The following is a 72089-nucleotide window of genomic DNA, read 5'->3' on the forward strand; positions in this document are numbered from 1 at the left end:
TTAAATTCTTAATTTCTTACGGCGTTCATAATGCGCTATAAATGACCATTATATTTTATTCTGCGGGTCGGTACGATTACGGCGATACCAGATGTATATAGTTTTTTTATGTTTTGCAGCGTTTGCACAATAAAATCACTTCTTTAGAAAATTATTTATTTTCTGTGTCACCGTATTCTGAGAGACGTAACTTTTTTATTTTTCAGTCAAAAAAGCGGTGTAAGGGCTTGTATTTTGCGGGACGGGTTGTAGTTTTTATTGGTACTATTTTGGGGTACATGCAACTTTTTGATCACTTTTTATTTTATATTTTGATAGGGGTGGTGACCAAAAAATAGTTATTCTGGCATTGTTTTTAGTTGGGTTTTTTTTTGCGGCGTTCACCGTGCGGTAAAAATAACATTATAGTTTTATATATTGGGTCGTTATGAACGCGGTGATACCAAATATGTGTACTGTTTTTTAACGTTTTCATTTTGTTCCTATAATAAGAGACTTATTATAGGAAAAAAAATCTTTTATTTTTACACTTTTGTAAAACATATTTATTAACGTTTTTTTACTTTTTTCTTTACTTTTTACGCTTTCTTTTTTTACCTGCAGGTCTGATCGCTGCTAGAATACATTACACTACCTAGGTAGTGTAACGTATTCCAACTGTCAGTGTGACGTCACAGTCACTCTGACAGTTAGTCTACAAGGACCAGCCAGAGGCTGATCCTCATAGGCTTCCATACACGGCAGACCCGGAGGCCGTTGTCTGGCCCCCGGGTGCCATCTCAAGCATCAGCAGGCCCCCACAATTGCATGGGGGCTGCTGATGTGCTACAAACCCCCTACATGCGGAGATCGCAATTGAGCTCCACATTTAACGGGTTAATTGCCCAAATCAGCGGCAATGAGACGCTGATCGGCAACAGTGGAGTGTCAGCTGTCAGGGACAGCTGACGTCCCGGTTCCCGATGCACACTGTCACAGACACTGTCACCGACAGTGTGCATCGCGAACGGCAGTGACGTCCTAGTAACCTCTCATTTCAATCGATCACCGCAATTAAGGGGTTAATTGCCAAAATCAGCGGAAATAAGCCGCTGATCGGTATACAGTGGAGTGTCAGCTGTCGGGGACAGCTGGCCTCACGGTTCCCGGTGCACACTATCGCCGACAGTGTGCACCGGGAACCGCGCAGTAACTGTACGTCCCCGTGCAATAAGACACTGGCCACCCGGACGTACAGTTGGGTCGTGGTGCGCCTAGGGGTTAATGATCCCTCATTATGATAATGAGGCACATGGTTTATATACTGCATGTACTGGTTGTGTCACTATGCTTGAAAAAGGTCCTATAGCAGGACGCAAACGTTGAAGCTGTTGACTGAATAAATCACATTCTATTTTGGAACCATCGGAGTACTGTGGGATTTCTTTCACTTATGCCTTACAATCCACGGATCTGGATTACCTGCTTGCACCATCTCCGTGTTGGAATTTGACGCAGAGTGCTGCTTATTTCTATATATATATATATTATACACGCACAGGGCCGATTGTAGCTGTTCTGCTGTCTGAGGCAAAAATTTAAAATGGTGCCCCCTCATCCGCCAAAAAATCATAAGAAATCCAAGTAGCCAACCTCTATTGGAAGTTTATAGTATTAACGTTTCTTTTTTTGGTAGGTTCCGCTGGACCGTTTGGGCTAATTCGAAGATTTGTTGGACTTGCATAATGGAGTTTTTAGTTCAATAAAATATGTTTTTTTTTACAGATGTAGCCATCTTTAACTTGACTCTGATAACTTGCTGCAGGTTGATATCACACAACAAAAGCCATTGAAAAAATAATTGAAAAAGTCAAGATAAGGGATCTAGCCACTGTTTATGTAATGCGTTAATGCGAGTCAAGATACAGACGGCTACATCTGTATGTCTCTGTTTTTTAATACTTTATTAGCGCCTTAGTCATGGCATACCTCCCATCTTTCAAGTAACGCAAAGAGGGACAACCAATGCGGCAAGTTTTTTTCCTTTTAAGCCATACCTCTATTCCCGCCCAATCCCCACCCATACACACCCGGTTCAGCCCACACAGTATCATGCTCCCATAGTGCCTCCCACACAGTATAATTTCAAATAGCTGCCCCATACAGTATAAAGCCAACACAGATGTCCCAATTCCGTATAATGCCCACTCAGATGTCCCAATACCGTATAATGCCCACTCAGATGCCCCCATGCAGTATAATGCCCTCACAGCTGCCCCATACAGTAAAAAGCCAACACAGATGTCCCAATACCATATAATGCCCACTCAGATGCCCCCATGCAGTATAATGCCCACATAAATGCTCCCATGCAGTATAATACCCGAAAGTTTCCCCATACAGTATAATGCCCACAAAGATGGCCCCATACAGTATAATGCCCTATAGCTGCTCCATACAGTATAATGTCCCCATAGCTGCTCTTATACAGTCTAATGCCCCATAGCTGCCATACACGGTATAATGCCCCCTTGCATTATAATACCCCAACAGCTTCCCATACAGTATAATGCCCCTCTAGCTTCATCTATACAGTATTATGCCCCCATACAGCATAATGGCCTCATACCGTATCATGCCCCCTTAGCTGCCACCATACACTATAATGGCCCCTCAGCTGCAACCATATGGTATAATGTCACTATAGCTTCCGCCATACAATATAATGCCTTCATAGCTTCCTTCATACAGTATAGTACCCCAATAGCTGCCCCCATACAGTTGAATGCCGCTTTAGTTGCCACCATACAGTATAATGCCCCCTTAGCTGCCCCTATACATTATAATGCCCGAAACAGGGAGAGAACCTCCAGCTCACCGGTCTGCGTCTCCTGGTAGCGTCAGTCGGATCCCCGCGACGGCCCGCGGTGTAGAATAGCAATGAGGAGAAAGAAATTTCTTTCTCCTCATTGCTATTATAATGCCCCTTTAGCTGCCACCATACAGTATAATGCCCCCTTAGCTGCTCCAATACAGTATAATGCTTCATATCTGCCCCATACAGTGTAATTTCACCTCAGCTGCCCCATACAGTATAATGCCCCCTTAGCTGCCCCTAGTGCCACTGCCCACATATAAAGTGCCAGTGCCCACGTGGATAGTGCCACACCCCCTAAAAGATAGGGTCACCCCCCTGTAGATATATCACTACCCCCTATTGTAGCCATTGGCCGGGGATTCCGCTATCGACAGTGACATCAGGGATTCCCTCTATGAGCTTAATCCCCGTCCACAGCATCGGCAATGCTCTGGCATGGGATTCCACTGTATCGGGGAGTCCTTTGTACTAATGCTGAAGCAGGGATCTGATGGTTCCCTGCTTCATCATTGGGTTCAATTGTATCTGCGTCCTGCGAAAGCAAGATACAGTTGACACCAGGAGTCCAGGACATACCACCTGCTGCCCGGATTGGAGGGCCCCCCCTCGAAATCTGGGACTGTCCCGTTGAATCCGGAATGTTTGGGAGGTATGTAACGGCCACTGTCTGATTGACAGCATTCCATTACTAGGCTGGGGCTTAGTATTAGTCACTAAAAAGGCACTAACCCCCATTATTACCCCAGTACCCATCGCCACCAGGGGTACCGGAAAGATCCGGGTACGATACAGTACCCGACCATCTGAAGTGATGGCCGGGCAAAGGGGCGGCTGCAGGCTGGTACTGCTAGGCTGGGAAGGGCCAAAAACTGTGACCATCGTTTCAGATGGTCAGGTACTGGATTGCGCCCCGCTGTTCATGATACCCCTTCTAGCGGTGGGTACCGGGGTAATATTGGGAGTGTAACATCCACAGCCTGTCGCACTCACTTGCCCCTCGATGGCCACGACCGCAAACTTCCATGTCCGTGTCGGCACCTCCCTCCCAGGAGAAGCCAGCGCTCGTATTTGCCCATTTCTGCACTGGTCTCTAAGGTGCGCGCGCGTGCTCGTTCCCGGCCTTAATGGACCAGTGAGCACATATTTAATTAATTATCCCCACATCACCCTGGACAATAAGTAGGGCCCTGCCCTTTCACTCCTTGCCTGAGCGTTGTTATGTTTACCCATGTTAGTCTTGCAAATGGTCCCTTAGTCATATCCTGTTCCCAGTGTTCCCGTGCCCTGCTACCTGTATCCTGTATCCCGTGCTGTGTTTGTTCCTGTGCCCTTTCCAGTGTTGGAGTCGTGTTGTACCATCTGCCACACCTGCTGTCATTCACCACGTCTAGTGACGTCTGCCACGACTGGTATCATCCGCCACGTTTTGCGTTATCTACCATCAAGTTCCATCTGTGCTAAACCTCTACTACTGACAGGACTGTTACAGGTACTCCCATACTAGGACTTTGCATAGACTGTATATACTATTGTTTGGCCAGCTGCTTCTCCGCTACGGCCTAGTGGGTCCACATACCCATCGTGGATTGTGACAGGCTGAGTGCTAGCCTTTTTACTGACTAACGCTAAGCCCTGCATTAGTAATGGACGTCATCAAACAGACAACTGCCATTACTAAGGCGGTAATAAAGTATTAGAAAAACACAGAGGCATAAGATTTATTTTATTGAAATAAAAACTCCCTTACACAATCCTCGCTAACCATTTTATTTTATTTAAAAAAATAAATAAAACATAAATCATCTAAGTAGTCCAACGGATCTTTGACGTAGTTGAAACGGTCCAGTGGAACCTGCAAAACAAAAATGAGCAATATGAAAAATAAAAAATAATTATAGTCATCCACAACAGTCTTCTGTCTTCTTTTTTTTCTCCCCTCTGCCGCAATACCCCATTTGTGGTGATAAACTGCCGTTTGGGCCCATGGGAGGGCTTAGAAGGAAAGTAGCGCTATGTGTTTGATGGAGTCCAGATTTTGCTGGATTGGTTTTCGGGTGCCATGTCGCATATGCAGAGCCCCAGAGATATCAAAGCAATGGAAACCCACCAGAAGTGACCCCCATCTTGGAAACAAAACCCCTCAAGGAATTGATTTATCGTTGTTGTTACCATTTTGACTGCTCAGTTTTTCTACAGCACGTATTTGAAATTGGGCTGTGAAATTTAAAAAATTGAATTTTTTCCAATAAGATGTCATTTTTGATCAAAATTTCTTATTTTGACAGGTAACAAAATACCCCATTTTGTTGCCCAATTTGTCCTGAGTGTGGCAATAGCCCATTTGTGGTGATAAACTGCCGTTAGGGCCCATGGGAGGGCTCAGAAGGAAAGGACCACCATTTGGCCTATTGTAGGTTTTCTGGTGCTAAGTCATGTATGCAGAAGCCCCTGAGGTACCAGTACAGTTGAAACCCCCGAGAAGTGACCCCATTTTAAAAACTACACCCCTTAAGACATTCATCTAGAGGTGTAGTGAGCATTTTGACACAACAGGTATTGTTGAAAAAAGGTAATGCGCAGCAGATGGTGCAGTGTGAGATTTGCAATTTTCTATATACAGTATCTATGCCATTTCAGTGTCCAATATATTGTGCCCAGCATGCGCCACCGGAGATATACACCCTATAAACTGTAATGTGGGTTCCCCCAGGTACAGCAATACCCTACATGTGGCTGTTATCAGCTGCCTGGGCACACAGCAGGGCTCAGAAGGGAAAGATGAGGGGGATAAGCTGTGCGGAGTGCGTCAGGGTAGATGAAAAATCTAAGGGATGTATGATAAATTTTAAAACACTTTCATACAGAGCCCTGGTTTTTCGGGGTACGTGTCACATTGAGATATTGTGTCCTCCCTTATCCCTCTCTTATAGCAGACTTTGGACCTCTTTTGACTTTTTCCCTTCTTGCCAGTTTGGGGAACTTCTCCTGGAATGTGCTGCCCTGGTACGATGCATGTGGCCTCGCTTCCAGAAGTACTGGGTGCCCCCCCTTCTCGGTCCCTAAAGATTAGGTTCTTGATAATGATGTGCACGGCCAGATTCTTATACCACACTGCATGGCGCTGTAGGGCTTCAGGAATTGATCTGACAAGTCCACCCCTCCCATGTACCTATTGTAGTCCAGGATGCAGTCTGGTTTGGGGGTCTCTGTACTGGTACCTCGTACTGGTACATGTGTGCTGGTGTGGCCATTTATTGTTATCAATACAATGACATCTCTCTTGTCCTTGTACTTGACACACAATATGTTGTTGCTAGATTGTGCCCTGCATTCACCCCTTCCTCTTTGCCCAAGCAGTGTCTTAGGGAGGCCTCTCAGATTTCTTCTAGCCGTGCCGCATGCCGCAGTACTTCTGGATGCGAGGCACTTGAAGAGCAGGACGCTGGTATAAGAATTATCCAGGTAGAGGTGGTGACCCTGGTCCAGCAGTGGGTACACCAAATCCCACACAATTTTTGCATTAACTCCCAGTAAGGGGGGGGGGGGGGGGTATTCTGTGGGCTGAGTACTGGTGTCCTTCCCTTCATATATCCTAAATTTGTAGGTATACCCTGATGCACTCTCGCTCAGCTTATACATCTTCACGCCATACCTTGCCCTCTAGCTCAACAGGTACTGGCAGAATTGAAGCCTCCCTTTAAAATCTACCAAGGACTCATCAATAGAAATACACTTCTCTGGGGTGTATGCTTGGGCAAACCGGGCACTGAAACGGTCTAATAGGGGTCTCCGTTTATACAAACGGTCAAAACTGGGGCCATCTCGGGGTGGGCACTGCTCATTATCAGTATAATATAAGAAGCGAAGTATTGCCTCATTTAGTTTTTTTAGGTTCCATTTCAGTTCTGAAGTTGCTTTAAGGGGCCTATATATTAGACACCCCCATCAAACACCCCATTTTAGAAACTAGACCCCTCATTGAACGCGGCTTTTAAGGGGTTAATCAGCGGGGACACAGCGATCGGTCCCCGCTATAGGATATGCAGCAACTGCTGTACAAGACAGCAGCTGATACAGCTCCTGCATGTGTCGGGAAGACGGCCGAAATGGCCTTTAATCCCGCAACGTAATATTCCGTCGCTGAGCGCGAACGGGGTGGTCAGCACGACGGAATATTACGTCGCTGAGCGTTAAGGGGTTAAAACATGAGGTTCTTATAAACATTTTTATCACATTTTATAAGTCCAGTAGCCACTTCTCGGAGGCCTCTTTTAATTGAGTCCCTACTCTATTAGGTGCAGCACTGCATGGCGGTCGCGGTCTAGAAGGAGATTACATTAGGGTTTCCACCTTTTTGCCCTCAGTTTGTCCACATGGAAAGGTGTGAAATTTTTTATCTATTCACATGGTTGTGGTGTTGTGTGGTGGTCTATGTTGCTGTGGTATTGTGCATGTGGGGGAATGTGGCATAGAGCCAAGATGGCCTCGCCTTTCAGCAGGGGTAATGTTGAGCTTTTGGGTTGCCCCCCTGCAGGTGCCTTGTTGCGGCGAAGGCGGCCGCCATGCAGTGCTGCACCTGATAGAGTAGGGACTCAATTAAAATAGGTCGCCGTGAAGTGTTAAGTGGACTAATACATTCTGATAATTATTTTTCTAAGAACCTTCTGTTCATGTTTGTGCAGCAATAGATGAAGGTATAAAAGTGGATGTGCGCTCCATGTCTTGTTCTCCCATGTTGGTAGATAAGTCATGTAATGTGTTTATGAAGATCCATCAGTAATCCGCATCATGTAGACGACCTTTCCTATTTTTACTTGGTATATTATTCTTACTATTACTTTATAAGAAATGACTCGATACTTTACAGCTTTATGATATTTTATTGAGCTGATAATAAGAAAATAATGTTCGACCTTTCTGTGGACACCGGTGGAAGTGTCCTCCATGATTTTATAGGATAAAGTGGACTTTTCATATGGTCAGTGGTAGGCTTGGTGTTCACTGAGGTGAAGAGTTTTAATGGATGACCCTACCAAGAAGAGATGGACCTGGCTGTGTGCCATCAAGAGGTCACGACCCTCCGGCTGTGTGCCATCAGGAGGTCGTCACCATCAGGCATTGTGCCATATCCAGATGTAAACTTCAGACTGGGGGCCATCACCTCAGTTCTTCACCACTGACAGCAGATGGTAGAGAATAAACAAACCCAACAGTGTGGTCATAAGGTGGCAAGAAGGTGAGATGCTGATGACTTCAGGAGGCGTTACTCAACCTGTAATCTGGCTGAAATAGTGATGGTTCAGGAACAGGTGAGCACTTGTGATGACTGAGGCATTTTTGCTCACCTCAGTCTTCTTCGCCTCTTAAGCATCCCCAGAAAGATCTTCTTCTTGTTCTTGTGCGTCTGGGTTCGGATGTACTGGGTTCTGGTGTTCTGGGTTCCGGTGTTCTGGGTTGTTGACGTTGATAGACCAGAATCCTCTCCTCATGACTATTAGAAGAAGGAGCTTTGCGTCCTATGTTGTCAGGAGGTATTGACCGGGCCCAGACGATGTTACTGAATGCCACATTATACTTGCGTTTTGGTGACTCTTTCACATCGTGTAGAGCAGAAGCAATAGGTTCACTTGGAACATTCTGTAATACAGATTTATGATGTATTACTGATAATCTTGGTTCTGGTGTTCTGGGCTCTGGTGTTCTGGATGGTTGACGTTGATAAACCAGAATCCTCTCCTTATGACTATTAGTAGAAGGAGCTTTGAGTCCTGTGTTGTCAGAAGGTATTGACCGGGCCCAGACGATGTTACTGAATGCCACATTATACTTGGGTTTTGGTGTCTTTTTCACATCCTGTGGAGCAGAAGCCGTGGATGGTCCAGGACGTTCCTCGTTAGACAGGACTGGTGTTCTCCTGGATTCTTGTACCCGAAATTCAGGGGTATAAATCGGCTCCTTACAAGCTTCTTGGTCTTTCAGAACATTTTCTTTTTCAGGAATATGACTTTGTTTGGTTGTGTCCTTGGCTTCAGCTGTACTTGTCAGAGGTGATTCTGTGTTTGGTTCTTCATCAGAATCAGAGGGCTCTTCCTCCTCCTCCTCCCTCTCACTCAGGACAGGCACTATAGCCAAGGACAGTATAAGGACGAGTGGTGACATCATGATGACACAGGCCACGCCATTGATGAGCCGAGCATGAAGTTTGATCTCACATTCAGAGGGGTCTTTTTTGGGAACCACAGGTGGTGGGTTGTCCTGCAATGGAAAGAGGAATAATAAAATCTTGTAGATATTAGGTTACCGCGCCATTTGTGTTCTTGCTGCGCCATTTTATCATCTCCTTTTCTTGTGTTGAATCTGCACATTTTTACCTACCCCAAAGACCATTGCATTTATCCAGTTGTAGAACCTCTGTAATATAATCGGCATCTCACGGGGGGCAATAGATTCATTTGGAACATTCTGTAAGACAGATTTATGATATATTTATGACATGTGACATGACTGTCGCCATCACTATCTTAACCCCTTAAAAACACAGCCTATTTCGGACCAAAGGAGACAGCGATATTTTTGTTTTGTTTTTCCTTCGTATTCTGAAAGTCATAATTTTTATTTGGTTTTCAGTCTATGGAGTCATATGAGGGCTTATTTTTTTTTAGATAAAGACGTACATTTTAATGGCAACATTTTTGGGGTACATATAATGTATTGTATTAGTTTTATTAACTTTCTTTTGGAGGGAGAGAGGAAAAAATCTGCAATTCCACCATTGTTTTTTGGATTTTGTTTTTACAGAGTTCAACGTGCGCTATAATTGACATAATACATTTATTCTAAGCGATACCAAATGTACATTTTTTTTCATGATTCTCCACTTTTGCTCAATAAAAACCTTTTTTTTTAGAAAATATTTTATTGTGTTGCTGCATTTAAAGACCCCTATCATTTTTTATTTTTAGTCAAAGGAGCTCTATGTTGTCTTATGTTTTGCAGGACGAGTTGTCGTTTTTATTGGTACCATTTTGGGGTACATACTATATTCTTTTCACTTGGATTTCAGTTTCATTCAGAGGCGGGATGATCAAAAAACAGCAATCTTGCTGTTGATTTTTAGTATATTACGAAGGCAGTGATACCAAATATGTATAGGTTTTTTTTTTCATTTTTTTCATTTTTTTCCAAAATAAATGGCTTTGTACAGGGAAAAAACAGCGACTTCCTTTGTATTTTTAAATATTTTTACAAAATGTTTTTAACTTTTATTGTTCGTCCCACATGGGACTTGAACATCTGACTTTCTGATTACTTATATAATACATTATGTAACACTTCTGTATTGCAATGCATTATATGTGTCAGTGTAAAACTGGCAGGCAGCTTATTAGGCTTCCGTTTATGCCAGACCTGCCATAGCAACCCATCGGCACACCGCGATCCGTTTTCATGGAGTCCGGTGGAGTGACAGAGGGAGGCCACTGAGGGGTTAAATGTTCAGGCTCAGAGTTTTCTCCATTCCCGGCGGTTAGAGTCTCTGCTATCACAGAGTTGTAATACTACAGCAGCTCGCGTTAACTTACCGCAAGCCATGACGTATTATTACAGAGGAGGGTGGAAGGGGTTAAAATCGTGATGGTCACCATAGTAACACAGCAGAAATACCCGTTCTACCCACAACTTATACAGGAACTTTACGCTATAGGGTCCCTGAATAATAAGCCCCAACAATAGAGAAGCTACTTACCCCAATGCACCACTCTCGTGTCCTTGTATGTCCAGGAGGAACGTACGGGTCCCCAACTGGGTCAGATAGAAATCCCTACAACACAAGTGATAGATGTAATGTAGACTCTATTCTATCCCGTGCAGGTAATGGGATTATCACATCTATATTCCTGTACAGCTGATTATTAGGATCTCCTCATCTACTTTATGTCTATTGTTTCTATGAAGAGCCGACATTTCCTGATAATAAATATTATACTGGTGATACAACCAGATACAAGCAAGTAACTCACCCCAAAGAGCTGGAATACGATCCGTATATGTGGAACCACGTCCTCAGACTGGAAATCCTGAAAGACAAGAAGTGGCTGTAATACCCCGGATAAGAAGAGTAAAGTGGGGGTTTGGTTGAACACCCCCTTTTTTCAGATTGTGGGTCCCACAGAGACAGGATAATGGCGGGAGCCCCCACTACTTGAGTCCTAAATAATGAACTGCCCCCGAAATCACCGGACGTCCACTGTTCTCAATGCCGGCCTGTTGTCCTCCAGAGCTGAGAGATATATTACATGAGACTCTCAGCAGCAGCTAGTAGAGGGGGGTCCTCAGTGGGGGTGACCCCTCTATCAGGGTAATAGAGTAATGGACACCAGACAACCCCTCTAATAGGACATTTTGTTAGAAATCAGTAGAAAGTTGTTGCGTTACCTCAAAGTTCCATGTTTTCTGGGGTTCGGAGGAACCTTTATTGAATGGAAGATATTTAATCCAGAAGAAATGGTCCTGTAAGAGACAATATGATCATTATAGTCCTATATCTCCTCCATAGAAGAGCGCAGTATATTTATATATATGGTGAGGAATGTTCTAGAGGCCCAGAATGTAGCCAATCACAGTGCAGAAGCCAGTGACATCACACAACGTCTATTCCCATCCCCCCAAGTTCTACAAGGAACGTCCGTGTCCCCGTCATCCATGAAAAGAATATTCCATATATAATATCAGAAGAAGTTGTGGATTTACCTCCAGCGTCCATGGAATCAGGTTGTTGGTTGGACTTTCATATGATGGAAGGTGATGAGTCCAGTATGAAAAGTCCTGCAAGAGACAAAATCATCATTATAGTCACCTCCATCCCATACAGAGCAGTGTATATGTATATATGTGCCCCCTATAGATATATATAGTGTACAGACCCCAAACTTATATCCGCTCTGACCATTCACATCCTCTGTATATTCTCTTGTCATATCTCCCCCTTCATAGCAGATAATTCTTACACCCCCCAATCACCTGACCCTGCCACAGCCGATTCCAAGTTACCTCCATATTGAATAAGGGAAACATACTCACCGGCAGCGTACCGCAATATACGGGGTAGATCAAGTTCAAAGACATAAAAAATAGGATAATCCTCATTTTCTCCAAAACATCAAAGGGTCTCTCAGCACCAAGATGCCAATGAGATAGAAGCTGCGGGTGGGCGGAGCCCCCTTATATACCCCCAGCTGTGACATCACAATGCCCTCTGTGACATCACAATTTTCTATGTGACATCATCACCGACTACACAATACCACATGACATCATCACACACCACTAGACATCATGTGACTCTGAGACTATGGGCCTCATGTATCATAACCGTCTAATAGAAAAAATTTCCTTGTTGTCCATAGCAACCAATCACAGAACAGCTTTCATTGTAGCACAACAGTTAGGAGATGAGAGATGCACTGTGATTGGTTGCTATGGGTAACTATGACAGTTTTCCTGTTAGACAGTGTGGATACATGAGGCCGCCATCTTTGAATTATCTTCCTGAACCATTAAAAATGAGAATTATCGTCTTCAGTATGGAGGTACACTATGGAGGGGTCACATAGAAACATCAACATGGCCCTTCTCCTTGTGTGGACCCTAAAAAATCAACAACTCATCTACTCTCTAATATATATATATCATCCTACTACATCTCATTATCCCCTACACATCCTTACATTCATCCAGAGCCCTCGATACCTAACACCCTCAAGTGTGGCCCCCCCTGTGGAGCTGCAGATGTGGGGACGGAGGCAGGAGAGGGGCCCAGCGTCTAGATACCCCTCGCCCAGACCCTGACTTTGGACTCAGGAATTGTCCCTTGGGTAATGGCTCCGCTCTGGACCTTACTGCACTGACGTGGCCCAATACTGAGTTACAGACTATGGACTTGTCACTATAAGAGGGGGTCACAATTACCCCATTTACTTATTGTTGGGCTTTAAAGGGACAGTAGCATGGACCCACAATTAAGTCCAGGACATTATCATTAACGTTACCCCCTCTCTCATCACTTCACCCTCCCACAGCTGATTCTAGGCACCCGCCATATGTAATAATAGAGATGTACTCACCGGCAGCGTACCGCAATGTACGGGGTAGATCAAGTTCAAAGACAGAAAAAATAGGATAATCCTCATTGTCTCCAAAACGTCAAGGGGTCTCTCAGCACCAAGATGCCAATGAGATACAAGCTGCAGGTGCACGGAGCCCCCTTATATACCCCCTATTGTGACATCACAATACCCTCTGTGACATCATCACCCACCACACGACACCACGTAACATCATCACCCACCACAAAATACCACATGACATCATCACCCACCACACAATACCACGTGACATCATCACCCACCACACAATACCACGTGACATCATTACCCACCACACAATACCACATACGACTAAATTGATGAAAGCAAGAAAAGATAGCACGATCAAAAAAGCGCACAGCCAATACAAATAGTTTGAAAAAAGAAAAAACTTTTATTGATCCAAAACATATATATATGACACAAATAAAAACATTTAAAAACATGTATGAACAGAAGCCCATGTGTAGATAAACAGGGCAAAACTACAGTCACTATACTTGTCTCAATAGGACAATAATATACCAATAGATGGATAGTACTGGGTAAATATAAAGCCTCTACTCAACAACATACAATAATCACAAGAACCAGAAACCTGGGATTACCTGGTGCTCAGCATGCCAAGAATTGCTTTATAATGCAGCTTCCTCAGGGGAAATAGAATGCCACACACAATACCACATGACATCATCAGCCACCACACTACCCTCTGTGACATCACGCACCACATGACACCACGTGACATCATCACTCAGCACAAGACATCATGTGACCAGCACAATTTCCAGATTTAGTTATTTCTAAAGTAAAATCTTGAGTTTCTTGTACTGTCCCTGGACATTGGGGAGTGCTAGTGACGTGTGTGACAGTGCCATAGTGAGACTTCTCTTCTCCTGTATACCAGGATATATGATAAGGCCACATGCACACGTTGCATATTTTGCTGCGTAAGATACGCACTAAAACCGCAGCAATACTCAGGAAACTCGAGGTGAAACGTTGCACACACGTGGAATAAAAGGATCTTCATCCAAATATTTGGTAGTGCTGCCTCAATTTCTTTTTTGTCCTGATTGAGGGGTCACTCTTGGACTGTGACCTAGGAGGCGTGCACCCGCTTTAGAAAAATCGTCCTGTGCTGCTGATCTGCATCTGCAAAATAAATTGACATGCTGCGGATTCTAAAAAACACATTGTTGGTCAATTTCCGTCCCGAAAAATACTGCAGCGAGTACATGAGATTTCCTGGAATCTCATTGACTATGCTGGTACTGTATTACGCCATCCGCGCGGCATAGCCACACGTATACGCATCGTGTGCATTGAGCCTTACGCTGCCGTTACAGGGTGTATACATGTAGTATATGTCTCTGGACGCCATGTTGGTTGGGGGGTGCCAGTCTCTGGCTATCAGAAGTTTAGGAGTGTGGCTGGCGCCATATTCCGGGTGAGGGGCAGAATGTAGCCTGTGCTGCTCTCATGGAGGGGAGGGATTTCAGTTACTATGGTAACATCAGTAATAAATATGGAGGAGCAGCGCTGACTTTTCAGGACTAATAAATAATCTTATTAATTGTGTAACGTTCCTGCACCGCCACTCGCCGTTCTCTATATGTGGACGTTACGTTATCAGGTGTAAACAGAGAAGAGGAATGATGCCATAATGCCGTTTTTCTATGTCATGTGACCAGTCCTTATAAAATATTATCTGTACAGTTAATGTTCATTATATTATTTTCTATCAGATCTTTATAGCTGGAGCTCTGTTATTACTGATGCAGCGTGTGAGGAGATAAGATATTTTATAATAAACAATTCGCTCCTCACGACTCGTATCTGACTCGTATGTTGGAAAAGTAGAATAGGTCTGAACACCAAATATTTCACTGTATTTACAGCGGACAACTGACATATATACATTACTAAATCTCCTCCGTACACCTCCAAACATGATAAATCACTGGCTGCCTGCACCACCACTAGGGGGAGCTGCTTCATATGGATTTATACAGATAGCGCTGAACTCAATGGAAGCTGTAAACATCTCTATGTAGTGAGCTCCCCCAAGTGGTGGCTGCAGGAACTACAATGGCAATGTCAGGAAGCAGGAGGATCAGTGCCGGCCCCCCCTCACCTCAGGCCCCATAGCAGTGACGTGGTCTGCCTCTATGGTGTGTACAGCACTGAGTATATGTAGCTATTATGTATATGTACAGTATATTGTAGTAATAGTTACATATCCTATATATATGGGTTTGCATCAACAAAATCCCAATTCCAATACTGGTGATTTTTTTAGGCCATCCAACATACAGGACCCAGAAGGAGTACTAGGAGGGCAGGTCGCAGAAGGAATAGAACAAAGAAAATCACACCAAAAGAGGACATTACGACCACAAGGAATGAGGAACACACCCGACAAGGGGAAATATCCTCATAAACAGTGGTAAATATGTCATCCACTGTTTTGACACCCATTATACAATCATTGGTCTTGTCCAAAGGACTGTCTTTCTGCCCAAGCCAAACGATGGATTGGTTTGGTTTGGAGTTGGATTTGTATAATTTCATTAGGAGTTTAAAATTAGAAGTGTGGTTTAACATACGTGGGGTAGATACTGATTATAACAATGTTGACAGTGGATTCTGTCTGAACAGTCTTAGACTACATGACAAAAGTAAATTCCAACCACCAGGTTTAGAACATCCCATAGAGACTTATATGGATTTAGTTAAAACAGATATTGATAAATTGCGTATTGAATGCCAAGATATGAATTTGAGACACCCTGATATTACATCTATTGAAATGTTGTCTCTTGATGAACTGAACCATAACCACGATCTAACCATAAAAGCCGCGGACAAGGGTGGGGCGATCGTGGTCATGGACACTATTATGTATATGAGGGAGGCATATAGACAGCTACAAAATGGGAATGTCCATAGATTACTTATTGGTGAGCCTAGGTTTGACATTGAGAGAAAGATTTTGAATCTAGTCAATCAAGCTTTTGAAGATGGGTTAATTGATCGTGCCCTAAAGAAATATCTTATTATTGAGCATCCTAAGGCACCTTGTCTTTATTTGTTGCCTAAAGTGCATAAATGCCTTGCTAATCCCCCTGGTCGCCCGACTGTAACAGGTAGGGACTCTATATTGAACAATATTTCTAATTTTATTGATAGAACATTGAGAGATTTTGCTATAGATACTAGGTACTATATCAGGGGTACCTCCGAATTTATCTGTAAACTACAACCTCCTTCGATGTAGTGTCACTGTACACTTCCATTGACCATAGTAATGGGTTGAAAGCTGTCAAACGTAGATTTCTCACATTGGTATATAGTCCATCATGCTGCAAGCTGATTATTTCCCTTCTGGAACTTATACTTACCTCTAACTACTTTGAATTTGATGATACATTTTATCTACAACTAAGGGGCACGGCAATGGGGTCCTATATGGCCACTACGTATGCCAACATTTTTGTGGGCATGATGGAGGAGATGTCGATCTATGTATCCCACCACTTCACTTATGTTCTCAGGTGGTGGCGATACATAGACGACATCTTCCTCATCTGGACAGACACGACAGAATCCTTTTTGGAATTCCACACCTTTTTGAATCAAATTGATCCAGACATTCAATTTACTTATACTTACTCGAATGAGATGATCCAATTTTTGAATGTCTCAATAAGCATTAAAATGATGTCTTATACACTAGTCCATATACTAAGCAAACTGACAGTAACACCATTATTGAAATTTGAAAGCTGTCATCCGAAAAAGTTGATACGCTCTCTTACATACAGTCAAATGCTCAGGGCGAGACGCATTGCGGATGAAGATTCAGAATTAAATCAGACTCTTGATCAGATGATCCTAAACTTTAAACATAGAGGATATCCAAGACGACTGTTAAATACCTTTAAGGACCAGGTAAAGAACACTCCTAGAAATAATCTATTGGTTAATCCTAAACAGCGTATATCTCCTTCCCGTGTTCCGTTTGTGTCCACTTATCACGATCTTAGTGGAGAAGTGGCAAAGATTTTTAATAGACATTGGGGCATTATTAAGAACAGTTTTAAACACATTGGATCGTTTAACCCCTTCCCGCACCTTGACGTTAATGCACGTCAATGTGAGCAGTCACTTCACGCACCTTGACTTGCAGTAACGTCTGCGCATTGACAGTTAACCGGCGCGCGGCGCTACACCGCAGCGGCAGTAAACTGTGCAGGGTGTCTGCCCTGCATTCCCCGTTGCCGACCAGTGGCCCATCGCTGCTGATTTCGGCTGTTAATCCCTTAATTGCGGCGTTCGATTTTGAACGCCACAATTAAGGTGTTTAGCGCCGATCGGCAGCCCCCACGTGAAATCACGGGGGCTGGCGATGATACACATGGCAACCAGACGCCAAACAATGGCTTCCGGGTTGCCATATACAGAAGCCTATGAGGACCGGCCTCTGCTGGTCCTCCTAGGCTTCCTGTCAGTGTGACTGTTACGTCACAATGACAGTTCGAACGCATTACACTACGTGTTTAGTGTAATGTATTCCAGCAGCGATAAGAGCTGCAAGTCTAAGTGTCCCCTAGTGGGACAAGTGAAAAAAGTAAAAAAAATAATAAAAATGTTTTAAAAAAAGTGTAAAAATAAAAGTTATAAGTGATATAAACAAGAACTGCTTTTTTTCCTATAATAAGTCTTTTATTATAGGGAAAAAAATGAACACGTAAAAAAAAAGGTACACATATTTGGTATCACCATGTTCGTAACGACCCCAACTATAAAACTATAATATTATTTTTCCCGCACGGTGAACACCGCAAAAATAAATAAACGAAAAACAATGCCAGAATCAATATTTTTTGGTCACCACCCCTCCCAAAATATACAATAAAAAGTGATCAAAAGGTCGCATGTACGCCAAAATAGTACCGATACAAACTACAACCCGTCCCGCAAAAAACAAGCCCTTACACCGCTTTTTTGACTGAAAAATAAAAATGTTACGGCTCTCAGAATATGGTGACACAAAAAATACATTATTTTCTAAATAAGTTATTTTATTGCGCAAACGCTGCAAAACATAAAAAAACGATATACATATGGTATCGCTGTAATCGTACCGACCCGCAGAATAAAATAGAACGGTCATTTATAGCCCAGGGTGAACGCTGTAAAAAATAAATAAAAATAATTGTCAGAATTGCTTGTTTATGGTCACCCAGCTTGCCGAAAAATGGAATAAAAAGTGATCAAGAAAATGACATGTACCCCAAAATGGTACCAATGAAATCTACAGATTGTCCCGCAAAGAATAAGCCCTCACACGGCTCCGGTGGGGAAAAAATAAAAAAAGTTCTGGCTCCCAGAATATGGCGATGCAAAATATGCAGTGCTCCAAAAGCAGATAAGATCAGGCGCCATTTCTAAGTGCCACAAAGGCCACATATCTGCGGATTATTATTTATTTACCCCATTATTATACCCTCTTATTATGCCCCTGATGTACTCTGCCCATTCTACATTTGCCCCCACATTATAAACTGAAATACCAGCAAAACGCCAGAGCTACTACCAAGCAAAATCTGCGCTCCAAATGGCGTCCCTCCCTTCTGAGCCCTACAGCGTGCCCAAACAGCCGTTTACGTCCACCGATATGGCATCGCCATACCCGGGAGAACCCGGTTAAAAGTTTATGAAGTATTTGTGGCACAAACTGGGCACAACATATAGTGCACTAAAATGGTACATCAGTGGAAAATTTTAATTTTCACTCTGCACCATCCGCTGCGCATTAAACCCTTCGCGCACCATGACTTAATAGCATGTCGTAGTGTGTGGGGGGTGATATATGGAGCGTCTCACGAGCTGAGCCCGCGCCATACGCTGCAGGTGTCAGCTGTGTATTACAGCTGATACCCGGGACTAATGGACAGAAACAGCGATCGCACTATTACAGGAGCCTGTAAAAATGACAATATACTGCAATACATTAGTATTGAGGTGTATTCTACCAGTGATCTAACGATTGCTGGTTCAAGTCTCCTAGGGGGACTAATAAAATGTGTAAAAACAAAAGTAAATAGTTATTATTAGTGGAAAAAATTTAATAAATATTTAAAGTCCAAAAAGAAACCTTTTTCCCATTTTTTCTCTAATGTAATGTAAAAAAAAAAAAAAAGAAATCCACAAAATTGGTATCGCTGCGTCCGTAAAAGTCCAAGCTATTACAATATACCATTATTTAACTCACACGGTGAACGCCGTGAAAAATAAAGAATTTTAAACTGCAAAATCACCGTTTTTTGGTCACCTTGGCTCTACCAAAAATTTTTATAAAAAGTGCTCAAAAAGTCTTATGTACCAAAAAATGGTACCAATAAAAACTACAGCTCATCCCGCAAAAAATAAGCCCTCAAACCGCTCTATTGACGGAAAAATAAAAAAGTTGTGGCTCTCGGAAAGCGGGGAGGAAAAACTAAAAAGAAAAAGCAAAACATGGATCAGTTCGGAAAGGGTTAATTACTTTCTAATGAAAAAAACATTTATGACCATATGTGGGGTATAGCCATACTCGGGAGAAATTGCTTTACAAATGTTGGGGTGCATTTTCTCCTTTATCCTTTGTGAAATTGAAAAAATTCAACATTTTAGTGGAAATAATATTGATATTAATTTTCACTGCCTAATTCTAATAAATTCTGCAAAAGACGTGTGGGGCTTAAATGCTCACTATACCCCTAGATAGATTCCTTAAGTGGTGTAGTTTCTCAAATGGGGTTACTTTTGGGGGGCTTCCACTGTTTCGGTCTCTCAGTGGCTTTGCAAATTCGACATGACACCCAAAAACTATTCCAGCTAAATTTGAGCTCCAAAAGCCAAATAGCGCTCCTTCCCTTCTAAGCCCCGGTGTGGGTCCAAACAGCAGTTTATTACCACATATGGGGTATTTACGTTATCAGGAGAAATTGCTTTACAAATGTTGGGGTGCTTTTTCTCCTTTATTCCTTGTAAAAATTAAAAATGTCTAAGTTCTTACAGAAGAAAAGTAGATTTTTACCTTTACAGACTAATTCCAATAAATTCAGCAAAACAACTGTGGGGTCAAAATGCTAACTTTACCCCTAGAAAAATTCCTTGAGGGGTGTAGTTTCCAAAATGGGGTCACTATTGGGGGGTTTCCACGGTTTTCATTCCTCCAGTGCATTGCAAACGCAACATGGCACTGAAAACTATTCCAGCAAAAACAGAAATTCAAAATCCAAATGGTGCTCCTTCTCTTCTGATGCCTGCTGTGGGTCCAAACAGCAGTTTATTACCACATATGGGGTATTGCTATAATCGGAAGAAATTGCTTTACATATGTTGGGGTGTTTTTTCTACTTTATTCCTTGCAAAAATTAAAAATGTCTACGTTTTTTCACAAAAAAAAGCAGATATTGATCTTTGCATACTAATTTAAATAAATTTAGCAAAAAAACTGTGGGTTCAAAATGCTAACTATACCCATAGATAAATTCCTTGAGGGGTATAGTTTCCAAAATAGGGTCACTTTTGGGGGGTCTTTACTGTTTTGGTACCACAAGACCTCTTCAAACCTGACATGGTACCTAAAATATATTCTAAAAAAAGGAGGCCCCAAAATCCACTAGGTGCTCCTTTGCTTCTGAGGCTTGTGTTTCAGTCCATTACCGCACTAGGGCCACATGTAGGATATTTCTAAAAACTGCAGAATCTGGGCAATAAACATTGTGTTGCATTTCTTGGGTAAAACCATCTGTGGTACAGAAAAAATTTATTACAAATGAATTTTCGAAAAAAAAAATGAAATTTGTAAATTTCACCTCTACTTTGCTTTTATTCCTGTGAAACACCTAAAGGGTTAAAAGACTTTCTGAATGCTGTTTTAAATACTTTGAGGGGTGCAGTTTTCAAAATGGGGTGATTTATGGGGACTTTCTAATATATAGGGCCCTCAAAGCCACTTCAGAACTGAACTGGTCCCTGAAAAAATAGGCTTTTGAAATTTTCTTGAAAATATGAGAAATTTTTGCTAAAGTTCTAAGCCTTGTAACGTCCTAGAAAAATAAAAGAATGTTCAAAAAACGATGCAAACATAAAGTAGACCTATGGAAAATATAAACTAGTAAGTATTTTGTGTGTTATTACTATCTGTTTTACAAGTAGATACATTTAAATTTAGAAAAATGCTAATTTTTGCTAAGTTTCTCTAAATCTTGGTATTTTTTACAAATAAATATTGAATTTATTGACCAAATTTTTTCCCTAACATAAAGTACAATATGTCATGAGAAAAAAATATCAGAAACACTTGGATAGGCAAAAGCATTCCGGAGTTATTACCACATAAAGTGACACATGTCAGATTTGAAAAATCGGCTTCGTCCTGAAGGCCAAAACAGGCTCAGTCCTGAAGGGGTTAATAACGCACCCCTCATGTCATATAAACGTCCACAAAATTTACGTGACAAATTAGTCAATAGTCTGACACATAGAAAAACAGGACAACAGACACTCCTTAGACCGAAAAAAAATGGGTAACTTTCCCTGTCTCTATTGCATTACTTGTCGTCTTATGCATAGGGGGAATGTCTTTATCCCCTTAATGACCGCCGATACGCCTTTTTACGGCGGTCATTAGTGGGCTTTATTCTAGAGCGCCGCTATTCTACGTCGCTGCTGTAGAATAAAGTAAACAGAGCAGGGAGCCGTGAAATCTCCCTGCTCTCAGCTGCCAGAGGCAGCTGAGGGCTGGGGGCGTCCCTGCTCTGCCGGGTGAGATCGATATTAGTATCGATCTCACCCGTTTAACCCTTCAGATGCGGTGCACAATAGCGAGCACCGCATCTGAATGGTTTTGGAGAGAGGGAGGGAGCTCCCTCTCATCTCACTGACACCCGGCGATAAAATCGCCGAGTGTCTGTGTCTTCTATGGCAGCCGGGGGTCTAATAAAGACCCCCAGGTCTGCCTGGAGCGAATGCCTGCTAGATCATGCCGCAGGCATGACCTAGCAGATGCCTGTCCGTTTTAAACGGACAGGCAGTAATACACTGCAATACAAAAGTATTGCAGTGTATTATAATAGCGATCGGAGGATAGTGAAGTCCCCTAGTGGGACTAGTAAAGAAGTAAAAAAGTTTAATAAAGTTATTAAAAAAAAAAAAGTGAAACAAAAAAAATGAAAAACCCACTTTTTCCCCTTAGAAAATGCTTTACTATTAAAAAAAACTACAATAAAGCAAAAAAGTTACACATATTTGGTATCGCCGCGTCCGTAACGACCCCGACTATAAAGCTGTTACATTATTTAACCCGCACTGTGAACGCCGTAAAAAATAAAATAAAAAACAATGGAAAAATTGCTGTTTTCTGTTAATCCTGACTTTAAAAAAATGTGATAAAAAGTGATCAAAAAGTCGCATCTACTCTCAAATGGTACCAATAAAAACTGCAAGTCGTCCCGCAAAAAACAAGACCTTATACAGCTATGCCGACGCAAAAATAAAAAAGTTACAGCTCTTCGAATGTGACAATGGAAAAATGTAAAAAATGGCTTGGACATTAGGGCCCAGAATGCAAGCAGGGGGAAGGGGTTATTCATCCGCAAACACAAAGAGACCACAGGAGTAAACAATTTCTTACATGCGATTCGGATTGGGTTATTTACGTTCTCTGGTGCCCGTGTTCACTTCTATATGTCGGTGAAACCTCTTGTGATTTCAAGACACGTCTGAATAATCACAGATATTCCATACGTAAGAAGAAAAGTGATTTACCGGTAGCGAAACATTTCTCGGAACTTGGACACACAGAAAAAGATCTTAGATTTATGATTTTGGAACAGGTTCCTAGCCCTTATAAGGGAGGTAATCGATCAGCATTATTACACAAGTGTGAATTGAAATGGATCTTTTTACTAGAATCATTGAAACCAAAGGGCCTCAATGTTGAGTTCAATGTTATGAGACTCATTACCTAATATGTCGCGTTCCCGTTTTTTTTCCCCTCCCTGTCCTTGCAGTGTCTTTCTCAGTGAATGTATATTTATACACACATGCGATACATGATTTGTATATTTGTACATTGTTTTTAATTTTTCCTTTTTTCTCTTTCCAGAGGATTATAGAATTTCAGGACCACTCACCATGACTGGAGCTCTGTCTTCGTATATGATGTATGATATCTTACACAAGTCTGTCTGTTAACATTAACCCCTTCCCTCTTTGGCCACTTTTGACCTTCCTGACAGAGCCTCATTTTTCAAATCTGACATGTTTCACTTTATGTGGTAATAACTTCGGAATGCTTTCACCTATCCAAGCAATTCTGAGAATGTTTTCTCGTGACACATTGGACTTTAAGTTACTGGCAAAATTTGCTCGATATGTTCAGTATTTAATTGTGAAAAACACCAAAATGTAGCGAAAAATTGCAAAAATTAGCATTTTTCTCAATTTAAATGTATCTGCTCTAGTGGGTGGAACTAGAAAGGGAGGTAAACACTGAAAAAATTACTTTTGGTGTAATCTATAGACCCCCCAATATAACTGAGGAGATGGAAGTTCAGCTATATAAACAGATGGAGCGGGCTGCACAGGCGGGTACTGTAGTGATAATGGGAGATTTTAATTTCCGGGATATTAATTGGTGTCATGGTTCAGCTTCAACTGCAAAGGGGAGACATTTCCTCAACCTTTTGCAGGAAAATTTTATGGGCCAGTTTGTGGAAGACCCGACTAGAGGTGAAGCTCTGGTGGATCTGGTAATTTCTAATAATGCAGAGCTCTTTGGGAACGTCAATGTTCGTGAAAACCTCGGTGACCGTTATCATAATATAGTTACATTTTACCTATACTGTAAAAAACAAACGCAGGCTAGGAGGGCAAAAACATTTAATTTTAAGAAAGCCAATTTCCCCAGGATGAGGGCGGCAATTCAGGATATGGACTGGGAAGAACTAATGTCAAATAATGGAACAAATGATAAATGGGAGATTTTCAAATCTACTTTGAGTTATTATAGTGCAAAATGTATTCCTATAGGTAACAAGTATAAACGACTCAAATTAAACCCCACATGGCTTACACCTTCTGTGAAAGGGGCAATACATGACATAAAAAGGGCATTTAAAAAATACAAATCTGAGGGTACATCTGCAGACTTTGTAAAATATAAAGAACTTAATAAAATCTGTAAAAATGTAATAAAATTAGCAAAAATACAAAATGAAAGGCAGGTGGCCAAGGATAGTAAAACAAATCCCAAAAAATTCTTCAAGTATGTAAATGCTAAAAAGCCAAGGTCTGAACATGTAGGACCCCTAGATAGTGGTAATGGGGAGTTGGTCACAGGGGATCAAGAGAAGGCAGAGTTACTAAATGGGTTCTTTAGCTCTGTATATACAACAGAAGAAGGAGCAGCTGATGTAGCCGGTGCCAGTGCCGTTAATATATCAGTTGATATACTGAATTGGATGAATGTAGAGATGGTCCAAGCTAAATTAAATAAAATAAATGTGCACAAGGCCTCGGGACCAGATGGGTTACACCCTAGAGTTCTTAAAGGAACAGTGTCATCACAGAAAAAAATTTCATATGTTCAAGATGTTAGTGCTTTATTAAAAACGTTTATATTTATTTGTGTGTTTGTGTTTTACTTTTTCTTATTTTTACACTTTTTCTTCCCTATGGGGGCTGCCATTTTTTGTTCCATTTCTGTGTGTGTCGATTAACGACACATACAGACATGGAATACGGCAGCCACAGTCCCATAGGGACGACGAACGGCTCCCGTCCCATTCACTTGTGTGTACGGCGTCTGTGTGGGAACTGCGCATGCGCCGCTCCCACACAGTCCAACTTGAAATTGGCGCCGTCCGGCGCCATTTTCCTGTGGACCGGAAGTCGCGGCCGGACAGTAATATTACTACTTCCGGTCGCGGCTTCCGGACTTGTGCACTTGGACCAGCAGCAGCAGACGGAGCGGACGGGCCGGAGGGAGCCGCGGCGGCAGGAGCAGGTAAGAGATTTCAATGTATGTTCGTGTTTGTGTGAGTTTACTACTGTATGTAAACCTACTACACTGTGTGTTAGCTCAAAAAATGGCGACACACAGTGTAGGAGGTTAGACCGTTCAAACCCCTCGTTTATCCCGGCACTAGCCAGGATAAAGGAGGGGGGGATGCTGAGAGCTCACTAGAGCGAGGGCTTTTTACCCAATTTTGCAATGCTGCAATTTTGGGAATAGCTCCATCTAGTGACCAGAAATGGGAAATACTATAAATTAGAATTAATTTATAATATTTCCTTACTCGTGAAAAAAATAAAAAAAATTTGAACAATGTTTAATCACCCACACACTAAATGTTTAATTAAAAAAAAAAAACATGTTTTTCTGGCAACACATTGCCTTTAAGGAGCTTAGTTCAGTTATTTCTGTCCCCCTCTTCATAATATTTAGAGAGTCTCTCATGACTGGTATAGTGCCAAGGGACTGGCGCAGCGCAAATGTGGTGCCGATTTTCAAAAAGGGCTCTAGGTCTTCCCCGGGTAATTATAGACCAGTAAGCTTAACATCCATCGTGGGGAAAATGTTTGAGGGGCTATTGAGGGACTATATACAGGATTATGTGACAAAAAATAGTATTATAAGTGACATCCAGCACGGTTTTACTAAGGACAGAAGTTGTCAAACTAACCTAATCTGTTTTTATGAAGAGGTGAGCAGAAGTCTAGACAGAGGGGCCGCTGTGGATTTAGTGTTTTTGGACTTTGCAAAGGCATTTGACAATGTCCCTCATAGACATCTAATGGGCAAATTAAGGACTATAGGTTTAGAAAATATAGTTTGTAATTGGATTGAGAATTGGCTCAAGGACCGTATCCAGAGAGTTGTGGTCAATGATTCCTACTCTGAATGGTCCCCAGTTATAAGTGGTGTACCCCAGGGTTCTGTGCTGGGACCATTATTATTCAACTTATTTATTAATGATATAGAGGATGGGATTAATAGCAATATTTCTATTTTTGCAGATGACACCAAGCTATGTAGTAATGTTCAATCTATGGAAGATGTTCATGAATTGCAGGCAGATTTAAACAAACTAAGTGTTTGGGCATCCACTTGGCAGATGAAGTTTAATGTAGATAAATGTAAAGATATGCACCTGGGTACCAACAACCTGCATGCATCATATGTCCTAGGGGGAGCTACACTGGGGGAGTCACTTGTTGAGAAGGATCTGGGTGTACTTGTAAATCATAAACTCAATAACAGCATGCAGTGTCAATCAGCTGCTTCAAAGGCCAGCAGGATATTGTCGTGTATTAAAAGAGGCATGGACTCACGGGACAGGGATGTAATATTACCACTTTACAAAGCATTAGTGAGGCCTCATCTAGAATATGCAGTCCAGTTCTGGGCTCCAGTTCATAGAAAGGATGCCCTGGAGTTGGAAAAAATACAAAGAAGAGCAACGAAGCTAATTAGGGGCATGGAGAATTTAAGTTGTGAGGAAAGATTAAAAGAATTAAACCTATTTAGCCTTGAAAAAAGAAGACTAAGGGGGGACATGATTAACTTATATAAATATATTAATGGCACATACAAAAAATATGGTGAAATCCTGTTCCTTGTAAAACCCCCTCAAAAAACAAGGGGGCACTCCCTCCGTCTGGAGAAAAAAAGGTTCAACCTGCAAAGGCGACAAGCTTTCTTTACCGTGAGAACTGTGAATCTATGGAATAGCCTACCGCAGGAGCCGTCACAGCAGGGACAGTAGATGGCTTTAAAAAAGGGTTAGATAATTTCCTAGAACAAAAAAGTATTAACTCATATGTGTAGAAATTTTTCCTTCCCTTTTCCCGTCCCTTGGTTGAACTTGAAGGACGTGTCTTTTTTCAGCCGTACTAAATATGTAACTATGCTTGTAAGACAGGCAGTTATACCACACACAATTGTTCCTAATTAACATCCCCCATATGTCTACTTTATATTGGCATCATTTTTGAACATCCTTTTATTTTTCTAGGACATTACAAGGCTTTGAACTTTAGCAGCAATTTCTCACATTTTCAAGAAAATTTCAAAAGGCTATTTTTACAGGGGCCAGTTTAGTTGTGAAGTGGGTTTGAGGGCCTTATATATTAGAATCCCCCAATAAATCTCCCCAAAAAAAAACTGCACCCCTCAAAGTATTCAAAACAGCATTCAGAAAGTTTCTTAACCCTTTAGGCGTTTCACAGGAAATAAAGCAAAGTAGAGGGGAAATTTACAAATTTCTCTTTTGCCGAAATTCATTTGCAATAAAAAAAATTCTGTACCACAGAAGGTTTTACTAGAGAAACGCAACTCAATATTTATTTCCCAGGTCCTGCAGTTTTTAGGAATATCCTACATGTGGCCCTAGTGCCCTAATGGACCGAAACACCGGCCTCAGAAGCAAAAGAGCACCTTGTAGTGGCAGGGGGTAGGGAGACGGACAAGTGAGCCCTAATCTACCCGCCACTCTGTCCCTGCCTACTTGCAACGACCCGCCCTAGGCGACGGGGTACAACTTGGCGGCGGTCCCTGCGCTCAGTAAGTGCACGACAAACACGACAAACATACAAAGGAACACAAGCAAGGAAAAGGGGCCGTTGCCCACGGCAACACCGTGAGCAACCAGAGTGGTGAACGAGCCGAGTCAAGCCAGGAGTGTGCGAGGTACAAAACGAAAAGCAGAAGAGTAGTCGGTAAGCCAGGGTCTGTATGGAGCAGGATCAAAAATAGCAGGAGCTGTAGCTGGGCCAGGAAACCACAAGGAAAGAATCACAAGCACCGAGGGACAGGAAGTGCAGGCTTAAATAGACTGAGGGCGGGAGCTAGCTGAGTCTGGCCAGGTTACGATAGGCTCTCCCACTCCTAAGCCTGCCAGCCTGAATGGTGGAAGCAGGAGTCAGTCTCAGGGATGTATTCTCAGGTGCTGACTGATTAGTTCTGGGAGTTAACCCCGAAGCTGTGCCTGGCAGATCCTTTACAGTACCCCCCCTTTTATGAGGGGCCACCGGACCCTTTCTAAGTGGACCTGGCTTACTGGGGAAACGCAGGTGGAACCTCCTGACCAATACCCCAGCGTGAACATCCCGGGCGGGTACCCAAGTCCTCTCCTCGGGCCCGTATCCTCTCCAATGGACCAGGTACTGGAGGGAGCCTTGGACCATCTTGCTGTCCACAATCCTGGCCACCTCGAATTCCACCCCCTCAGGGGTGAGGATGGGAACAGGAGGTCTCCTCGAGGGAGCCAAGGACGGGGAGCAGCGTTTGAGGAGGGAGGCATGAAACACGTCGTGTATCCGAAAAGACGGGGGTAACTCCAGCCGGAAGGAGACAGGATTGAGGACCTCAATGACCTTATACGGCCCAATAAACCGGGGAGCAAACTTCTTGGACGGAACCTTGAGACGCAAGTTCCTAGACGACAACCACACCAGATCCCCGACCATAAACAGGGGGTTATCAGAACGTTTTTTATCAGCCTGAGTTTTTTGTACGCTCTGGGACACCTCTAGGTTTTTCTGAACCTGTGCCCAGACTGTGCACAGTTCCCGATGAACGACCTCTACCTCGGGATTGTTGGAACTACCAGGTGAAACGGAGGAGAACCGTGGATTAAACCCAAAATTCCAAAAAAAAGAGAGACCCCTGACGAGTTACTGACCCGGTTATTAAGGGAAAATTCGGCGAGGGGAATGAAAGAGACCCAATCAAATTGACAGTCAGAGACAAAACACCTTAAGTATTGTTCTAGAGATTGATTAGTCCTCTCCGTTTGGCCATTGGTTTCAGGATGGAAGGCAGAGGAGAAGGACAGATCAATCCCCAACTTCATACAGAAGGCTCTCCAAAACAATGAAACAAATTGTACCCCTCTGTCCGAAACAATATTGACAGGGACCCCATGGAGACGCAGGATGTGTTTGACAAACAAGGTAGCCAACGTTTTGGCGTTGGGTAGTTTCTTGAGGGGCACAAAGTGGCACATCTTACTGAAGCGGTCCACCACCACCCACACCACCGACTTGCCTTGGGATGGAGGCAAATCGGTGATAAAATCCATGGAGATATGTGTCCAAGGTCTCTGGGGAATGGGCAACGAACGCAGTAAGCCCGCTGGTCGGGACCTGGGAGTCTTGGACCTAGCACAAACCTCACAAGCGGCGACGTAGGCCTTAACGTCTTTAGGCAACCCAGGCCACCAATAGTTTCTGGCAATGAGGTGTTTGGTACCCAGGATGCCTGGATGACCAGATAGTGCGGAGTCATGATTTTCCCTAAGTATCCTTAGCCGGTATTGCAGGGGAACAAACAGCTTGTCCTCAGGAAGGTTCCCGGGAAATGAACCTTGATCAGCTGCAATTTCAGAGACTAAATCAGAATCAATAGAAGAAATGATTATACCGGGAGGCAAAATACAAGCAGGATCTTCCTCCGAAGGAGGGCTGGCCATGAAGCTACGCGACAGTGCATCGGCCTTAATATTTTTAGACCCAGCCCTATAGGTAACCAAAAAGTTGAATCTGGTAAAAAATAGCGCCCATCGAGCTTGTCTCGGGTTTAGCCTCCGGGCAGATTCTAGGAAAACCAGATTCTTGTTGTCGGTAAGGACCGTTACCTGGTGCCTAGCCCCCTCCAGGAAGTGGCGCCACTCTTCAAATGCCCATTTAATGGCTAAGAGTTCGCGGTTGCCAATATCATAGTTACTCTCAGTGGGCGAAAACTTCCTGGAGAAGTAGGCACAGGGGCGGAGATGGATGAGGGACCTGGTACCCTGGGCCAAGACAGCCCCCACTCCCACCTCGGATGCGTCAACTTCCACGATAAATGGCTCCATTTGGTTGGGCTGAACCAGCACCCGGGCCGAGATAAAGCACTTCTTAAGGACCTCAAAAGCCTGGACAGCCTCTGGAGACCAGTGGAGGAGATCAGCACCTTTGCGAGTGAGGTCCGTAAGAGGCTTAGCGATGACCGAGAAGTTAGCAATGAATCTCCTGTAATAATTAGCGAACCCCAAAAAACACTGCAACGCCTTCAGGGAGGCAGGTTGGACCCATTCCGCCACAGCCTGAACCTTGGCGGGGTCCATGCGGAATTCATGAGGAGTGAGGATTTGACCCAAAAATGGTATCTCCTGTACCCCAAACACACATTTTTCGGTTTTTGCAAACAGTTTGTTTTCCCAAAGGACCTGGAGCACCTTCCTGACATGCTCAATATGGGAGGGCCAGTCCTTGGAAAACACCAGTATGTCATCAAGGTACACTACAAGAAATATCCCCAGGTAATCTCTCAAAATCTCATTTATGAAATTCTGGAAGACCGCCGGCGCATTACACAACCCAAAGGGCATGACGAGGTATTCGAAATGACCTTCGGGCGTGTTAAATGCAGTCTCCCACTCATCCCCCTCTTTGATGCGGATAAGGTTATATGCCCCCCGTAGATCAAACTTAGAGAACCATTGGGCCCCCTGAACCTGATTAAAGAGATCAGGAATCAAAGGAAGGGGATACTGGTTCCTTACAGTGACCTTATTCAGGTTACGGTAGTCAATGCATGGCCTAAGACCACCATCCTTCTTCCCTACAAAGAAGAAGCCAGCACCTAAAGGAGAAGTAGAGGGGCGAATGTAACCCTTGGCCAGGCATTCCTGGATATACTCTCTCATGGCTTCACGTTCGGGACAAGAAAGATTAAATATCCTACCCTTAGGAAGCTTAGCTCCTGGTACCAATTCGATAGCGCAATCGTATTCTCTATGAGGAGGTAACACTTCGGAGGCCTCCTTAGAGAAAACATCAGCAAAGTCCCGAACAAACTCAGGTAGCGTGTTCACCTCCTCAGGGGGAGAAATAGAATTAACAGAAAAACATGACGTCAAACATTCATTACCCCATTTGGTAAGCTCCCCAGTATTCCAGTCAAACGTGGGATTATGCAACTGCAACCAGGGAAGGCCTAAAACCAAATCGGACTATAATCCCTGCATCAACAGTACAGAGCACTGCTCCAAATGCATGGAGCCAACAAAGAGTTCAAAAACAGGGGTATGCTGTGTAAAATAACCATTAGCAAGAGGAGTGGAGTCGATACCCACTACCGGGACAGGTTTAGGCAAATCAATCAAAGGCATAGCAAGAGACATAGCAAATTCCACAGACATGATATTAGCAGAGGACCCTGAATCCACGAAGGCGCTGCCGGTAGCAGACCTACCACCAAAAGAGACCTGAAAGGGAAGCAAGATCTTATTACGTTTCATATTTACGGGAAATACCTGTGCGCCCAAGTGACCTCCCCGATGATCACTTAGGTGCGGAAGTTCTCCGGCTGCATTCTTACGCTTAGGACAGTTGTTCACTTGATGCTTGTCATCCCCACAGTAGAAGCAGAGACCATTCTTCCTGCGGAAATCTCTACGTTGTTGGGGGGACACGAAGGCCCCGAGTTGCATAGGTACCTATGAGTCTTCCGGGAAAGAACGAAGCAACGGAACCTCGGGAGGCATCATGGGGGAGTCGGAGGAGAAAACACATAAACGTTCGCGTTGTCGTTCCCTGAGACGTCGGTCAAGTCGTACCGCTAAAGCCATAACCTGGTCTAGGGAGTCAGAAGAGGGATAGCTAACTAGCAGGTCTTTCAGGGCACTCGACAGACCCAACCTAAACTGGCACCTTAAGGCAGGGTCATTCCACCGAGAAGCTACGCACCACTTCCTAAAGTCAGAACAATACTCCTCAACAGGTCTCTTACCCTGACGTAAGGTCACCAGCTGACTCTCGGCAAAGGCAGTCTTGTCAGTCTCGTCATAAATGAGTCCGAGAGCAGAAAAGAAAAGATCAACGGAGGAAAGTTCAGGGGCTTCAGGAGCCAAGGAGAAGGCCCATTCTTGGGGCCCGTCCTGGAGCCGGGACATAATTATACCCACTCGCTGGCTCTCAGAACCTGAGGAGTGGGGCTTTAAGCGAAAGTAAAGCCTGCAACTCTCCCGAAAGGAGAGAAAAGCCCTCTGGTCCCCTGAGAAACGGTCGGGCAACTTGAGGTGGGTTTCAGGAGTTGAGGTGAGGGGAACTACCAAGGTAGCATCAGGCTTGTTGACCTTCTGAGCCAGGGCCTGGACCTGTAGGGAGAGACCCTGCATTTGCTGAGCCAGGGTCTCAAGGGGGTCCATAGTAGTGTCAGGGACCAGGGTAGACTAGGTATATGGGCTTGTGATTATGTAATGATAGGGGTAGAAATACGGACAAGTGAGCCCTAATCTACCCACCACTCTGTCCCTGCCTACTTGCAACGACCCGCCCTAGGCGACGGGGTACAACTGGGCGGCGGTCCCTACGCTCAGTAAGTGCACGAGACAAACATACAAGGGAATATAAAGCAAAGGGAAAGGGGCAGTTGCCCACGGCAACACCGTGAGCAACAGAGTGGTGAACGAGCCAAGTCAAACCAGGAGAGCACGAGGTACCAAACGCTGAGCAGAAGAGTAGTCAGAAAGCCAGGGTCAGAATGGAGCAGGATCAAATTGTTAGGAGCAGTAGCTGGGCCAGGAAACCACACGGAAAGAATCACAAGCAAGGAGGAACAGGAAAGGCAGGTATAAATAGACAGAGGGCGGGAGCTAGCTGAGTCTGGCCAGGCTGCGATAGGCTCTCCCACTCCTAAGCCTGCCAGCCTGAGTGGTGGAATATATTGAATATGTTCTTGATGTATTGTGTATTTTTAGTATTTTTTTGTACTATTGTTGCCTATACATGTGCTTCTTATATATGTGCTGTGAGTGCTGCTATTATATTATATATCTTTGATATATTTATTATCTTTCTATCACTATATTTATTATTATTATTATTATTATTATTATTATTATTATTATTATTATTATTGTGTATATATAATTTTTGCTGCAGTACTCTGTACATTTATTAATGCATTTATGGGTATATTTGTACTTCTGAGATATTTAGCATTATGGATTTTATTTATTATTATGTATTGGATCTTATATTATCTGCTTCTGTATATTTTTGTATATAATCTGATGGACGATATATATATTTTATATTTCACATATTTTTTATATATATTTTTCATTATATATATATATGTATTGCACATTCTATGTTTGTAAGTTTTACATAAGCTTATACATTTATATGTATTCACTGTACACACATGGTTGTATTATATATATTTATTACTTTCAGTATGGGTGTTTGTTTTCACATGTTTATATTATTATATATTTATCCTGTTATATATATATTTTTTGCACTATTTATTCATCTATTACTGCACAATATGTTTCACTTGATCTTTTATTGTGCACGGTTTTTTCACTTTCAATAGTGCACTTTTTTATATTCATTTTTATGTTATTTTCATTTTTATTTATATTTATTTTTATTTTTATTTTTTATTTTCTAATATGTTGTTCCATCTATTAATCTTTTGCGATTAGGTCCTGTCCGATCCGTTTCATTCATTCATTCATTTTTCATTTCTCCATTTCCCACTCACTGCTATGTTCTATGTTGTCTCCCCTGTGGCGTCTACACAGACGCTCGGCTGCGCATGCGCAGTGTGGCTCGCATCCGGGAGTGCCGCTCGGCGTCTTACGTTGTCATGGTGATGTTTCGCCATGCATCTGACGCGCGGCGCGTCCCGTGTTGTGGGCGTCACTGGGCGTGGGTGCCGAGCGCCGATTTGCACTCATCACAGGTGATTTCAACTTTGTTTTACTCATTTATAAACCCCCTGAGAATCATATCAAACTAGCCTCCTGACGAAGCCGGTCTATCGGGCGAAACGCGCGTCGAGGCGTCTGTTCACCCATCCAGCTCTTCTGACCCCTCACGCTCCTCAACATGTCTCAGGGTATGTGTTCATTCGGTCTTGCTATGGCAGTTTTTTCTTTTTTTACTACCTGAGCTGCTACACCTTCTGATATACATTGCCTTCTGTGCTAGCACTGCACGTCCTATTACACCTTTTGATATACATTGGTATCTGCATTATTTCTTGTGCCAGCATTGTACGTTCTATTGGATGCATACCTATTTTGATGCTCCCTTTACTTATCGTACTGGCCTTTATGCATTATTACATGTAGATTGCCATATGCACATTGCTTTTTCTATATCTTATCATATACTGTGTAGTTTTCGTCGGTGTATAGGTTACTATCTCTGTACACGGGAATTTTTTGCCAGCAATATTGTGCCATATGTCACATCATACACCCCTGGGCTTGTGTGTTACTCATTATCATCTGAGCGTGTTGTAGGTCATTAGTGGACGGTTGATTCTGTCGGTCATGGTCTTGTACATCTGACCCTGCTGTTTATGTCTCCGCATTTGTTGTATCATTCCTCTTTTTCCTATCATTGTGTTATTTTGTCATTATATTTAATAAAGATTTTTTGTACTTTTTATATTGAGTACAATATTTCTTTCAGGGATATGTCCCAATTGGTTCGTTTTTAGGTTTAACTGTTATAGGGGACCCCATTACATGCCATTCAGTTGGTGTGAGGTTTTTGGTTAGGTTGTCTCTCCCACTCCTAAGCCTGCCAGCCTGAGTGGTGGAAGCTGGAGTCAGTCTCAGAGAGATAGACTCAGGTGAAGACTGATTACCTCTGGAAGTTAACCCCGAAGCTGGACCTGGCAGATCTTTTACAGCTGGTAGGCACAGGAACTGGAACAATACGGAATACAGGAACGGGTAACAGGGCATGGGTAACAGCTGGAACGGGAAACACTAAGGGACCATTTGCGAGATAGACTGGGATAGACTAACAACGCTCAGGCAAGGATTAGAAGGCCTGGGCCTTCTTATAGACCAGGAAATCATGGCAGTTGATGATGATGACTACTTCCTATTTGCGCGCTGGCCCTTTAAGGCTGGGCGCGAGCGTGCGCGCGCACCCTACGGGACTCAGCCGAACGGAGCGGAAGTGAGCGCTGGCGTCTCCTAGGAGGGAGACGGGGACCAGCGCTCATGGATCCATGGCCGCGGGCTTCGGGAGGTGAGTAAACCCGACGGCCTGCGGCCATGGACGCTACAGTATCACCCCTCTTACGCCCCCTCTTCTTGGGGCCAGAGCGAGAGAGGAATTTTTTAATAAGAGCAGGAGCGCTGAGGTTCTCTTCTGGCTCCCAGGACCTCTCCTCAGGACCAAACCCTCTCCAGTCCACCAGATAGAAAGTCCTTCCTCCTACCCTTTTGCAGTCCAGGATCTCTTTTACCTCGAATACATCAGAAGGACCGCTGGGGGCAACTGTGGAACTAGAAGTCTTGCTGTAGCGGTTCAGGACCACTGGTTTCAGGAGGGACACATGGAAGGAGTTAGGGATTCTGAGGGTAGGAGGCAGCCGCAGTTTATAGGAGACAGGGTTGATCATTTGCAGAATATCGAAAGGACCAGGGAACCTGGGGGCGAACTTGTATGAGGGTACCTTCAAGCGAATGTTCCGAGAGGACAGACTGACTTTAGTCCCCTGAAGATACTGAGGCGGCTCTCTTCTCTTAGTATCTGCCTTTCGCTTCATGGGATCTACTGCCAGCAAAATAGAGGACCGGGTCTGTTGCCAGATTTGCAGGAAGTCCCCATATGCAGAGTCAGCAGCGGCTACCTGAGATGAAGTCGACACAGGAAGAGGGACTCTGGGATGTTGACTGTACACGATGTGAAACGGAGTGGAAGTGGTGGACTCACTTGTGTGGTTGTTGTATGAAAACTCGGCCCATGGAAGAAGCTGTACCCAGTTATCGTGCTGTGAAAAGATGAAGTGGCGGATATAATCTTCCATGATCTGGATAATCCTCTCAACTTGCCCATTGGATTGGGGTGATAGGCAGAGGAAAAGTCCAAACTCACATCCAGGAGTTTACAGAGGGTTCTCCAGAACTTAGAGGTAAACTGAACCCCCCGGTCGGGCACAATGTGAAGAGGCAAGCCATGCAAGTGAAAGATGTGCTGAATGAAGAGACTCGCCAGTCGGGGAGCAGAAGGTAGGCCGGTCAGCGAGATAAAATGTGCCATCTTAGAAAACCGGTCCACCACCACCCAGATGGTGTTGCATCCTGCTGAGGGAGGAAGGTCTGTGACGAAGTCCATTGCGATGTGCTGCCAGGGGGCACTGGGTACAGGCAGAGGTTGAAGCAGGCCGGCAGGCTTGAAGTCAGTCACTTTGTTAGAGGCACACACAGAGCAAGCAGAGACAAAGTCCAGAACATCTTTAGGTAGCGTGGGCCACCAGAAGTGACGGGCAATAAGGTCTTGGGTTTTACGGACACCAGCGTGCCCAGCTAGTTTAGAACTGTGTCCCCAGCGGATAATTATTTTTTTGTCAGCCAAACGAACAAAAGTCCTCCCCGGAGGGATATTTCTAAGCTGCAGAGGATTAGCGGTGACAACGCAGGATGGGTCTATGATGGTCTGAAGGGACTCCCCTGTGTCTTCCGTCTCAAATGATCTGGACAGGGCATCGGCCCTCACATTCTTGTCAGCGGGACGGTAGTGGAGCAGAAATTGGAAACGGGTGTAGAACAGCGACCACATGGCTTGACGGGGATTTAGTCTTTGAGCGGACTGAAGGTAGGTGAGGTTCTTGTGGTCGGTGAAGATCAGGATGGGGTGAGCAGCGCCCTCCAGAAGATGTCTCCACTCCTCCAGGGCCAATTTGATAGCCAGGAGTAATTGCGCTCGGCAGAAGAAAACAGTCTTGAGTAGTAGCCACATACCACTGCCTTTCCTTTGGAGCTCCTCTGGAACAGAAGTGCACCTGCACTAACAGAGGAGGCGTCCACTTCTAGTGAGAACTGCCGAAACACGTCAGGGTTATGGAGGATTGAAGCTGAAGTGAAGGCTTTCTTGAGGCTAATGAATGCGGACTCTGCCTCTGGAGTCCACACCTTGGCGTTCACACACTTATTGGTAAGGGTAGAGATTGGAGCCGTCAGAGAAGAAAAGTTCGGAATAAACTGCCGGTAGAAATTGGCGAATCCCGGGAACCGTTGTATGGCCCTTAGGCCTTGAGGACGTGGCCATTCCAGGACAGACTTTAGTTTCTCAGGGTCCATCTTAAGGCCTTGATCCGAGATGATGTAGTCCAGGAAGGGCAAAGACTTCTTTTCAAAGGTGCACTTTTCCAACTTGGCATACAAGCGATTCTCTCTTAGTCGCAGAAGAACTTGATGAACATGCCTCCGATGGGTCATCAGATCTGGGGAGAAAATTAAAATATCATCGAGATAAACTACAACACACATATAGAGGAGATCTCGGAAGATATCATTAACAAACTCCTGAAATACTGCGGGAGCGTTACGCAGTCCGAAGGGCATCACTAGGTATTCGTAGTGCCCATTGCGGGTGTTAAATGCCGTCTTCCATTTGTAAATTTTATCTACAACTAAGGGTCACGGCAATGGGGTCCAATATGGCCCCTACGTATGCGAACATTTTTGTGGGCATGATGGAGGAGATGTCGATCTATGTATCCCACCACTTCACATATGTTCTGAGGTGGTGGCGATACATAGACGACATCTTCCTCATCTGGACTGACACGACAGAATCCTTTTTGGAATTCCACACCTTTTTTAATCAAATCGATCCAGACATTCAATTTACTTATACTTATTCGACTGAGATGATCCAATTCTTGGATGTCTCAATAAGCATTAAAAATGATGTCTTATACACTAGTCCATATACTAAGCAAACTGACCGTAACACATCATTGAAATTTGAAAGCTGTCATCCGAAAAAGATGATACACTCTCTTCTATACAGTCAAATCCTCAGGGCTAGACGTATTGCGGATGATGATTCAGAATTGAATCAGACTCTTGATCAGATGATCCTAAACTTTAAACATAGAGGATATCCAAGACGACTGTTGAATACCTTTAAGGACCAGGTCAAGAAGACTCCTAGAAATAATCTATTGGTTAATCCTAAACAGCGTATATCTCCTTCCTGTGTTCCGTTTGTGTCCACCTATCACGATCTTAGTGGAGAAGTGGCAAAGATTTTTAATAGACATTGGGGCATTATTAAGAAAAGTTATAAACACATTGAATCATTTAATAATGCACCCCTCATGTCATATAGACGTCCACAAAATTTACGTGACAAATTAGTCAATAGTCTGACACATCGAAAAACAGGACAACAGACACTCCTTAGACCGAAAAAAATGGGTAACTTTCCCTTTCTCTGTTGCATTAATTGTCGTCTTATGCATAGGGGGAATGTCTTTATTCATCCGCAAACACAAAGAGAGCACAGGATTAAACAACTTCTTACATGCGATTCGGATTGGGTTATTTACGTTCTCTGGTGCCCGTGTTCACTTCTATATGTCGGTGAAACCTCTTGTGATTTCAAGACACGTCTGAATAATCACAGATATTCCATACGTAAGAAGAAAAGTGATTTACCGGTATCGAAACATTTCTCGGAACTTGGACACACAGAAAAAGATCTTAGATTTATGATTTTGGAACAGATTCCTAGCCCTTATAAGGGGGGTAATAGATCAGCATTATTACACAAGTGTGAATTGAAATGGATCTTTATACTAGAATCATTGAAACCAACGGGGCCTCAATGTTAAGTTCAATGTTATGAGACTCATTACCTAATATGTCGCGTTCCCGTTTTTTCCCCTCCCTGTCCTTGCAGTGTCTTTCTCAGTGAATGTATATTTATACACACATGCGATACATGATTTGTATATTTGTACATTGTTTTTAATTTTTCCTTTTTTCTCTTTCCAGAGGATTATAGAATTTCAGGACCACTCACCCTGACTGGAGCGCTGTCTTCGTATATGTTGTATGATATCTTACACAAGTCTGTCTGTTAACATTAATATGTACTAGTTTAGTATTATTATTATTTCTTCTTTTTTAATCCTTTGAATTCATGAGAGACATGTGTACCTTTAAATTTAGGGGCTGTTGAATATATATTGACCCCTAAAAATCTTCTTCTTGCTGTCATCAAATGAGTAATAGGTTTTCTATTGGCTGTCCCTGTTCATGAATTTGGAACGGGATTACACACGGACCATTTTTCGATCTAACGATACCCATTTCTATTGGTTCGGTTGGCTCGAGTAGTCATTTGGAAAAGAGCATATAATATGTAACACAATTAAAAATTAACGTCAATTTCTGCATTTATTTGTATGATTACCTTCACAATAAACATATACTTTGATTTATTTTTGACACTGTCTATTGTACATATGTCTCTCATATCCATGACTTTAGGACGCAGCCTGTTTTGGCCTTGTGGCACAGCCGATTTTGTCAAATCTGACATGTGTCACTTTATATGGTAATAACTTGGGAATGCTTTTACCTATCCAAGTGATTCTGAGATTGTTTTCTTGTGACATGTTGTACTTTATGATAGTGGAAAAATTTGGTCGATAAATTCAATATTTATTCGTGAAAAACACCAAAATTTTGAGAAAATTAGTAAAAATTAGCATTTTTCTAAATTTAAATGTATCTCCTTTTAAAACAGATAGTAATACCACACAAAATAGTCCTTTTATTTTTCTAGAACGTTACAAGGCTTAGAACTTTAGCAGCAATTTCTCCCATTTTCAAGAAAATTTCAAAAGGCCATTTTTACAGGGACCAGTTTAGTTGTGGGTTTGAAGGCCTTATATATTAGAATCCCCAAATAAATCACCCCATTTAAAAAACTGCACCCCTCAAAGTTTTCAAAACAGCATTCAGAAAGTTTCTTAACCCTTTAGGCGTTTCACAGGAAATAAAGCAAAGTGGAGGGGAAATTTATAAATGTATTTTTTTTTTTACAAAATTCATTTGTAATAAAAAAAATTCTGTAACACAGAAGGTTTTACCAGATAAACGCAACTCAATATTTATTGCCCAGATCCTGCAGTTTTTAGGAATATCCCACATGTGGCCCTAGTGCCCTAATGGAGTGAAACACCGGACTCAGAAGCAAAAAAGCACCTGCAGGATTTTGGGGCCTGCTTTTTTTTAGATTATATTTTAGGCACCAGGTCAGGTTTGAAGAGGTCTTGTGGTGCCAAAACAGTGGAAACCCCCAAAAGTGACGCCATTTTGGAAACTAGACCCCTCAAGGAATTTATCTAGGGGTATAGTTAGCATTTTGACCCCACAGGTATTTTGCTATATTTATTGGAATTAGTCTGTGAAAATGCAAATCTACTTTTTTTCTGAAAAAGCATAGAAATTTGTAATATTTACAAGTAAATTGTAAAGGATTTTCCAGACACAGCTTGTGTAGATGTAGTTCATCGGGAACTGTGCACAGTCTGGACCCAGGTTCAGAAGAACCTAGAGGCGTCCCAGAGCATACAAAAGACTCAGGCAGATAGAAGACGTTCTGCTAACACCTTGTTTGTGGTCGGGGATCTGGTGTGGCTGTCTTCAAAAAATTTGCTCCCCGGTATATAGGGCCGTACAAGGTCATTGAGGTCTTTAACCCTGTCTCCTTCCGGCTGGAGTTACCCCCGTCTTTTCAAATACACGACGTGTCTCATGCCTCCCTCCTGAAACGCTGCTCCCCGTCCTTGGCTACCTAGAGGAAATCTCCGCTCCCTGTTCTCACCCCTGAAGGGGTAGAATTCGAGGTGGCCAAGATTGTGGACAGCAGGATGGTCCAAGGCTCCCTCCAGTACCTGGTCCATTGGAGAGGATACGGGCCTGAGGAGAGGAGTTGGGTACCCGCCCGGGATGTTCACGCTGGGGTATTGCTCAGGAGGTTCCATCTTCGGTTCCCCAATAAGCCAGGTCCACCTAGGAAGGGTCCAGTGGCCCCTCATAAAAGGGGGGTACTGTAAAGGATTTGCCAGACACAGCTTCTGTGTCGACGCCCGTGGTTAATCAGTCTGCATCTGCTCCTAGGTCTGATAGAGTGACTCGATCTTCTACCACTCAGGCTGGTAGGCTGAGGAGTGGGAGAACCTATCGCAGCCTGGCCAGACGGAGCTAGCTCCCACCCTGCTCCTCCTTTGCCTGTGATTCTGTCTTGTTTCCTGGCTCTGCTGTTCCTGCTAGTACTATTGACCTCTTCTTTACATTGACCCTGCGTTTGGTACCTCGTACACTCCTGGTTTGACTCGGCTTGTTCACTACTCTTGTTGCTCACGGTTTTGCCGTGGGCAACTGCCCCATTTCCCTTAGCTTCTGTGTACCCTTGTCTGTTTGTCTGTTATGCACGTATTGAGCGTAGGGACCGTCGCCCAGTTGTACGCCGTCGGCTAGGACGGGTCGTGCAAGTAGGCAGGGACTGAGTGGCGGGTAGATTAGGGCTCACATGTCTGTCTCCCTACCCAAGCCATTATATAAATGCACTCCGACATTTGTAAAGCAATGTCTCCCGATTACGGAAATACCCCATATGTGGTAATAAACTGCTGTTTGGACCCACAGCAGTGCTCAGAAGGGAAGGAGCTCCATTTGGATTTTGGAGCGCAGATTTTGCTGGGTTGGTTTTTAGTGCCATGTCGCGATTGCAACGTCCTGGAGGGAACCAAACAGTGGAAACACCCCAAAAGTGACCCCATTTGGGAAACTACACCCCTCAAGGAATTTTTCTAGGGTTATAGTAAGCATTTATGCCACACAGGTTTTTCCGAATATAGTAGAATTAGGCCGTGAAAATGAATATAAACATTTTTGTCTACTAAAGTAACAAGAGTTAAAGGAGAAAAAATCATCCTAAATTTGTAACGCAATCTCTCCCGAATATGACAATACCCCACATGTGGTAATAATTTATTTTTTTAATAGAAATTAAATTAAAGGGGTTTTCCGGAAGTAAAAAATTACTTTTAATTAAACTAAACAATAAAAAACATTTAACTTTGTAATGTACTTACGTTTGATTAGCTGGCTGTATCGTCGTATCCCCTCTTCCGTCACGTGACCGCTTGTCCATGTAAAATTTGCACTTCCTGTGCATACCCGTCCATTCGCGCCTAACTTCCGGTTTGCGGTTTCCGGTTTTCACAGTGTACGGTTACGTCATACTGTACCACGTGTTTTCCCCATCTGCTTAGAGCATGCGTGGTTGACACTACTACGCATGCTCTGTTAAATGATATGGCTGCGTCTTCAGCAGCAGTTTCATTGCGCATGAGCAAGTCTTAATATGTGGTTTCGGTGTGCACTGTGACGGCCGTGTCTGCCGTAGCTCGCTCTCTCCTTCTCCTCCTCACAGTCCGAAGCGCATGTGAGGAGGAGGAGGAGGGTGTTTATTTGCTCACTGTAGGAGCGGAATCCCCAAACCCGGGATTGGGGATTCCGCTCCAGGAGAAGTCACAGACTTCACTGTGTCCATATATGGACACAGTGACTTTTGAAGCGCAATCACCGGCGAATTGGCCGGGGATTCCGCTCCAAGAGAAGTCACAGACTTCACTGTGTCCATATATGGACAGTGACGTCAGGGACTAATGAAGCGGAATCCCCGCCGATGTGGCCAGGGATTCCGCTACAAGAGAAGTCACGGACTTCACTGTGTCCATATATGGACACAGTGACTTCTGAAGCGGAATCACCGGCGAATTGGCCGGGGATTCCGCTCCAGGAAAAGTCACTGACTTCACTGTGTCCATATATGGACAGTGACGTCAGGGACTTCTGAAGCGGAATCCCCGCCGATGTGGCCGGGGATTCCGCTCCAGGAGAAGTCACTGACTTCACTGTGTCCATATATGGACAGTGACGTCAGGGACTTCTGAAGCGGAATCCCCACCGATGTGGCCGGGGATTCCGTTCCAGGAGAAGTACCTCACTTCACTGTTCATATATGGACAGTGAAGTGAGGGATTTCTCCAGAGCCGTCCCCTACAGGAAAGTACGGAGGGTGGCATTGCCTACAGGGGGGCTATGTGGCATTACCTACAGGGGGGGCTATGTGGCATTACCTACAGGGGGGGCTATGTGGCATTACCTACAGGGGGGGCTATGTGGCATTACCTACAGGGGGGGCTATGTGGCATTACCTACAGGGGGGGCTATGTGGCATTACCTACAGGGGGGGGCTATGTGGCATTACCTACAGGGGGGGCTATGTGGCATTACCTACAGGGGGCTATGTGGCATTACCTACAGTGGGGGCTATGTGGCATTACCTACAGGGGGGGGCTCTGTGGCATTACCTACAGGGGGGGCTATGTGGCATTACCTACAGGGGGGGGGGCTGTGTGGCATTACCTACAGGGGGCTGTGTGGCATTACCTACAGGGGGGCTGTGTGGCATTACGTACAGGGGGGCTGTGTGGTATTACCTACAGGGGGGCTGTGTGGCATTACCTACAGGGGGGCTGTGGCAGTATCTATAGAAGGTAGTGAATGGGGCCGCAATTCTCTCGTGGATTTTCGGGGGAATTGCGCCCACAAAAGCACGTTAGTGTGTATGGGGCCTTACATACATTTATAGTAAATTATGTAAAAAAAAAAGAAACGTTTTACCATTGTTTGGAGTAGTGTTTGGTGTTTGCTTCACTGTAAGGCCCTGTTTACACAGTTATTTGCAGGCAGAAAATTCTGCCTCAAAATTTCGCTTGAATTTTCAGCCAGATTTTGATCTGCCTCCACGCCGCTTGCCACGATTTCCGCCCGCGGGCATTGAGCGCAACGGGCAAAAACGCTGCGAAAAACGCTTTCTCTGCCTCCCATAGAGGTCAGAGGGAGGTCAGAGGAGTAAACGCCCGAAGATAGGGCATGTCGCTTCTTTTTCCCTCAATGGCCGCGGGCAAAAAACATGGCAAACGGCTTGCAGGCAGGTCAAAATCTGCCTCCAAATTCAAGACAGAATCTTGATGCAGAATTTTCTGCCAGCAAAAAAACTCAGTGTGAACAGGGCCTAATACAGGATCTATTGGAACAGATCCAGCAGCAGGTGAGGTAAATGTGCTGACTGGATTGTGTGTACCAAGATGTCTGACTTAGGGTATGTGCACACACACTAATTACGTCCGTAATTGACGGACGTATTTCGGCCGCAAGTACCGGACCGAACACAGTGCAGGGAGCCGGGCTCCTAGCATCATAGTTATGTACGATGCTAGGAGTCCCTGCCTCGCTGCAGGACAACTGTCCCATACTGAAAACATGATTACAGTACGGGACAGTTGTCCTGCAGAGAGGCAGGGACTCCTAGCGTCGTACATAACTATGATGCTAGGAGCCCGGCACCCTGCACTGTGTTCGGTCCGGGACTTGCGGCCGAAATACGTCCGTCAATTACGGACGTAATTAGTGTGTGTGCACATACCCTTAGGTGGAGTGGGCAGACTTAGGGCATGTTCACACGGCCTATTTTCGTCCGTTTTTCGGGCCGTGAACTCCCGAAAAACGACCGAAAAATCCGAAGGAGCGTTTTTTGATGTGTTTTTTTTACACATAAAAAAACGACCACGAAAAAGAAGTGCAGGAAACCTCTTGAGACGTTTTTGGAGCCGTTTTCCATAGACTGTAGTGAAAAAAGCTCTAAAAACAGGCGTAAAAAACGTAGCGAAAATCGCGATTTGCACAAAAAACTTCTGAAAATCAGGAGCTGTTTTCTCTTGAAAACGGCTCCGTATTTTGAGACGTCTTTGCCTGTGAACATACCCTGACATTTATCAGGCTGTGAAAGGGGCGGGGGAGGGAGAAGGGTGCCTGGACTTAGATCAGGGATAGATGGAGGCACAAAGGATAATGATGATTATTACTGTGTAAGGGCTTATTCAGACGAACGTGTAATACGTCCGTGCAACGCGCGTGATTTTCACGCGCCTCACACGGACCTATGTTAGTCTATGGGGCCGTGCAGATTGTCTGTGAGTTTCATGCAGCGTGTCCGTGTGTCCGCTGCGTAAAACTCACGACATGTCCGATATTTGTGTGTTGTTCGCGCATCACGCACCCATTGAAGTCAATGGGTGCGTGAAAATCAATCGCAGCACACGGAAGCACTTGCGTGATTCGCGCGACAGCAGTAAAAAGTATGAATGAAAACAGAAAAGCACCACGTGCTTTTCTGTTTACAAACATACAAACGGAGTGTCATAATGATGGCGGCTGCGCGAAAATCACACAGCCACGCATCATACGGGGCTGACACGCGGGGCTGTTATGTACCTTTTGCGCGCACAAAACGACGTGTTTTTTGCGCAAGCAAAAGGCACACGCTGGTGTAATCCGGCCTCAGACAGCGTGCAGGGAGGGAGCTGTCTGCCTGTAATCTGGAATTAGAGCAGGGAAGAACCATGTGACCATAGAGGGGCGTGGCAGTATGCAAATAGCTGAGGTGCTTTGGAGGAAGGGGGAGGATGCAACTGTCTCCTCAGATTCAGCCGGGGATCATGGGTATAGTGGGTTACAAGACAGGAAACAGCCAGTAAAGGATGTAAACAAACAGCAAGGGAAGTAAACAAACAGCAAGGGATGTAAACAAACAGAAAAAGCAGCAGTGACGATGGAAATCAAACAGAAACTGGTTAGAAGTTTAATAGGGGGTATTAGGGAAGGCAAATCAAGGCTGGGGGACAATTTTTAGAAATTTTTTTTTTCCTGGACAACCCCTTTAACCTTTGCAGGACTGATGCATTTTTGCTTTTCCATTTTAGTTTTTCACTCCACGCCTTCCAAACGCCATAACTTTTTTACTTTTCCATCAATTGAGCGGTGTGAGGGCTTATTTTTGTCAGGACGACCTGTAGTTTTTATTGGTACCTTTTTTTGGTACATACAACTTTTTGATCACTTTTTATTACATTTTATTTAAAGCTTTGGTGACCAAAAAATAGTGATTTTGGTGGTTTAAATTCTTTATTTCTTATGTCGTTCATAATGCGCTATAAATGACCATTATATTTTATTCTGCGGGTCGATACGATTACGGCGATACCATATGTATATAGTTTTTTTATGTTTTGCAGCGTTTGCACAATAAAATCACTTCTTTATAAAATAATTTCTTTTCTGTGTCACCATATTCTGAGAGCCGTAACTTTTTTATTTTTCAGTCAAAAAAGCGGTGTAAGGGCTTGTTTTTTGCGGGACGGGTTATAGTTTTTATTGGTACTATTTTGGGGTACATGCGACTTTTTGATCACTTTTTATTTTATATTTTGGGAGGGGTGGTGACCAAAAATGTTTCATTCTGGCATTGTTTTTAGTTTTTTTTTTTTTGCGGCATTCACCGTGCGGTAAAAATAACATTGTAGTTTTATATATTGGGTCGTTATGAACGCGGTGATACCAAATATGTGTACTGTTTTTTAACGTTTTCATTTTGTTCCTATAATAAGAGACTTATTATAGGAAAAAAAATTATTTTATTTTTACACTTTTGTAAAACATATTTATTTACTTTTTTTTACTTTTTTCTTTACTTTTTACGCTTTCTTTTTTTGACCTGCAGCTCTGATCGCTGCTAGAATACATTACACTACCTAGGTAGTGTAACGTATTCCAACGGTCAGTGTGACGTCACAGTCACTCTGACAGTAAGTCTACGAGGACCAGCCAGAGGCTGATCCTCATAGGCTTCCGTACATGGCAGACCCGGAGACCGTTGTCTGGCCCCCGGGTGCCATCACAAGCATCAGCAGGCCCCCACAATTGCATGGGGGCTGCTGATGTGCTACAAACCCCCTACATGCGGAGATCGCAATCGAGCTCCACATTTAACGGGTTAATTGCCTAAATCAGCGGCAATGAGACGCTGATCGGCAACAGTGGAGTGTCAGCTGTCAGGGACAGCTGACGTCCCGGTTCCCGATACACTCTGTCACAGACACTGTCACCGACAGTGTGCATCGCGAACGGCAGTGACGTACTGCAATTCTGACAGGAAGTCTATCAGGAGGCTGGCCTCCGGTCGTCATGCTAGCCATATGCAAACCTCACGATTTCATTGTGAGGTCTGCCGATGTGCTAATAACCTCTAAAATGCGGCGATTTCAATCGTTCACCGGAAATAAGCCGCTGATCGGCATACGGTGGAGTGTCAGCTGTCGGGGACAGCTGGCCTCACGGTTCCCGGCGCACACTATCGGCGACAGTGTGCACCGGGAACCGCGCAGTAACTGTACATCCCCGTGCGCTAAGACACTGGCCACCCGGACGTACAGTTGGGTTGTGGTGCGCCTAGGGGTTAATGATCCCTCATTATGATAATGAGGCACATGGTTTATATACTGCATGTATTGGTTGTGTCACTATGCTTGAAAAAGGTCCTATAGCAGGACGCAAACGTTGCAGCTGTTACATACATAGTTACATAGTTAGTACGGCTGAAAAAAGACACATGTCCATCAAGTTCAACCAAGGGACGGGAAAAGGGAAGGAAAAATTTCTACACATAGGAGCTAATATTTTTTTGTTCTAGGAAATTATCTAAGCCTTTTTTGCAGCATCTCCTGTCCCTGCTGTGACGGCTCCTGCGGTGGCTATTCCATAGATTCACAGTTCTCACTGTAAAGAAGCCTTGTCGCCTCTGCAGCTTGAACCTTTTTTTCTCCAGACGGAGGGAGTGCCCCCTTGTTTTTTGAGGGGGTTTTACAAGGAACAGGATTTCACCATATTTTTTGTATGCGCCATTAATATATTTATACAAATTAATCATGTCCCCCCTTAGTCGTCTTTTCTCAAGGCTAAATAGGTTTAATTCTTTCAATCTTTCCTCATAACTTAGATTCTCCATGCCCCTTATTAGCTTCGTTGCTCTTCTTTGTATTTTTTCCAACTCCAGGGCATCCTTTCTATGAACTGGAGCCCAGAACTGGACTGCATATTCTAGATGAGGCCTCACTAATGCTTTGTAAAGTGGTAATATTACATCCCTGTCCCGCGAGTCCAGGCCTCTATAATACACGACAATATCCTGCTGGCCTTTGAAGCAGCTGATTGACACTGCATGCTGTTATTGAGTTTATGATTTACAAGTACACCCAGATCCTTCTCAACAAGTGACTCTCCCAGTATAGCTCCCCCTAGGACATATGATGCATGCAGGTTGTTGGTACCCAGATGCATAACTTTACATTTATCTACATTAAACTTCATCTGCCAAGTGGACGCCCAAACACTTAGTTTGTTTAAATCTGCCTGTAATTCATGAACATCTTCCATAGTCTGAACTATATTACATAGCTTGGTGTCATCTGCAAAAATAGAAATAGTGCTATTAATCCCATCCTCTATATCATTAACCCCTTAAGGACGCAGCCTAGTTTTGGCCTTAAGGTTCAGAGCCCATTTTTCAAATCTGACATATTTCACTTTATGCGGTAATAACGTTGGAATGCTTAAACCTACCCAAGCGATTCTGAGATTGTTTTCTCGTGACACATTGGGCTTCATGTTCGTGGTAAAACTTGGTCGATATATTCAGTGTTTATTGGTGAAAAATTGCAAAATGTAGAGAAAATTTTGAAAAAATTGCATTTTTCAGAATTTAAATGCATCTGCTTGTAAAACAGACGGTTATACCACCCACAATAGTTACTAGTTCACATTTCCCATATGTCTACTTTAGATTGGCATCGTTTTTTGAACATTCTTTTATTTTTCTTGGACGTTACAAGGCTTAGAACATAAACAGCAATTTCTCATATTTTTAAGAAAATTTCAAATGCCTTTTTTTTAAGGTACCTCTTGAGTTCTGAAGTGGCTTTGAGGGGCCTATGTATTAGAAACCCTGATAAAACACCCCATTTTAAAAACTAGACCCCTCAAAGTATTCAAAACAGCATTTAGAACGTTTTTTAACCCTTTAGGCATTTCACAGGAATTAAAGCAAAGTGGAGGTGAACTTTGCAAATTTAATTTTTCTTGCGGAATTTAAATTTTATTCATTTTTTTTCTGTAACACAGAAGGTTTTACCAGAGAAACACAACTAAATATGTATTGTCCAGATTCTGCAGTATTTAGAAATGTCCCACATGTGGCCCTACTGCGCTCGTGGACTAAAACACAAGCCCTAGAAGCAAAGAAGCACCTAGTGCATTTTGAGTCCTCTTTTTTATTAGAATATATTTTAGGCAGCATGCCGGGTTTGAAGAGGTGTTGAGGTGCCAAAACAGTAGGAATCCCCCAATAGTGACCCCATTTTGGAAACTACACCCCTCAAGGAATTCATTTATGGTTGTTGTTACCATTTTGACCGCACAGTTTTTTCACAGCACGTATTTGAATTGGGCTGTGAAATGAAAAAAATTTCATTTTTTCCAATAAAATGTCATTTGTGATCAAAATTTCTTATTTTCACAGGGAACAAAATACCCCATTTTGTTGCCCAATTTGTCCTGAGTGTGGCAATACCCCATTTGTGGTGATAAACTGCCGTTTGGGCCCATGGGAGGGCTCAGAAGGAAAGGAGCGCTATGTGTTTGTTGGAGTCCAGATTTTGTTGGATTGGTTTTCGGGTGCCATGTCGCATTTGCAGAGCCCCAGAGGTATCAAAGCAATAGAAACCCACCACAAATGACCCCATTTTGGAAACTACACCCCTCAAGGAATTCATTTATGGGTGTTGTGACCATTTTGACACAATAGTTTTTTCACAGAACTTATTTGAATTGGGCTGGGAATGAAAACAAAATTATTTTTTTCAAATAATATGTAGTTTTGGCAGAAAATTTCTTATTTTCACAAGAAACAAAATACCCCATTCCGTTGCGCAATTTGTTCTGAGTGCCGCAATACCCCATTTGTTGTGATAAACTGCCGTTTGGGCCCATGGGAGGGCTCAGAAGGAAAGGACCACCATTTGGCCTACTGGGGATTTTCTAGTGCGAAGTCATGTATGCAGAAGCCCCTGAGGAACCAGTACAGTTGAAACCCGCAAGAAGTGACCCCGTTTTAAAAACTACACCCTTAAGGCATTCATCTAGAGGTGTAGTGAGCATTTTGACCGGAGACCTACACCCCATAAACTGTAATGTGGGTTCTCCCGGGTATGGCAATACCCTACATGTGGCTGTTATCAGCTGCCTGGACACACAGCAGGGCCCAGAGGGGAAAGACGAGGGGGGATAAGCTGTGTGGAGTTCATCAGGGTAAGTAAAATTGGGGTAAATTATAAACCAAGGGATGTATGATAAATTTTAAAACACTTTCATACAGAGCTCTGGTTATTCGGGACACGTGTCACATTGATATATTGTGTCCTTCCTTATCCCCCTCTTATAGCAGACTTTGCACCTCTTTTGACTTTTTCCCTTCTTGCCAGTTTGGGGAACTTCTCCTGGAATGTGCTGCCCTGGTACGATGCGTGTGGCCCCGCTTCCAGAAGTACTGGGTGCCCCCCCTTCTTGGTCCCTAAAGATTAGGTTCTTGATAATCACCTCTTGAAATTCCAGGAAAGTTCCCGTCTGGCCTGCACATCGACGTAGCACATGTACGCATTGTACAATGCCATCTGTATGATGTGCCCGGCCAGCTTCTTATACCACACCGCATGGCGCTGTAGGGCTTCAGGGCTTGATCTTACAAGTCCATCCCTCCCATGTACCTATTGTAGTCCAGGATGCAGTCTGGTTTGGGGGTGGCCTTTCCTTCATATATCCTAAACCTGTAGGTATACCCTGATGCACTCTCGCACAGCTTATACATCTTCACGCCATACCTTGCCCTCTTACCCGGCAGGTACTGGCGGAATTGAACCCTCACTTTAAAATGTACCAGGGACTCATCAATAGAAATACACTTCTCGGGGGTGAATGCTGGGAAAACCGGGCACTGGAACGGTTTAATAGGGGTCTCCGTTTATACAAACGGTCAAAACTGGGGTCATCTCGGGGTGGGCACGGCTCATTATCCGTATAATGTAAGAAGCGAAGTATTGCCTCATTTATTTATATTTTTAGGTTCCAGTTCAGTTCTGAAGTTGCTTTGAGGGGCCTATATATTAGACACCCCCATCAAATACCCCATTTTAGAAACTAGACCTCTCAAAGTATTCACAACAGCATTTAGAAAGTTTATGAACCCTTTAGGTGTTTCACAGGAATTTAGAGCAAAGTAGAGGTGAAATGTACATTTTTTTTTTGTCAGAAAATCCTTTTTATACCATTTTTTTTATAACACAAAAGGATTTATCAGAGAAACGCAACTCAATACTTATTGCCCAGATTCTGCAGTTTTGAGAAATATCCCACATGTGGCGCTAGTGCGGTAATGGACTGAAGCGCCGGCCTCCGAAGCAAAGGGGCACCTAGTGGATTTTGAGGCCTCTTTTTTATTAGTCGCCATGTCCGGTTTGAAGAGGTCTTGTGGTGCCAAAACAGTGGAAACCCCCAAAAGTGACCCCAATTTGGAAACTAGACCCCTTGAGGAATCCATTGTAGTTTTCTTGGGGTGCATGCGGCTTTTTGATCAGATTTTATTCTATTTTTAGGTGGCGTGGTGACTAAAAAACAGCAATTCTACTATTGTTTTTTCTTTCTTTTTTTTTACAGCGTTCACCGTGCGCTATAAATGACATATTCACTTTATTCTGCGGGGCGATACGATTACGGCGATACCAGATGTTTATAGTTTTTTTTTTATGTCTTATGGCGTTTGCACAATAAAATACGTTTTGTAAACAATCATTCACTTTTTGTGTTACCTTATTCTAAGAGCCATAACTTTTATATTTTTCAATCAATAAAGCCGTGCGAGGACTTATTTTTTGCGTAACGAACTGTAGTTTCGATCAGTACCATTTTTCGGTACATGCGACTTTTTGATCTCTTTTTATTCCATTTTTTGGGAGGTGAAGTGACCAAAAAATTGTGATTGTGGTTCGGTTTATTAGTATTTTATTTTACGGCGTTCACCGTGCGGGATAAATAATGAAATAATTTTGTAGTTCAGGTCGTTACGGACGCGGCGATACCAATTATGTATAGTTTATTTGTTTGTTTATATATTTTTATTAATAATAAAGGACTGATAAGGGAAAAAGGGGGATTTTTACTTTTAATACTTTTAAATCTTTTATTTTCTTATTTTTACACATCTTTTTTTAACTTTTTTTTAACTTTATTACTTTGTCCCACTAGGGGACATGAGGGCAGGAGGCCCTGATCGCTATTCTAATACACTGCACTACATGCGTAGTGCAGTGTATTAGAACTGTCAGCTACTCACTGACAGCAAGCATAGTGGGTCCTGACGTTGTCAGGACCCACTAGGCTTCCGTCTATGGCATAGCCAGACGCCATTGTTTGGTGTCCGGTTGCCATAGTCACCATCGCCGGCCGCTATCGCGTAGCAGGCCGGCGATGGCAGCTTAACCCCTAAAAAGCCGCAATCTCTATAGAACGCGGCTTTTAAGGGGTTAATAAGCGGGGACACAGCGATCGGTCCCCGCTGTAGGAGCTGTGACAGCTGCTGAACAAGACAGCAGCGTCACAGCTCCTGTATGTGTCGGGAGGACGGCCGAAACGGCCGTTACTCCCGAGACGTACTATTACGTCATGGAGCGCGAACGATACAGCTGCCATGACGTAATAGTACGTCAAGGAGCGGGAAGGGGTTAATAAATAAGTTGAATAATAGTGGTCCCAGCACTGAACCCTGGGGTCACCACTTATTACCGGGGACCATTCAGAGTAGGAATCATTGACCACAACTCTCTGGATACGGTCCTTGAGCCAATTCTCAATCCAATTACAAACTATATTTTCTAAACCTATAGTCCTTAATTTACCCATTAGGCGTCTATGGGGGACAGTGTCAAATGCCTTTGCAAAGTCCAAAAACACTAAATCCACAGCGGCCCCTCTGTCTAGACTTCTGCTCAACTCTTCATAAAAACAGATTAGGTTGGTTTGACAACTTCTGTCCTTAGTAAAACCGTGCTGGCTGTCACTTATAATGCTATTTATTGTCACATAATCCTGTATAAAGTCCCTCAATAGCCCCTCAAACATTTTCCCCACGATGGATGTTAAGCTTACTGGTCTATAATTACCCGGGGAAGACCTAGAGCCCTTTTTGAAAATAGGCACCACATTTGCGCTGCGCCAGTCCCTTGGCACTATACCAGTCACTAGAGATTCTCTGAATATTATGAAAAGGGGGACAGAAATAACTGAACTAAGCTCTTTAAGAATTCTAGGGTGTAACCCATCTGGTCCCGGGGCCTTGTGCACATTTATTTTATTTAATTTAGCTTTGATCATCTCTACATTCATCCAATTCAGTATATCAACTGATATATTAACAGCACCGGCTACATCAGCTGCTCCTTCTTCAGTTGTATATACAGAGCTAAAGAACCCATTTAGTAACTCTGCCTTCTCTTGATCCCCTGTGATCAACTCCCCATTACCATTATCTAGGGGTCCTACATGTTCAGACCTTGGCTTTTTAGCATTTATATACTTGAAGAATTTTTGGGGATTTGTTTTACTATCCTTGGCCACCTGCCTTTCATTTTGTATTTTTGCTAATTTTATTACATTTTTACAGATTTTATTAAGCTCTTTATATTTTACAAAGGCTACAGCTGTACCCTCAGATTTGTATTTTTTAAATGCCCTTTTTTTGTTGTGTATTGCCCCTTTCACAGAAGGTGTAATCCATGTGGGGTTTAATTTGAGTCGTTTATACTTGTTACCTATAGGAATACATTTTGCACTATAATAACTCAAAGTAGATTTGAAAATCTCCCATTTATCATTTGTCCCATTATTTGACATTAGTTCTTCCCAGTCTATATCCTGAATTTCAGCCCTCATCCTGGGGAAATTGGCTTTCTTAAAATTAAATGTTTTTGCCCTCCCAGCCTGCGTTTGTTTTTTACAGTATAGGTAAAATGTAACTATATTATGATCACTGTTACCGAGGTTTTCACGAACATTGACATTCCCAACAAGATCTGCATTATTAGAAATGACCAGATCCAACAGAGCTTCACCTCTAGTCGGGTCTTCCACAAACTGGGCCATTAAATTTTCCTGCAACAGGTTGAGGAAATGTCTCCCCTTTGCAGTTGAAGCTGAACCATGACACCAATTAATATCCCGGAAATTAAAATCTCCCATTATCACTACAGTACCTGCCTGTGCAGCCCGCTCCATCTGTTTATATAGCTGACCTTCCATCTCCTCAGTTATATTGGGGGGTCTATAGATTACACCAAAAGTAATTTTTTCAGTGTTTACCTCCCTTTCTAGTTCCACCCACAAGGTTTCAACCTCCTCACAGTCTTCACCCACTATTGTCTCTTTCAGACTCGCCTTCATATCATTTCTCACATACAGACATACACCACCACATTTCCTATTTGTCCTGTCTTTCCGAAAAAGTGTAAAACCCTGTAGATTTACAGCCCAGTCATGTGAAGAGTCCAGCCATGTTTCAGCAACACCAACTATATCTATATTTTCTTCCAGTATCAAGGCCTCCAGCTCCCCCATTTTGCTTGCTAGACTTCTGGCATTTGTGAACATACACTTTAACTTGCCTGTCAGTTTTTCACTTTTATTATCACATTGACTGAATAACTCACATTCTATTTTGGAACCATCGGAGTACTGTGGGATTTCTTTCACTTATGCCTTACAATCCACAGATCTGGATTACCTGCTTGCACCATCTCCGTGTTGGAATTTGACGCAGATTGCTGCTTATTTATATATATATATATATATATATATATATATATAGCTTTTCTTCTGTCTGAGGCAAAAATGTAAAATGGTGCCCCCCCCCAAGCGCCAAAAAATCATAAGAAATCCAAGTAGCCAACCTCTATTGGAAGTTTATAGTACTAACTTTTCTTTTTTTGGTAGGTTCCGCTGGACCGTTTGGGCTAATTCGAAGATTTGTTGGACTTGCATAAAGGAGTTTTTAGTTCAATAAAATATGTTTTTTTTTTACAGATGTAGCCATCTTTAACTTGATTCTGATAACTTGCTGCAGGTTGATATCACACAACAAAAGCCATTGAAAAAATAATTGGAAAAAGTCAAGATAAGGGATCTAGCCACTGTTTATGTAATGCGTTAAAAGTCAAGATACAGACGGCTACATCTGTATGTCTCTGTTTTTTAATACTTTATTAGTGCCTTAGTCATGGCATTCCTTCCAACTTTCAAGTAACGCAAAGAGGGACAACCAATGCGACAAGTTTTTTTCCTTTTAAGCCATAGCTCTATTCCCGCCCAATCCCCACCCATACACACCCGGTTCAGCCCACACAGTATCATGCTGCCATAGTGCCTCCAACACAGTATAATTCCAAATAGCTGCCCCATACAGTATAATGCCCACTCAGATGCCCCCATGCAGTTTAATGCCCGCACAAATGCTCCCATGCAGTATAATACCCGAAAGTTTCCCCATACAGCATAATGCCCACACAGATGGCCCCATACAGTATAATGCCCCATAGATGCCCCATACAGAATAATGCCCCCTTAGCTGCCACCATGCATTATAATGCCCCAACAGCTTCCCATATAGTATAATGCCCCTCCAGCTTCATCCATACAGTATAATGCCCCCATACAGCTTAATGGCCTCATACCGTATAATGCCCCCTTAGCTGCCACCATACACTATAATGGCCCCTCAGCTGCAACCATATGGTATAATGTCCCTATAGCTTCCGCCATACAATATAATGCCTTCATAGCTTCCACCATACAGTATAGTAGCCCCATAGTTGCCCCCATACAGTTTAATGCCGCTTTAGTTGCCACTATACAGTATAATGCCCCCTTAGCTGCCCCTATACATTATAATGCCCCTTTAGCTGCCACCATACAGTATAATGCCCCCTTAGCTGCTCCAATACAGTATAATGCTTCATGTCTGCCCCATACAGTGTAATTTCACCTCAGCTGCCCCCATACAGTATAATGCCCCCTTAGCTGCCCCTAGTGCCACTGCCCACATATAAAGTGCCAGTGCCCACGTGGATAGTGCCACACCCCCTAAAAGATAGGGTCACCCCCATGTAGATATATCGCTACCCCCTGCTGTAGCCATTGGCCCGGGATTCCGCTATGGACAGTGACATCAGGGATTCCCTCTATGAGCTTAATCCCCGGCCACAGCATCGGCAATGCTCTGGCATGGGATTCCACTGTACCGGGGAGTCCTTTGTACTAATGCTGAAGCAGGGATCTGATGGTTCCCTGCTTCATCATTAGGTTCAATTGTATCTGCGTCCTGCGAAAACAAGATACAGTTGACACCGGGTTTCCAGGACATACCAACGGCTGCCCGGATTGGAGGGCCCCCCTCGAAATCTGGGACTGTCCCGTTGAATCCGGAACGTTTGGGAGGTATGTAACGGCCACTGTCTGATTGACAGCATTCCATTACTAGGCTGGGGCTTAGTATTAGTCAGTAAAAAGGCACTAACCCCCATTATTACCCCAGTACCCATCGCCACCAGGGGTACCGGAAAGATCCGGGTATGATCCAGTACCCGAATATCTGAAGTGATGGCCGGGCAACGGGGCGGATGCAGGCTGGTACTATTAGGCTTGGAAGGGCCAAAAACTGTGACCTTCCCACCCTAGTAATGCTAGGCTGCAGGTGCTTTATTGTATCTGGCTGGTTATGCAAAATGGGGGGGACCCCACATAGTTTTTTTTAATTATTTATGCATTTAAAAAAAATAATTTGTGGGTCCCCCCCATATTTCATAACCAGCGGCTGCGCCAGTACCCGACCATCGTTTAAGATGGTCGGGTACTGGATTGCGCCCTGATGTTCATGATACCCCTTCTAGCGGTGGGTACCGGGGTAATATTGGGGGTGTAACATCCACGGCCTGTCGCACTCACTTGCCCCCCGATGGCCACAACCGCAGACTTCCATGTCCGTGTCGGCACCTCCCTCCCAGGAGAAGCCAGCGCTCGTATCCGCCCATTTCTGCACTGGTCTCTAAAGTGCGTGCGCGTGCTTGTTCCCGGCCTTAATGGACCAGTGAGCACATATGTATTTAATTAATTATCCCCACATCACCCTGGACAATAAGTAGGGCCCTGCCCTTTCACTCCTTGCCTGAGCGTTGTTATGTTTACCCATGTTAGTCTTGCAAATGGTCCCTTAGTCATATCCTGTTCCCAGTGTTCACGTGCCCTTCTACCTGTATCCTGTATCCCGTGCTGTGTTTGTTCCTGTGCCCTTTCCAGTGTTGGAGTTGTGTTGTGCCATCTGACACACCTGCTGTCATTCACCACGTCTGGTGTTGTCTGCCACACCTGGTATCATCCGCCACGTTTTGCGTTACCTACCGTCAAGTTCCATCTGTGCTAAACCTCTACTACTGACTGGACTGTTACAGGTACTCCCATACTAGGACTTTGCGTGGACTGTATATACTATTGTTTGACCAGCTGCTACTCCGCTACGGCCTAGAGGGTCCACATACCCATCGTGGATCGTGACAGGCTGAGTGCTAGCCTTTTTACTGATTAACGCTAAGCCCTGCCTTAGTAATGGACGTCATCAAACAGACAACTGCCATTACTAAGGCGGTAATAAAGTATTCGAAAAACACAGAGGCATAAGATTTTTTTTATTGAAATAAAAACTCCCTTACACAATCCTCGCTAACCATTTTATGTTATTTTTAAAAAAAAATAAAACATAAATCATCGAAGTAGTCAAACGAATCTTCGACGTAGTCCAAACGGTCCAGTGGAACCTGCAAACCAAAAATGAGCAATATGAAAAATAAAAAAAAATTATATTCACCCTCAGCAGTCTTCTGTCTTCTTTTTTTTCTCCCCTGTGCCGCAATACCCCATTTGTGGTGATAAACTGTCGTTTGGGCCCATGGGAGGGCTCAGAAAGAAAGGACCACCATTTGGCCTACTGGAGCTTTTCTGGGGCTTAGTCATGTATGCAGAAGCCCCTGAGGTACCAGTACAGTTGAAACCCCCGAGAAGTGACCCCATTTTAAAAACTACACCCCTTAAGACATTCATCTAGAGGTGTAGTGAGCATTTTGACCCAACAGGTATTGTTGAAAAAAGGTAATGCGCAGCAGATGGTGCAGTGTGAGATTTGCAATTTTCTATATACAGTATCTATGCCAATTCAGTGTCCAATATATTGTGCCCAGCATGCGCCACCGGAGATATACACCCTATAAACTGTAATGTGGGTTCTCCCATTTACAGCAATACCTTACATGTGGCTGTTATCAGATGCCTGGGCACACAGCAGGGCTCAGAAGGGAAAGATGAGGGGGATTAGCTGTGCGGAGTGCGTCAGGGTAGATTAAAAATCTAAGGGATGTATGATAAATTTGAAAACACTTTCATACAGAGTCCTGGTTTTTCGGGGCACGTGTCACATTGAGATATTGTGTCCTCCCTTATCCCCCTCTTATAGCAGACATTGGACCTCTTTTGACTTTTTCCCTTCTTGCCAGTTTGGGGAACTTCTCCTGGAATGTGCTGCCCTGGTACGATGCGTGTGGCCTCACTTCCAGAAGTACTGGGTGCCCCCCCCCTTCTTGGTCCCTAAAGATTAGGTTCTTGATAATGATGTGCATGGCCAGATTCTTATAACACACCACATGGTGCTGTAGGGCTTCAGGACTTGATCTGACAAGTCCACCCCACCCATGTACCTATTGTAGTCCAGGATGCAGTCTAGTTTGGGGGTCTCTGTACTGGTACCTCGTACTGGTACATGGGTGCTGGTGTGGCCATTTATTGTTATCAATACAAGGACATCTCTCTTGTCCTTGTACTTGACACACAATATGTTGCTGCTAGATTGTGCCCTCCTCTCACCTCTTCTTCTTTGCCCAAGCAGTGTCTTAGGGAGGCCTCTCAGATTTCTTCTAGCCGTGCCGCATGCCGCAGGACTTCTGGAAGCGAGGCACTTGAAGAGCGGGACACTGGTATAAGAATTATCCAGGTAGAGGTGGTAACCCTGGTCCAGCAGTGGGTGCACCAAATTCCACAGAATTTTTGCATTAACTCCCAGTAAGGAGGGGGGGGGGGGGTATTCTGTGGGCTGAGTACTGGTGTCCTTCACTTCATATATCCTAAATTTGTAGGTATACCCTGATGCACTCTCACACAGCTTATACATCTTCACGCCATACCTTGCCCTCTTACTCGGCAGGTACTGGCAGAATTGAAGCCTCCCTTTAAAATCTACCAAGGACTCATCAATAGAAATACACTTCTCGGGTGTGTATGCTTGGGCAAACCGGGCACTGAAACGGTCTAAAAGGGGTCTCCGTTTATACAAACGGTCAAAACTGGGGCCATCTCGGGGTGGGCACTGCTCATTATCAGTATAATGTAAGAAGCAAAGTATTGCCTCATTTATTTTTTTTAGGTTCCAGTTCAGTTCTGAAGTTGCTTTGAGGGGCCTATATATTAGACACCCCTATCAAATACCCCATTTTAGAAACTAGACCCCTCATTGAACTCGGCTTTTAAGGGGTTAATCAGCGGGGACACAGCGATCGGTCCCCGCTATAGGAGCTGCAGCAACTGCTGTACAAGACAGCAGCTGATACAGCACCTGCATGTGTCGGGAGACGGCCGAAATGGACGTTAATCCCGCGACTTAATATTCCGTCGCTGAGCTCGAACGGGGTGGTCAGCGCGACGGAATATTACACCTAATAGAGTAGGGACTCAATTAAAATAGGTCGACGTGAAGTGTTAAGTTGACTAATACATTCTGACAATTATTTTTCTAAGAACCTCCTGTTCATGTTTGTGCAGCAATAGATGAAGGTATAAAAGTGGATGTGCGCTCCATGTCTTGTTCTCCCATGTTGGTAGATAAGTCATGTAATGTGTTTATAAAGATCCATCAGTAATCCGCTTCATGTAGACGACCTTTCTTATTTTTACTTGGTATATTACTCTTACTATTATTTTATAAGAAATGACTCGATACTTTACAGCTTTATGATATTTTATTGAGCTGATAATAAGAAAATAATGTTCGACCTTTCTGTGGACACCGGTGGAAGTGTCCTCCATGATTTTATAGGATGAGCTGGACTTTTCATATGGTCAGTTGTAGGCTTGGTGTTCACTGAGGTGAAGAGTTTTAATGGATGACCCTTCCAAGAAGAGATGGACCTGGCTGTGTGCCATCAAGAGGTCACGACCCTCCGGCTGTGTGCCATCAGGAGGTCGTCACCATCAGGCATTGTGCCATATCCAGATGTAAACTTCAGACTGGGGGCCATCACCTCAGTTCTTCACCACTGACAGCAAATGGTAGAGAATAGACAAACCCAACAGTGTGGCCATAAGGTGGCAAGAAGGTGAGATGCTGATGACTTCAGGAGGCGTTACTCAACCTGTAATCTGGATGAAATAGTGATGGTTCAGGAACAGGTGAGCACTTGTGATGACTGAGGCATTTTTGCTCACCTCAGTCTCCTTCGCCTCTAAAGCATCCCCAGAAAGATCTTCTTCTTACTCTTGTGCGTCTGGGTTCGGATGTACTGGGTTCTGGTGTTCTGGGTTCCGGTGTTCTGGGTTGTTGACGTTGATAGACCAGAATCCTCTCCTCATGACTATTAGAAGAAGGAGCTTTGCGTCCTATGTTGTCAGGAGGTATTGACCGGGCCCAGACGATGTTACTGAATGCCACATTATACTTGCGTTTTGGTGACTCTTTCACATCGTGTAGAGCAGAAGCAATAGGTTCACTTGGAACATTCTGTAATACAGATTTATGATGTATTTCTGATGTTCTTGGTTCTGGTGTTCTGGGCTCTGGTGTTCTGGATGGTTGACGTTGATAAACCAGAATCCTCTCCTTATGACTATTAGTAGAAGGAGCTTTGAGTCCTGTGTTGTCTGAAGGTATTGACCGGGCCCAGACGATGTTACTGAATGCCACATTATACTTGGGTTTTGGTGTCTTTTTCACATCCTGTGGAGCAGAAGCCGTGGATGGTCCAGGACGTTCCTTGTTAGACAGGACTGGTGTTCTCCTGGATTCTTGTGCCCGAAATTCAGGGGTATAAATCGGCTCCTTACAAGCTTCTTGGTCTTTCAGAACATTTTCTTCCTCAGGAATGTGACTTTGTTTGGTTTTGTCCTTGGCTTCAGCTGTACTTGTCAGAGGTGATTCTGTGTTTGGTTCTTCATCAGAATCAGAGGGCTCCTCCTCCTCCTCCTTCTCCCTCTCACTCAGGACAGGCACTATAGCCAAGGACAGTATAAGGACGAGTGGTGACATCATGATGACACAGGCCACGCCATTGATGAGCAGAGCATGAAGTTTGATCTCACATTCAGAGGGGTCTTTTTTGGGAACCACAGGTGGTGGGTTGTCCTGCAATGGAAAGAGGAATAATAAAATCTTGTAGATATTAAGTTATCACACCATTTGTGTTCTTGCTGCGCCATTTTATCATCTCCTTTTCTTGTGTTGAATCTGCAAATTTTTACTTACCCCAAAGACCATTGCATTTATCCAGTTGTAGAACCTCTGTAATATAATCGGCGTCTCACGGGGGGCAATAGATTCATTTGGAACATTCTGTAAAACAGATTTATGATATATTCATGACATGTCACATGACTGTCGCCATCACTATCTTAACCCCTTAAAAACACCGCCTATTTCGGACCAAAGGAGGCAGCGATATTTTTGTTTTGTTTTTCCTTCTTCGTATTCTGAAAGTCATAATTTTTATTTGGTTTTCAGTCTATGGAGTCATATGAGGGCTTATTTTTTTTAGACAAGACGTACATTTTAATGGCAACATTTTGGGGTACATATAATGTATTGTATTCGTTTTATTAACTTTCTTTTGGTGGGAGAGAGGAAAAAATCAGCAATTCTACCATTGTTTTTTGGATTTTGTTTTTACAGAGTTCAACGTGCGCTATAATTGACCTAATAAATGTATTCTATGTGATACCAAATGTATATATTTTTTCATGATTTTCCACTTTTGCTCAATAAAAACCTTTTTTTTTTTTATGTGTTGCTTCATTTAAAGACCCCTATCAATTTTTATTTTTAGTCAAAGGAGCTCTATGTTGTCTTATGTTATGTAGGACGAGTTGTAGTTTTTATTGGTACCATTTTGGGGTACATACTATATTCTTTTCACTTGGATTTCAGTTTCATTCAGAGGCGGGATGATCAAAAAACAGCAATTTTGCTATTGATTTTTTTGTATATTACGAAGGCAGTGATACCAAATATGTATAGGGTTTTTTTTTTCATTTTTTGGAGTTTTTCCAAAATAAATGGCTTTGTACAGGGAAAAAACAACGACTTCCTTTGTATTTTTAAATATTTTTACAAAATGTTTTTAATTTTTATTGTTTGTCCCACATGGGACTTGAACATCTGACTTTCTGATTACTTATATAATACATTATGTAACACTTCTGTATTGCAATGCATTATATGTGTCAGTGTAAAACTGGCAGGCAGCTTATTAGGCTTCCGTTTATGCCAGACCTGCCATAGCAACCCATCGGCACACCACGATCCGTTTTCATGGAGTCCGGTGGAGTTACAGAGGGAGGCCACTAAGGGGTTAAATGTTCAGGATCAGAGTTTTCTCCATTCCCGGCGGTTAGAGTCTCTGCTATCACAGCGTTGTAATACTACAGCAGCTCGCATTAACTTACCGCAAGCCATGACGTATTATTACAGAGCATGGCGGAAGGAGTTAAAATCGCGATGGTCACCATAGTAACACAGCAGAAATACCCGTTCTACCCACAACTTATACAGGAACTTTACGCTATAGGGTCCCTGAATAATAAGCCCCAACAATAGAGAAGCCACTTACCCCAATGCACCACTCTCGTGTCCTTGTATGTCCAGGAGGAACGTACGGGTCCCCAACTGGGTCAGATAGAAATCCCTACAACACAAGTGATAGATGTAATGTAAACTCTATTCTATCCCGTGCAGGTAATGGGATTATCACATCTATATTCCTGTACAGCTGATTATTAGGATCTCCTCATCTACTTTATGTCTATTGTTTCTATGAAGAGCCGACATTTCCTGATAATAAATATTATACTGGTGATACAACCAGATACAAGCAAGTAACTCACCCCAAAGAGCTGGAATACGACCCGTATATGTGGAACCACGTCCTCAGACTGGAAATCCTGAAAGACAAGAAGTGGCTGTAATACCCCGGATAAGAAGAGTAAAGTGGGGGTTTGGTTGGACACCCCCTTATTTTAGATTGTGGGTCCCACAGAGACAGGATAATGGCGGGAGCCCCTACTACTAGTGACCTAAATAATGAACTGCCCCCGAAATCACCGGACGACCACTGTTCTCAATGCCGGCCTGTTATCCTCCAGAGCTCAGAGATATATTACATGAGACTCTCAGCAGCAGCTAGTAGAGGGGGGTCCTGAGTGGGGGTGACCCCTCTATCAGCGTAATAGAGTAATGGACACCAGACAACCCCTCTAATAGGACGTTTTGTTAGAAATCAGTAGAAAGTTGTTGCGTTACCTCAAAGTTCCATGTTTTCTGGGGTTCGGAGGGACCTTCATAGAATGGAAGATATTTAGTCCAGAAGAAAAGGTCCTGTAAGAGACAATATGATCATTATAGTCCTATATCTCCTCCATAGAAGAGCGCAGTATATTTATATATATGGTGAGGAATGTTCTAGAGGCCCAGAATGTAGCCAATCACAGTGCAGAAGCCAGTGACATCACACAACGTCTATTCCCATCCCCCCAAGTTCTACATTAGACATCCGCGTCCCCGTCATCCATGAAAATAATATTCCATATATAATATCAGAAGAAGTTGTGGATTTACCTCCAGAGTCCATGGAATCAGGTTGTTATTTGGACTTTCATATGATGGAAGGTGATGAGTCCAGTATGAAAAGTCCTGCAAGAGACAAAATTATCATTATAGTCACCTCCATCCCATACAGAGCAGCGTATATGTATATATGTGCCCCCTATAGATATATATACTGCACAGACCCCACACTTATATCACTCTGACCATTCACATCCTCTGTATATTCTCTTGTCATATCTCCCCCTTCATAGCAGATAATTCTTACACCCCCCAATCACCTGACCCTGCCGCAGCCGATTCCAAGTGACCGCCATATGTAATAATAGAGACATACTCACCGGCAGCGTACCGCAATGTACGGGGTAGATCAAGTTCAAAGACAGAAAAAATAGGATAATCCTCATTTTCTCCAAAACGTCAAAGGGTCTCTCAGCACCAAGATGCCAATGAGATAAAAGCTGCAGGTGGGCGGAGCCACCTTATATACCCCCAGCTGTGACATCACAATGCCCTCTGTGACATCACAATTCTCTTTGTGACATCATCACCGACCACACAATACCCCATGACATCATCACACACCACTAGACATCATGTGACTCTGACACTATGGGCCTCATGTATCATAATCGTGTAATAGAAAAAAATGTCCTTGTTGTCCATAGCAACCAATCACAGAGCAGCTTTCATTGTAGCACAACAGTTAGGAGATAAGAGCTGCACTGTGATTGGTTGCTATGGGTAACTAGGACAGTTTTCCTCTTATACAGTGTGGATACATGAGGCCGCCATCTTTGAATGATCTTCCTGAACCATTAAAAATGAGAATTATCATCTTCAGTATGGAGGTACACTATGGAGGGGTCACATAGAAACATCAACATGGCCCTTCTCCTTGTGTGGACCCTAAAATAATCAACAACTCATCTACTCTCCAATATATATCTATCATCCTACTACATCTCATTATCCCCTACACAACCGTACATTCATCCAGAGCCCTCGATACCTAACAAGTGTGGCCCCCCCTGTGGAGCTGCAGATGTGGGTTTGGAGGCAGGAGAGGGGCCCAGCGTCTAGACACCCCTCCCCCAGACACTGACTTTGGACTCAGGAATTGTCCCTTGGGTAATGGCGGCTCCGCTCTGGACCTTACTGCACTAACATGGCCCAATACTGAGTTACAGACTATGGACTTGTCACTATAAGAGGGGGTCACATGTACCCCATTTACTTATTGTTGGGCTTTAAAGGGACAGTAGCATGGACCCACAATGAAGTCCAGGACATTGCCATTATCGTTACCCCCTCCCCATCACCTCACCCTGCCGCAGCTGATTCTAGGCACCCGCCATATGTAATAATAGAGATGTACTCACCGACAGCGTACCGCAATGTACGGGGTAGATCAAGTTCAAAAACAGGAGTAATAGGATAATCCTCATTGTCTCCAATACGTTAAGGGGTCTCTCAGCACCAAGATGCCAAAGAGATACAAGCTGCAGGTGCACGGAACACCCTTATATACCCCCCATTGTGACATCACAATACCCTCTGTGACATCATCACCCACCACACGACACCACGTGACATCATCACCCACCACACAATACCACATGACGTCATCACCCACCACACAATACCGCATTACATCATCACCCACCACACAATACCACATGACATCATCACCCACCACACTACCCTCTGTGACATCATCACCCACCACACAATACCACATGACGTCATCACCCACCACACAATACCGCATTACATCATCACCCACCACACAATACCACATGCCATCATCACCCACCACACTACCCTCTGTGACATCATCACCCACCACACTACCCTCTGTGACATCATCACCCACCACACAATACCACGTGACATCATCACCCATCACACTACCCTCTGTGACATCATCACCCACCACACAATACCACATACGACTAAATTGATGAAAGCAAGAAAAGATAGCAGGATCAAAATAGCGCACACCCAATACAAATAGTTTGAAAAAAGAAAAAAAATTTATTGATCCAAAACATATATATATATATGACACACAAATAAAAACATTTAAAAACATGTATGAACAGAAGCCCATGTGTAGATAAACAGGGCAAAACTACAGTCACTATACTTGTCTCAATAGGACAATAATATACCAATAGATGGATAGTACTGGGTAAATATAAAGCCTCTACTCAACAACATACAATAATCACAAGAACCAGAAACCTGGGATTACCTGGTGCTCAGCATGCCAATAATTGCTTTATAATGCAGCTTCCTCAGGGGAAATAGAATGTCACACACAATACCACATGACATCATCAGCCACCACACTACCCTCTGTGACATCACGCACCACATGACACCACGTGACATCATCACTCAGCACAAGACATCATGTGACCAGCACAATTTCCAGATTTAGTTATTTCTAAAGTTAAATCTTGAGTTTCTTGTACTGTCCCTGGACATTGGGGAGTGCTGGTGACGTGTGTGACAGTGCCATAGTGAGACTTCTCTTCTCCTGTATACCAGGATATATGATAAGGCCTCATGCACACGTTACGTATTTTGCTGCGGAAGATACGCACTAAAACCGCAGCAATACTCAGGAAACTTGAGGTAAAAACTGCACCCAATCATGCGTTTTTCTATACGTTTTTTTACGTTTTGATGCTATTTTCGGCGCGTTTTCATGCTGCGGGTTTTGGTGTGATTTTCCACAGCACTAGGCAGATATAATTTGCGAGGGGAAACACAAAATAAATTGACTTGCTGCGGATTCTAAAAAACACATTGCTGGTCTATTTTCGTCCCGAAAAATACTGCAGCGAGTACATGAGATTTCCTGGAATCTCATTGACTATGCTGGTACTGTATTACGCCATCCGCGCGGCATAGCCACACGTATACGCATCGTGTGCATTGAGCCTTACGCTGCTGTTACAGGGTGTATACATGTAGTATATGTCTCGGGACGCCATGTTGGTTGGGGGGTGCCAGTCTCTGGCTATCAGAAGTTTAGGGGTGTGGCTGGCACCATATTCCTGCTGTGTCGGGTGAGGGGCAGAATGTAGCGGGTGCTGCTCCCATGGAGGGGAGGGATTTCAGTTACTATGGTAACATCAGTAATAAATATGGAGGAGCAGCGCTGACTTTTCAGGACTAATAAATAATCTTATTAATTGTGTAACGTTCCCGCACCCCCGCTCGCCGTTCTCTATATGTGGACGTTACGTTATCAGGTGTAAACAGAGAAGAGGAATGACGCCATAATGCCGTTTTTCTATGTCATGTGACCAGTCCTTATAATATATTATCTGTACAGTTAATGTTCATTATATTTTTTTCTATCAGATCTTTATAGCTGGAGCACTGTTATTACTGATGCAGCGTGTGAGGCGATAAGATATTTTATAATAAACTATTCGTTCCTCCCGACTCGTATCTGACTCGTATGTCGGAAAAGTAGAATAGGTCTGAACACTAAATATTTCACTGTATTTACAGCGGACAACTGACATATATACATTACTAAATCTCCCCCGTACACCTCCAAACATGATAAATCACTGGCTGCCTGCACCACCACTAGGGGGAGCTGCTTTATATGGATTTATACAGGTAGCGCTGAACTCAATGGAAGCTGTAAACATCTCTATGTAGTGAGCTCCCCCAAGTGGTGGCTGCAGGAAATACAATGGCTCTATGTCAGGAAGCAGGGGGATCAGTGACTGCCCCCCCTCACATCGGGCCCCATAGCAGTGACGTGGTTTGCCTCTATGGTGTGTACAGCACTGAGCATATGCAGCTATTATGTATATGTACAGTATATACACTGTGTTCCAAATTATTATGCACATTGGATTTAAGTGTCATAAACATTTAATTATTAGTTTTTCAATGAAACTCATGGATGGTATTGTGTCTTAGGGCTCTTTGGATCATTGTAATCAATCTCAGACACCTGTGATAATTAGTTTTCCAGGTGTGCCCAATCAAAGGAAAACTACTTAAGAAGGACGTTCCACGTTATTAAGCAGGCCACAGGTTTCAAGCAATATGGGAAAGAAAAAGGATCTCTCTGCTGCCGAAAAGCGTGAAATAGTGCAATACCTTGGACAAGGTATCACATTGGATATTTCAAGAAAACTTAGGCGTGATCATCGTACTGTGAAAAGATTTGTGGCTGATTCAGAGCACAGACGGGTTCGTTCAGATAATGGCATAATGAGGATAGTTTCTGCCAGAAAAATTAATAGGATTTGGAGAGCAGCTGCTAAAATGCTATTGCAAAGCAGCAAACAGGTATTTGAAGCCGCTGGTGCCTCTGGAGTCCAGCAAACCTCAAGGTGTAGGATCCTCCAGAGGTTTGCAAGTGTGCATAAAGCTATTATTCGGCCACCCCTAAACAATGCTCACAAGCAGAAACGGTTGCAGTGGGCTCAGAAATACATGAAGACTAATTTTAAAACCGTGTTGTTTACTGATGAGTGCCGTGCAACCCTGGATGGTCCAGATGGATGGAGTAGTGGATGGTTGGTGAATGGCCACCATGTCCCAAGAAGGCTGCGACGTCAGCAAGGAGATGGCGGGGTCATGTTTTGGGCTGGAATCATGGGGAGAGAGCAATGTACGTAGAGTTTATGACTGACCACTTTCTTCCGTGGTACAAAAAGAAGAACCGTGCCTTCCGTAGCAAAATTATCTTCATGCATGACAATGCACCATCTCATGCTGCAACGAATACCTCTGTGTCATTGGCTGCTATGGGCATAAAAGGAGAGAAACTCATGGTGTGGCCCCCATGTTCCCCTGACCTCAACCCTATTGAGAACCTTTGGAGCATCCTCAAGCTAAATATCTATGAGGGTGGGAGGCAGTTCACATAAAAACAGAAGCTCTGGGAGGTAATTCTGACATCCTGCAAAGATATTCAAGCAGAAACTGTCCAAATACTCACAAATTCAATGGATGCAAGAATTGTGAAGGTGATATCAAAGAAGGGGTCCTATGTTAACATGTAACTTGGCCTGTTAAGTTTTTTTTTGATTGAAAGAGCTTTTGATTTCTGTAGATATGACCTCCTCATGCTGCAAATTCAACAAATTACCATTTTAGTTCTCTTTACAGCCTTTAAAATGTTTTGATCTCTGTTGTGCATAATAATTTGAAACAGTGCATTTTGAGTTTTTTACTTCTAAAAAAAAATCTGTTATCATTAGGAGATCTGTTCAATAAAATTTGCATTATACTCTAACGGTTGATGGCTTGAAGCTTATACTGACTGTCATTTGCATCGACTATTTAGGAAAATCAGCGAAAAATAAAATTTGCATAATAATTTGAAACGCAGTGTAGTAGTGATAGTTACATATCCTATATATATGGGTTTGCATCAACAAAATCCCAATTCCAATACAGGTGATTTTTTAGGCCATCCAACATACAGGACCCAGAAGGAGTGCTAGGAGGGCATGTCGCAGGAGGAATAGAACAAAGATAAATGAGCCAACAGAGGACTTTACGACCACAAGTAATGAGGAACACACCCAAAAAGGAGAAATATCCTCAGAAACAGTGGTAAATATATCATCCACTGTTTTGACACCCATTATACAATCATTGGTCTTGTCCAAAGGACTGTCTTTCTGCCCAAGCCAAACGATGGATTGGTTTGGTTTGGAGTTGGATTTGTATAATTTCATTAGGAGTTTAAAATTAAAAGTGTGTGTAAAGGATCTGCCAGGCACAGCTTCGGGGTTAACTCCAATAGGTAATCAGTCGGCACCTGAGTCTATGTCTCTGAGACTGACTCCAGCTTCCACCACTCAGGCTGGCAGGCTTAGGAGTGGGAGAGCCTATCGCAGCCTGGCCAGACTCAGCTAGCTCCCGCCCTCGGTCTATTTATACCTGCCTTTTCCTGTTCCTCCTTTGCTTGTGATTCTTCTCGTGTGGTTTCCTGGCCTTGCTACAGCTTCTGACTATTTGATCCTGCTCCATACTGACCCTGGCTTACTGACTACTCTCCTGCTCTGCGTTTGGTACCTCGTACACTCCTGGTTTGACTCGGCTCGTTCACCTCTCTTGTTGCTCACGGTGTTGCCGTGGGCAACTGCCCCATTTCCCTTAGCTTTGTGTAACCTTGTCTGTTTGTCTCGTGCACTTACTGAGCGTAGGGAACGCCGCCCAGTTGTACCCCGTCGCCTAGGGCGGGTGGTTGCAAGTAGGCAGGGACAGAGTGGCGGGTAGATTAGGGCTCAATTGTCCGTTTCCCTACCCCTATCATTACATAATCACAAGCCCGTTACCTAGTCTACCCTGGTCCCTGTCTCTACTATGGACCCCCTTGAGACCCTGGCCCAGCAAATGCAGGGTCTCTCCCTACAGGTCCAGGCCCTGGCTCAGAGGGTCAACCAGCCTGACGCTACCATGGTAGTGCCCCTCTCCTCACCTCTTGAACCCCACCTCAAGTTGCCTGACCGGTTCTCAGGGGACCGGAGGACTTTTCTCTCCTTTCGGGAGAGTTGTAGGCTCTACTTTCGCTTATAGCCTCACTCCTCAGGTTCTGAGAGCCAGCAGGTGAGTATAATTATGTCCCGGCTCCTGGAAGGGCCCCAAGAGTGGGCCTTCTCCTTGGCTCCTGAAGCCCCTGAACTTTCCTCCGTTGATCGTTTCTTTTCTGCTCTCGGACTCATTTATGACGAGACTGACAGGACTGCCTTTGCCGAGAGTCAGCTGGTGACCTTACGTCAGGGTAAGAGACCTGTTGAGGAGTATTGTTCTGACTTTAGGAAGTGGTGCGTAGCTTCTCGGTGGAATGACCCTGCCTTAAGGTGCCAGTTTAGGTTGGGTCTGTCGAACGCCCTGAAAGACCTGCTAGTTAGCTATCCCTCTTCTGACTCCCTAGACCAGGTTATGGCTTTAGCGGTACGACTTGACCGACGTCTCAGGGAACGACAACTTGAACGTTTTTGTGTTTTCCCCTCTGACTCCCCCATGATGCCTCCCGAGGTCCCGTTGCTTCGCTCTTCCACGGAAGACTCGGAGGTACCTATGCAACTCGGGGCCTCCGTGTCCCCCCGACAACGTAGAGAGTTCTGCAGGAAGAATGGTCTCTGCTTCTATTGTGGGGATGACAAGCATCAAGTGAACACCTGTCCTAGGCGTAAGAATAAGCAGCCGGAAAACTTCCGCGCCTAAGTGATCATCGGGGAGGTCACTTGGGCGCATAGTTATTTCCCGTAAATATGAAACGTAATAAGATCTTACTTCCCTTTCAGGTCTCTTTTGGTGGTAGGTCTGCTACCGGCAGTGCCTTCGTGGATTCAGGGTCTTCTGCTAATATCATGTCTGTGGAATTTGCTATGTCTCTAGCTATGCCTTTGATTGATTTGCCTAAACCTGTCCCGGTAGTGGGTATCGACTCCACTCCTCTTGCTAATGGTTATTTTACACAGCATACCCCTGTTTTTGAACTCTTTGTTGGCTCCATGCATTTGGAGCAGTGCTCTGTACTGTTGATGCAGGGATTATCATCCGATTTGGTTTTAGGCCTTTCCTGGTTGCAGTTGCATAATCCCACGTTTGACTGGAATACTGGGGAGCTTACCAAATGGGGTAATGAATGCTTGATGTCATGTTTTGCTGTTAATTCTATTTCTCCCCCGGAGGAGGTGAACACGCTACCTGAGTTTGTTCAGGACTTCGCTGATGTTTTCTCTAAGGAGGCCTCCGAAGTGTTACCTCCTCATAGAGAATACGACTGCGCTATCGAATTGGTACCAGGAGCTAAGCTCCCTAAGGGTAGGATATTTAATCTTTCTTGTCCCGAACGTGAAGCCATGAGAGAGTATATCCATGAATGCCTGGCCAAGGGTTACATTCGTCCCTCTACTTCTCCGGTTGGTGCTGGCTTCTTCTTCGTAGGGAAGAAGGATGGTGGTCTTAGGCCATGCATTGACTACCGTAACTTGAATAAGGTCACTGTAAGGAACCAGTATCCCCTTCCTGTGATTCCTGATCTCTTTAATCAGGTTCAGGGGGCCCAATGGTTCTCTAAGTTTGATCTACGGGGGGCGTATAACCTTATCCGCATCAAAGAAGGGGATGAGTGGAAGACTGCGTTTAACACGCCCGAAGGTCATTTCGAATACCTCGTCATGCCCTTTGGGTTGTGTAATGCTCCTGCGGTCTTCCAGAATTTCATA

Source organism: Rhinoderma darwinii, chromosome 3 (assembly GCF_050947455.1).
Source record: "Rhinoderma darwinii isolate aRhiDar2 chromosome 3, aRhiDar2.hap1, whole genome shotgun sequence".
Lineage (NCBI taxonomy): Eukaryota > Metazoa > Chordata > Amphibia > Anura > Rhinodermatidae > Rhinoderma > Rhinoderma darwinii.